Raw genomic sequence first — 60,948 nt, forward strand, 5'->3', positions numbered from 1 at the left:
CATGAAATCAATGGTGAAAGCAAAGCATATAAGACATATGCTTTGACACACACATGCACACAACTATGTCCTCAGCCTAACTTTAAAACATGTCTTCACCTTAGAATGTTGTAATTTACGTCATGGAGACTTGACTTTTGTCCCCATAAGGAAGACAAGTCCCCATGATGTGACTGTAAACAGATTTAGGTCCCCACAACATAAGGAATGCCAGGTACACACACACACACACACACACACTCAAACCACAGGTCAAAGCAATCTCAACCTTAATTTTCTCACTGGTGTAATATTTGGTCTTTTAATGGGAAATATGATAGAATGGTGGACGGGTGCACAGTGATGCAGTGTGAGTGAGAGAGAGAGAGAGACAGAGAGACAGAGAGACAGACAGAGAGAGGTGGAGTAAAAACACGCTCAGATACAGAAACTCGAGGCGTCTCTGTCTCACTCAAGCACCACAGCAGTCGAGGTAAAGAGCCAGGGGAAGTGCAGGAAGCGAGGAGATATGGTGATTGTGGTCCTTCTCACGTTTCCTCCTATCTAGTTCATTTTGTAAAGCCTTATTGAGGAGAGGACCCTACAACTTTCAGGTGTGTACTGTTTTTCCTTACATGAAATCATCTCTGTTGCATGTTATTATCAGATATTTCTATATTTTTTAAATTGATCGCTACGCTTTTGTTTCTGTGAGGAAAAAAAGACCTTGAATTTGCATGGCTACAGCCATTTGTTATCTCTGCTAAGGTGAACATTCATTCATTCATTCATTCTCTCAGCTGAGAGACAAGTTGCGGCTGCTTGGTAACAACAGATGTGTGAACAGGTAAGTTAAAAATAGGATTTGACTCGTTTCGCTGAGATTTTAGCACTCCTATCTACCAATTCCTATCCTTTCATAGCCCAGTAATACAGAAGGCATTCCACAGTTGCGCAGTCATAGATAGACATGGTAGATGTACTTTGATGATCCCATTAACTGGGTAATGTTTGTGCTACAGCTGCACTTTGTTACTCTTAAACTATAAGAAATATAAGATATGAGATAGAAAATAAATGTTGACAAAGTCACAAAACACATTTACGTGTATTGAGCTTGTGAATCGATTGCTGAAATGTTGCATCTGAAGTCACAAGAACAACCTTGATTACATCACAGCGACGCCATCAGAGTTATTTTTGTCAACCTTCAGGAAACTGCGCTTAAATGTCAACATTTAAAAACGCTTTTAAATGTTTTTAACTCGCTATATTTTTTTTCCCAATAGCTTTCAAGCGGCAGTAACCTTCTTTCCATTCAGCAACATGGCAGCGCTCAACTGTTCCCTCGCAACTCTCCTCACGTCTGCTGACGCGGTTTTCAGCGGCACAGGCTGTCCAGAGGCGGCTCTACTGTGTGGGATGAATATCTCCTGGGTTTTGTCCAACTCCACTCAACAAGATCTAGATGAGCTATGTTTGAGTGAGGACGAGTACCTGACCAGGCACCTGGGGCCTCTGCGCTCCCCTGTGTTCTTTCCCGTCTGTGTCACCTACCTCACCATCTTCCTGGTGGGCGTCCTGGGCAATGCCCTGACCTGTGCGGTCATTTTACGCTACCGGGTGATGCAGACCCCCACCAACTACTACCTGCTGAGCCTGGCGGTGTCTGACCTGCTGGTGCTGCTGCTGGGCATGCCGTTAGAGCTCTACGACATGTGGCAGAACTACCCCTTCCTGCTCGGCGAGGGAGGCTGCTACTTCAGGACCTTTCTGTTTGAGACGGTCTGTTTCGCCTCCATCCTTAACGTGACCGCGCTCAGCGTGGAGCGCTACGTGGCGGTGGTCCACCCCCTGAAAGTCAAATACATGACCACCCGTGCGCATGTCAAGAGGGTCATCCTCGTACTGTGGGCTCTGTCCATGATGTGCGCGGTGCCAAACACCAGTCTGCATGGAATAATGATGCTGCCTTCAAAGTTTGGACGACAGTTCCCTCGGTCTGCAATCTGTCGTAAGCAAAGAAAATGTATATCTGTAATGTCTAAATATGCTTTTAAAGGTCCTGGGCGTGACATTGATGGCGCTGTTGACTCGGTTGGTTTTTTTTGCTTTTCCATTAGTGATAGTACCTGGTACTTTTTTTAGGACCTGCTCTGGCGAGGTTCCAAGCGAGCTGAGCCGATACGAGACAGCCGTCCACTGATTGGTGAAACCAAAGAATGAAACCAAACAATGCAGAGCTGTGGATGAGTTAAACAGACTTCAAATCCTGAAAACTTGCGTTAATCTCCAACATTCAGCACGGACATGTCTAGAATCTCAATATTTCGGGTGTATTTAGCGACAGCACTGCTGAAAGCCGCCGATCAATCGCGATCACGGCAGTTTCACGCAGCCGTGCAGCGATGACTCCGCCCACGTTGCTATAGGAATGGAAAACAAATTCAATCGTGTAGCGCCGAGACGGGCGAGGCAAACCGGTACTGTGTAGAGAAAAAGCGGTTTATTGGCAGAAATTGTTATGTTTGTGCATGTGTATAATTACTTTAAATTAGAAGTGTTTGGTCGTCACTTTATAAACTACACAATAAAGACAATCCTTTGTAGTTCCCCCATGCACTTGGGAAAAGGAGGTGTGATTGGAGGCGTCTTCTGTCTGTTACAATTTGGCGGTTTCATCATTAGATGTCACTCTTTTTTTTTTTAAACTCACTGGAACTCTTGTGGCAAGGAGGGTCGACAGCCAGGCTCGCCAGGATTCTGACAGCATTATAAGCTGAAGCAGAATCCCAATGTTGCAATTACAGCTCCTTCAGTCGTTTGTTTGTGCCAACAAAACCGCACCTGACTGACTGACTGCTCGCACCAACCCAGAGAGGAGAGAGGTCGTGTTCTTCAGTGAGTGATTCCTGCACTCTGTGTTTGACAAGTCATTAAAAAACAACTTATCCCTCAGGGCAGACATGGTATGACCGATGAAAGTGAAACCCAGACTTTTGAATACCACGGTATACCTTGAAACCATTTATTGGCCCATGTTTGACTAAATGCCAAAAAGTGTCAAAGTACAGCTGAGGAAATTAGGAATTTAATGAAATAATCCTGTTCCGATGTCGTGGATCATCCAAGGGCGAACAAATATCCAAAATGTCATCCAGTAGTTAAATCCATCCATTAAATATATTTATACTGTATAACACTTACTCTTGAGGGTCACACGGGGAGCCAGAGTCAATCCCAGCTGACGTGTGTTAAGAGGCTGCTCAATTATGTTATAATTCAGTCTTTGGACTGTGGGAGAAAGACAGAGTGTGAGCAAACAAGTGAAGTTCACCACTTCTATCCAAGTTTATTCCACAAATGTGAACCGCATGCCGACACAGAAGAAAAGGTGAAATATGAATATTTCTCTCTTCATTATTCTGTTGCTAAATTTCATGTTACCGTTGCCATTTTATTTAAAAGTCTAATATTCAACCTATCGATGCAACAAACAGACAGAAGACTGGTCCACTTTTCCAAGTGCCTTCACAAACCAGAAAGGATGTTTTTTGTTTGTCTGCCTGATTTTCTTTCATAATAAGTGTCAGTTTGGGCTGTGTATATACATATATATATGTATGTGTATATATATATTAATATCAACTTTGTACTGACTAAAACCACAAAAGTGACAAGGGTTTTTGAATTGAAATGCTGAAATCCATGAATAAATCAATTGGAAAACATATTGTATTATGATAATCTTGTGCCGTCTCTATCCTCAGACGTGGTCAAACCCACCTGGATGTACAATCTGATCATCCTGATTTCCACGCTTGCCTTCTTCCTGCTCCCAATGCTGATCATTAGCATTTTCTACATGCTCATTGGCGTACAGCTCCACAGAGAGAGGACCATGACTGTGGTGGGCACCGGGTGTAGCTTTGGACCAGAAAGTCTGTCCAGGTCCCATAAGCAGAAGCTCAGCAAACGCAACGTGCAAGTCACCAAAATGCTGTGTATGTGTCATTTCAGTGTTGTAGTGTCGTTTGTGAGGCTGTGTTAGCGTTTCAGTGTGTCTAACCTGTGCATCTGGTCCAGGTGTGGTGGTGGTTGTGTTCGGCCTCTGCTGGGCTCCCTTCCACATGGACCGCTTAATGTGGAGCTACATGGACACCTCCTCTCAGCAGCACCTCAAGATCTTCGAGCATGTCCACATCATCTCTGGGGTTTTCTTCTACTTGAGCTCCGCCATCAACCCCATCCTCTACAACCTCATGTCCACCAGGTTCAGAGAAATGTTCAGTCATGTGACGTGTTACTCCAGCAGCTGGCCCGCACGCTCCAGTTCGCAGATGATACAGCGCAGCACCTTGAGCAAGAACGTGCCCAACCCTACTAAATGGACTTCTGAACCAGGGGAAGTAAAAGAACATTAGACACTGATGGGCAACAGATTGTGGAGGAACGCAACAAATAGAGGGCGCAAAGGGTCACTGATGGTTTGTATTATAGGCAGACACAGTTCAATCCTGCCCACTGCCTATTCCATGACAGATTACAAGAAGAGCAAACTGTCCGATTCCAATCACAGAGTAATGACTCGTGTCCTCGCAGACGTAGTGAAGTCTACAGAGCTTTAACATCGCCCTCTGACACGGTATTGCATTCAAAATAAAGGAAATAGCTGGGCCACATGGTCGGAACAAGGGCGGAGTTTGCATGTTCTCCCCGTGTGCGAGGGTTTTCTCCGGCTTTCTCCGGCACAGTCCAAAAACATTCAATATGGGGATTAGGCATATTGGACATTCTAAATTGACCTGAAGTGTGAGAGTGGATGGCTGTTTGTCACCTATGTCACCTGGGATTGACACCTGCGCCGGCCACAGCCTTCATGTGGAGGATAAAGAGGGAGAAGATGGATGGATTATTGTTATTGTGATGCTTGCTCCTGTTTATATGTTTTCTCTTCAGTCACCTGATGAATAGAGCTGTGTGAGATTTAGGATGAACCCTTATCATCATCATCATCATCATCACCAGCACAGGTGATTAGGGAGCATTATTATTAATGCAGATTTCTGGAGGCTTGTGGTGGTCAATTACATCTACATAGGACGCCTCCGTTTACATTACATGTCATTTAGCAGACGCTTTTATCCAAAGCGACTTACAATAAGTGCATTTAAACATTTGGGTACTAACAAGAGCTAGAAGTAAGTAAGAGCGTCAAGTAAGCCAAACTAGTGCTAAGTGTTATTTTTTACTTGATGAGCCATTAAGAGAAGCACTGATAGGAAGTCAAATCCCATTAAGAGCCAACAAAACAATGACGTGAAACCATAATTCAGCCAACAATGAAATGATGATAGAATTGACACCACTCATTTTACTGCATTGGCAATGTCTTCAAAGTGAATACTTTTGTATTTTAGTGCTGTATTTATTGTATTTACAACATAATGTGAAGCATATAATTTCCCTGCTTGCATGCTGTACATGCGACTGAGTGAACGCACAGTGGGAATGAAAGTTTATGATGGGAAACCTGAACAATCACAAGCTGATTTAAATGTGGTATTTACTTACTTTAACACAGGTACATGTTATTGCACTGAAAATGTCCTGCATAATGATGTTCTCACACATTCCCTTTGATAACTGCATTGTGTATTTATTAATATCTGTATTCTATGTTCTGTTTTAAAGCTTAATTGAATTGAATGACTTTATTCCTCCCCCAGGGGGGAAACACACATTCACAACAGCTCAGCTAAGAGAATAAAATAAAATAAAATAAAATAAAATAAAATAAAATAAAATTACATTAAATTAAATTGTAAGAAAATTACAAAAAATAAAAGTAAAAAAGATAAAATTTGACTAAACCCTAAAAATGGACTAAATGAGATGTCACTTGCACATAAAAAGGATTGTATTTGTTTATTGTTTTTTAATAAAAGTTACTGGTGTTAAATGTATCAATGAAGTGGTTTAAATTGTTACCAAAATACAGCCCATTTATGAATGCATGAGTTCTGGTGCAGTGATTACACGATGTGTGAGTCTCTCTGTGTATATTCTTTGGAACTCTAAATATAGCCGTGATTTACTTTTGAAAATCACTCCTAGTGGTAGAGATGTGCCAGTCGGGTTGTTGTTGTTGTTGTTGTTCTTACGGCTAGTTTGACTCAGAAACAAATGAGAAGCATTCTTATGCATATGTTTTATGTTCAGGCTCCTACAGTGAGAGCAGCAGCAGGACAGAAATATCTTCTCTGTAAACACTGCGGTTACAGTATTGCCTGAACAATATAAGCCATTAATGAGTAATGACCTGAGCCGAGAGTCACAGGAACTTTTCCACTGACTTTTATTACGATAACAAGTAGCGTGGGTGGGGGTTGGGCTATGTCACTGGGTCATAAGATATGAAATAATGAATCGGTGAGACACACCAGTGGTAACTCGCCAAAACAAAAACATCGCCATGGGTCTGTGGATTCTGAAGTTTGAGTCTAGAATTTTTATTTTTTTTTAAATCTGAATCAGACGTAACCATATCTGGAAGAGCAGTGGTGAGTGACAGCTCATCAAATGTTGCCATAATTTAAATGAACATCATTGTGTAACTTAAAGGAGGGTTGAATATAAGACCCTGAATCAGACGTAACCATATCTGGAAGAGCAGTGGTGAGTGACAGCTCATCAAATGTTGCCATAATTTAAATTAACATCATTGTGTAACTTAAAGGAGGGTTGAATATAAAACCCTAAAAGTATGCTTGTAAAAGTGCTTTAAAAAACCTTAGAATAAGCCTTTAAAGATATTTAGACAAAGGCTTTACGGATCCATCATCTTGTGCCAATCTGTGTGAGCAGCAACGTATTTGAGTCGAGCAAAAGTAGATTTGAGCACGAGCAGAGGGTTTTGAGGGGAAAGCGTCACAAAATCTGAAAGTGGAATCAATAATAATCCTACACTGAATGTTGATAGCAACAGACCGTAAACACCTCCGTCTTCTCAGGTAATAAATTAAGTGAAATGCGGTGAAGCTTCCAAACTGCCTCTGCAAATAGACTCTCCTCACAGCGTCAACAGTATTTCAAGTGAGTGGTTATTATCACCACTTGTGGCTTCTTTTTGATATAACAATATGAGGCAGGCAGCTTCTTTAAATCGAAGAAATTATGCAAACAGAATGTCGGGGGAGCTGGGAAATTAAGTACAAATCAAAGAAAACGACTTTCACTGAGCAGAGCACTGCAAATTTCACCGCGGTGAAAATGATGAAAACGCAAAACAAATTAAGGTCAACGCGCTGCTCAGTAGGGGTTGTGGGAAGAACAGAAGAGTGTTTATCTTCATCCACCAAATCCACCCATGGAACAAACAATATGTGACAATATTCAAATTGGTGACTGCATATTGGGGCAAAAACATTCAGGTCACCTCTCAGCTGACTGTCACATACAGAGAGTTGCTCGTGAGCAGATGTGATGGTCGGTGCTGCAGTGTCTGCCGTTGTTGGGTCAACTTTGTCGAACAATAATCATCAGCATCGTTAAACGAACAGTTATATTATGGACATTGTGAAGCAAAATACATATTTTCAGTATTAATTCTTCACCTTAAGTTAACTCACGTCTCGGTTTCTCAGACATGTATGAACTCTTTATCTTGACATCGTTAAATCAAGCGATGTTTTCCAAACAGCCGTCATGTTTATTGCTGTATTTATTTCCTGTTTACGTGACAGCCCATAACAAGTTGAAGAGCTCCTCTCGACTCATTTTACTGAGCAAAGCATAGGCGACTTTACAGCTGCCTGTTTACACCGGCAGGGTTAAAGCTATTCAGCTTCCTATTAACTGAACATACACTCTTGATTTCTATAGCTTTCGGGGAAAATGAGTGTTTATTACTCTGCGTCTCAGTGAATCAAGAGTGTAGCATCGCGACACGCCGGGCCTCTCCTCCCGTGACCCTGAACACGACAAACTCCTGTAAAGGATGGATGAACGCATGGCAAACAACTGTGGCATTAATATGAACGATTGAGCACAGATTTGGGGGCAAATGTGTGACTGTGAGTAATGAGGCCATATCACTCACAGTCAGACATTTAGCATACTTAGTTTTACAGTTCAAATGGTGTCGTGTTTCCTCCTGAAAGTTGTCTACACCAATCACTGTTGGCGTGTCAAGGTTGCAGCATTAGTCAGCTGGAAACCTGGTGGCATAAGCTCGCATGTAGAAAACTGCTGGTGTCAGTGATGGCAAAGAAAGATGATTTAGGGACTGTAAATATTGGAAGATTAAAAGAAAAAAGAAAAAAAAAAAGGCCCATTAATTAAACCTTGGCCCTGCTTCACTGTTTTCATTTTCACCTTGTTATACCAGTCTTAGTGGGCGAGATTAGCTCTCCACAGAGGACATGTAAATCTCAGGAAAACAGAGGTTCTGCTGCGACGGCATTCTCGTTACAAGGCCGCCGCTCTCGTCAACATCTCACATTCTAGAGTTATTGCACTCTGGTGACCGAGCTGCACGGGAGTCAGCGTCGAGGCCTGAACGTAGTCCCGCACGTGGTCAGAGAAGGACGTCATTATCTTCTTGCAGCTTGTTCTCGACACATCACCTAGGAAGAACCTAGGTGATGTGGAGAAAAGACGTAAGCATGCATGAGTATGTACAGGCCTTTAGTCTGATGGCTGCTTGAGTAGGACGCGGCCCAGACTGATATAAATGTCCACAATGACAGGATGAATTTCCATCCATTGGCAGCTTTTTTCTTTCCGTGCAAGACATGTAACCTGCACACCTGAGCTAGTTCCTCAGAGGATTCAGCTTCAGATCAGGAACGCGATTCATGCAAGACCCCGAGTGCTAAAGACAGACCGTGAGCATCGTCAGCGCTTGTGTGCTGAAGTGAAAAATCTCCAGAGGACAGATTGTTTCAGCACTTGTTGACAGTTGCAAAAACACACATCTAAATATGGACGGCCATGGCAGCTGGAAAATCCACACTGTTCTGCGTCAAACACACACATGACTCTGTTGTGTGTGTGTGTGTGTGTGTGTGTGTGTCACTATCAAAACAAGTCGATGTTGTATTCTTAGGGTATGGAGGCGGGGCTTATGCTTACGATGCTTCCACATGGTCAGAGGTATGAGGTTTCCACAACGTTTGTCCCATTCTTGTGAATGTGACATCTCTGGAAAAGCCTTTCAAATTAGAAAGAATATAAAGTTGGATTTAAGAGATTAACTGACAGGAGTTGCAACTTCCTGTTTGTGCAGTACATCAGATGCACTGCATGTCCATGGTGTCTCACTGCAATGTCCCTGATAAATTAAGACTCATTGACTGATAAGGTTTTAGTGGTCAAAGCATAAGCTCGCTGCGACCTCGCCAATAATTCACAACTGAACGGTTAAAACTTGTGTTGCCAATGGTCACGGTGGCCTCACAAAACATGGTTTTGGCCTCAACTCATTTACAGTGTATATATATATATATATATATATATATATATATAAATACACACATACACACACATACACATATATATATATATATACACACACACACATACATGTATGTATGTATATATATATATATATATATACACATATATACACACATATACATACATATATATATATATACACACACATATACACATTCATACATCACATAATGGGTTCACACCTCAGTCCTTTTATATACAGTACTGCATGACGTGTACTACCTAAATTGTTTTGGGAGAATAACTGTTCAGACCATCTGAATATGAATGGTTTGTCCAAGAGGATTTGAAATGACACATCACACACGTTCTCTGAATATTATCCGTTACCTAAGGTAAGGGCAGACATTGTAGAGCGAGCAATGACAAAACTAACTGAGTTATGTATCATAATTTGACTATGTGACTCACATTCTATGATCTATGTCTTTGTAGGGCCGTCCATCAGCCGTGTCATGTCGTGCTGAGTGGATTGTTCTGCTGCTATTTGAGCTGCTTCACCTACACAAGTATGCACATACTAATAAGACGTATAATAGAGGAACAGTTAGTTACAGTGAAATATATGATTGGCTGGAATTTCAAGTCTTTAATCATGCACCGGGCGAAGTTCAGCTCATTAGCACATGTGTTATTCTCTGCCTCCTGACACAATAAAATTCATATTGTACTTTGTGTGCACAAATCTGAAATGTAGTTAATTAAAGCAGAGCAGTGGATATTGTTTCTGTGTAAAACTGCATTTGCAATCGTTGCGTAACCAAGTCCCTGCAAATACAAGCATCCATTATTAACAGATTTACCCCCATCAATCAGCTGTCAACTATCTCAGTCTGTAGGAAGCCACTCAATATAATCAATGTGTCATCGTGGGTCAAGTCTTTTAAAAGCAAGATAACATTGAAGTTCAGGTTTTACAAACAAAAAAGAGAGAGCGAGAGAGAGATTGCAGTAAATTAGCAGTAAACTTTATGACTTGACTTTTGTTTTCAGTTGTAAAAAAAAAGCAAAAACAGCAAGTGGAAGCTGCTGATGAAACACAGTCATCCCACACAACGCATCCTCCTTATAAAATAACACAATAAAAAAAAAGGTAATAAAGATTGTAATATAAAAGCGTCATAAAAAAACAAAGTAACAGCCTTTTCTGCTGAGAGGGTAACACAGAGTCCAGAGATATCATCCCTCAATAATGACTCAAAACAACTATATACTGAATGTTTGGTAACAAAAACATTCCCCCCATCACTCATTAAATCCTGAAATGATTTCAGTGTCACAGGTTTTTGGGACAGTACTTTTGCTCAAACCGAGCGACGTCAAACTTGCGAGTGCAGCCTTTGTAGTTCATGTAGCGGATCTTCCCAAAAACATCCCTTTCCGCCCAGCCTTGGTCATGGATGCCACAGATGGACCACATGCAGCCTTCGGGGGAGACAAAAAGAAAAACAGTGTTGTGAATCAGGGTCAGACTTGCTCACAGAAAACAAATGTAATCTATGTGCTCACCAACAAAGCCATTAGGGTCCTGGCCGTCCAGCTCATAGCGATCGTTAAGGTACAGGGCAGTGGAGAGCGCCTCCTCTGGTGAAGATGTCCACTCCAAAATCTTTTTGGCCCAGTACATCCTCAGGAAACCATGCATCTTCCCTTCACTGACCATCTGGTACTACAGAGATATGCATGACAACACCAGTGAGGAAACCAGCGCAAAACAAATGGATTTATTCGAACACTGGTGTAATGCTGTACCTGAGCTGCGTTCCACAGTTTGTCATGTGTCTTCGCTTTCTCCAGCTGCTCACGCGTGTACAGATAGGGCCTTTTATCTTTGGCATGGTCTTTCAAGGTCTTCTGAGCCCACTCATATGCACCTGAGTAGCACACGCACGTAATACGGCATTCAAAGAAATGATTATTCAGCTGTTCACTAAAAGCCAATTATTTCAATGTCATCTGTCATCTGCACTCACCCTCCACAGAGTCGTATTTCTTGTTGTAGAAGCAGAAGTTGTCGGTCAGCTCGCGGCGCACCACCAGCTCCTCGATGAAGGAGGTGATGGAATGGCCGGTGCTTTTCCCGCTGTGTTTAACTTGCAGAGCCACTCGCTGCGCCGACAGGTGGCCTGATGGAGGGCGAGGGGAAAAAGGGGTTGATGAAAGTAAGACAATGCCAGAACAAGAAGGAGACACAAATCTCCTTACTCTAGGAAAGAAAATGTTATTTTGACTGTGACCAGTCAAAGTTGCCCCATTGACATCCTGAGTAATTATTTGAATGGTGTAGGGACATAATGACACTAATCACATTAACAGCGGCTCCGTTTTAGGGCTGCAACTAACAATTGTTTTTAGAATTCTGTCCATAAAATGTAGTAAATGATGAAAAATGTCAATCAGTGTTTAACAAACCTGGAAATCATGATGTTCTCAAATGTCTTTTGAGTTTTTTTTACTTCAATTTGTTTATTGTCAAATGGAGCAAAGAAACCAGAAAATTTTCACTTTAAGAAGCTGAAAAATCAGAAAGCTTGTATTAATTATTAAAAAAAAAACAACTCTAAAACTGATCAATTATCAAAACAGTTGATGATTAACTTAGGTCATCGCTTAACAATAGATTAATAGAATAATCATTGCTACTCCATTTAATTCATGCAAGTTAGGACAGTCAGTGCATTTACATGATGTTAATGTGACTGAAGTTACATCCAGATCATGTGGTTGGGAGTCAAATTACTTTTGGCTGCATATGTTCCATGTAACTGGACTGTGGCCCAGCTTTGACCCAACGTAAAACAGCAGAAGCAGGTACTCAGGTTGAAGCAGGTTGAAATATATTATATAATATATTTTGGGACTAAGAAGGAGACTGGGTTTATGCTCCGTCACCTTAAAGAATGACATATCTCCAAGTTAAGAGACGGCAGAAAGACACAGAGAGGCTAACTACCAGCTTAAGCTGTTTTGGACTACGACCTAATACGTCAACTGGAAATCACCTCATCCTAAAAAAAACTGAAAGGTGGGAAATCGCCACCCAGCATAGCCGAGTCTAACGCACTTGATTCAGTGAGTTGATTCCCTGGTAGATCTTATGTACTGGGACAAGGACAGTGGTCGAAACCAAGGCAGCTTAATGGAATTTAATGATTACATGAATTATTTACCTGTACTTTAACTACTGTGATCGGTCACGTCTGCCATGAAAATGACCTATTATAAGTGGCAGAAAACCCAATGCCCAAGACATTCCCGCACTATTATATGGCATCACTCACCAAAGCGGATCCAGGGGGAGAGCTGACTGAGGGCGTTGGCGTTCGGATCATTGCGCAGGTTGTCAAACAGCTTAAGGCGTACGTCAATGAAGGACTCCAGCATGGCCATTCCGGCCTTGGTGCCAGGTTTGGCCCACTCGGGCTCTCCGACTGTTCTGTCGACCTGCAGCGAGGCCAGAAGTTTGTCCCAGTCGACTGGCTGTGAGGTGAACAAGGGAGATACAAGACAGAGAAAGTGAGCCAGGTGATGATGATCAAATCAGGTCGTTTTGAGCCTTTCCAGTCACAACATCAGAGGGTTCAACAAGTGAATGGGAAACCATGTTTTTCAGCAGAGCAGAAAAAACTTTTTGTCAAAAAAAAAAAAAAAAAAAGAGCTGAAGTTTACGCTCACTCAATCAATGTGCAGAGGAGAGGAGCATTAAGCATTGTTTTATTTCCACCAGTCTGACTCCCCATCATTGGGCTCTCTGACAACATACTTTCCTATTGCATTGATTGCAGAAAACACTTGAAAGGCAATGAATATTTTTCAGGAACAAGACAAATTATGTTTGCTTGAGCTAAACCGAGCCACAAGTCCTTGAATGCGACGTAAGAACAAACACTTGTCGAGCCGTTTCCACTTCACATATGCAAATTCACTCTGAAACACAGCAATGCTCTCAGTGCTCTTTGCACGCTCACTGAAGCACTCACTTTGGCTGTTCTTGTCGCAGTGTGCGGATGTTTCTCCACCAGAGGAAACTCGGTAAGGAACTCGGGCAGAAGATTGGTGATTTTTCCTCTGATGGTCCTGGCAGCGTATTCAAGTTTCGGCGACGCTACCCAGCAGGGAACAATATTATGGGAGTCGACCTGTAATAAAGGAAAATAGCAGTGTCCAAGCTCAGTTTTTGTGATTATTAGGGAAACAGTGACCATTCACTCTACATAAAATGATAATGTTGTATTTAATGTTGACTCATTTGGGGAAAAATATAACGAATAAAATGAATCAAACGGCCCATTCATTGAAGTTGTCACCTGTATGAGGGGAATGTCCTTTGGAAGCGTCTTTTTCATGTCCTCCAACCACTGCAGTGGCTCTCTGAGCGGAGAGAAGTCTGTCACCACTGCCCCGAGGCTGCGGTCAGAAACAAAGCCAGGCACAACTTCCTCTGCTGAGCCATGGAGTAAGTGAAACTGGACGTCTAAGGTTTTACATTCCTGTGCAACAACGTGAGAGCAACAAAGTTCAGCCTTGAAGAGTTGGACGTGTGAAATCTGTGCAGGATCACCTTCTTCCCTTGTATCACATTACAACACCGGTGCCTAATTTAACTACAGAAGACTGTTTCCATAACGCACTGTTTTGTGGACTCATATTAGCCTAACTTAACCCAATGAGGACAGGGGACTACCTCTTAACATAGTTCTGGCTCCTGATTGGATTAAGTATTGTGCGATACATGAGATGTTTCTCCTCAATCTAGGTCAGATTATTTCTCTCACCAATGTCCAGACATCCCACGTTTCAACAGTTTTTTATGACCAGTGAGAATAGAGTAATTGAGAAAAGAGTGTCACACACTCTTCAACAAAGTGCTACTTGGTCATTTGACAAACAACGCCGTAATGTGTGACTTTCCCCATCAAGGAATATCGTCAAACGGACTGACCTTTGCTATTTCTTCCAGTCCTTTCAGCATGAAGTTGTAATGTCTCAGAGTGGACAGCTCTGACTTTGGGACATCTAAGCAGTAACAGATGTGCAGAGGAAGGTTTTCTTTCACAGCAAGCCGCTGTGCGTAGGTCAGCGCCCAGTTATCTGAAACACAGAGGACAAACACACGCATATTAAGTGGGTTGCCAAAAGAATCTCTATGAGTTACTGAAGGCTGTGTTAAGTGTTTGTTTACCTTGTACTCTTTGATCCCTTAACATCCAGTACAGGACGCCCTCTGAGCCCTGCTTTATCTTCTCAGTGTCAGAAATGAAGCGACAGCGCTTTTTGTTGAACTTCATCTCCTGGTTCTCTGACCTCTGCTGCGTGACAAGGTCGTGCAGCCAGCCTCCAGCTTTCTGCTTCTCCTCCTTTGTAGGAACCAGCTTCTGCTGCTTGGCACTTGCCACTTTAGCAGCAGAGGTTGCCTTACGCTTTTTGCCTGACATGGTAGGTTCACAGGTGTACGCCTCGATCAGTGGGACGAGACTTTGGCGTGGCCTCCGATTGCCGTCGACGATGAGCTTTAAGAGTCGCCTTGGTGAAAAAGAAGACAATGAGCTGCAGTGAAGATGGTAAAAAAAAATATTGACTTTATTATTTATCTTTTTTATGTATTTCATACACCGCTCTGGGGGTGACATCTGTGGGAAAAAATATATCTTATATAACTTACAATGATAGCAGCAGATGTTTGTATTTAAATAGTAGTCAAGTGCATCATTAATAAGTGAGGGTGGGGTAGTTTCCCCCTTGATACCCTACTGAAAGGTATAGAGTGTAAGAACTAGTGACACCAAATGGTGAGACTGTAGAGTGCAACAAATTAACCCAAGCATTAGGCAACTACGGTGGCCTTCACATAGCAGAAATGATTCAATCATCTTTCTTTGCATAATGCTTCTGCTTCAAAACAAACACTCAGATGTTTGACTGTTATACACTGGACACTCAAGCCTAGACTAGGTTTATTTGGAAGCCTAGTCTGCTTTAGACCTGACTGGGCTTCCTTTATCAAATACGAAAAAAGAGCTAAGAAGTCCTGATTTATCTCGAGCTCTCTGTAACCCTAAATGTCTTCTGCTTTAGAGAAATGTGCACGTGCATGGCATAAACTAGCAAGGTAGCTGACTGTGTGTATATAAGTACACGAAGAAACATCCGCTGGTTACACAGAATGAATGGAGAAAGAGCCAACGAGCACAACGACGTTACAGAAAAGCTAAAACCGCCGCTTTAAAAGGAAACTCACCTCCTCCAGATGCAGATCATACAACGGATAACGAGCTACGCTACTTCTGAGAGCATAAACTCAGAGCAAGAGGCGACGTACCCCGTGTTTAAAGCTGCCTTACCCTTGTTACAAAAGGAGGCTTCTGCCTTGTTTTGTAACACCGTGGAGTTAACTCGATTGAACCACATTCCCCACAATGCAACAAGGCGTACTTACTGCGCTTGCGCGGTGCTGTTTACGTTCTGAGGAGGCGGGGTTTCGTGGTTTCGTGTGTTGCGTCTGGTCTCAAAAAAGGACAGAGACAGCGCTGTTTAACTGTATTTCCCTTTCCACTCGTGGTTATTTGGTGTCGTTTTAAAAAAATATGAGCCAAAGTAGCACTGCAGCGGGACGACCAGCGGTTCAGGATAAGGTCGACATGTCGTTGGGTAAGGTTCGTTGTTACCAAAATAGAGCACTGTCAAACGTTAGCTAGCGCTACTCCCTGGTGGGAGTGTGTCAGCGGCAGCTAGGTGGCTAGCTCAATGGATCTGATTTGAGGTGTTCACGCTGCTCGTGTGGTTGATTTGACAGATGACATCATTCGGCTGAACAGAAGGGAGCAGCAGCTGAGAAGGAAACAGACCACCATGAGCCGCAGACCAGTTAAGAAGAAAAAACAGCTGCTGCAGAGAAAAGGAGTTTCAGCTCGGGCTGCTGGACCAGTCCAGAGAGGTGTGTGGTTGCGTGTGTGTGTGGGGGGGGACCTAAATCTGTTTACACAGTCACATTAGGGGTACTTGTCTTCCTTGTGGGGACAAAATCGAGTCCCCATAACGTAGATTACTACATTTTAAAGTGAAGACATGTTTTAAAGTTAGGCTGAGATTGGTGTTAGGATTAGGACAGTAGTAATGTCGTAATTATGGTTAATGTTAGAGTTAGTCTCTATGAAATTAATGAAAGTCAATGCAATGTCCCCTGAAGTCATGATAACCAGTGAGAGTGTGTGTGCCAGTGCCAGCAGCTCCTCCGCTCCATCCCATCACAGCTTTTGTTGCCATGCTATTTGACCAAACATGGTATCAAAAGACTAGGGCCTCTGTATACCTTTATTATCTTGATATTTCTTTCTGTACAAGTAGATGATTTATAAATACGTCCCTTGATTCTCACCTTCTGTACATGAAATTATTATTATTATCATTATTATTATTGTTAATTTGCACATAATGGATTAACATTTGATATTATTATTCAATACGATAAATTATGCAACGTTTTAAAAAAGTATGCAGCTTATGAAGATGTCTTCTCTAAATAAATTAACAATAGTCACCACAAATACAACAGTACTGCAAAATAACTTAAAACAGCAAAAGCTAAAAAGACTTAAACACAACTGATAATAATCACAAATAACTCACTGTTGATCAGAGACGTTTTTTCTTGTAAACATGTACAACAAACACAGTACATCTAATGATTTTTTTCTTTTCTTTTATTGCAAATGCTGAGTCATTTTCCTGTTCTACCAGATGTGTGATCTAGGTGTTATTATCTTTACTAGGAGGTGGCATTCACTGGGGAGGAGCACCTAAATTAAGAAACCGAAGGATCCCGCCCCTGCTGGGTCTGCGGCGGGGTCAGGGGGTTATCACAGGGCTGGCAGCCAGGAGGCCAGCTGCCCTGCTCAAACGTGTCAGCACACTCAACAGAGCAGCAATAAACCAGGTAATGAACCACATGCTCAGGACATAAGATCAACAATGCTGTTTTGAGGTATCTGTAATAGATGACAAGCTGTATAATCTATAAAATCTTGGATAAATACAAAGCACAGTTAAATAAAAAGAAAGCAGAATGAAATATGAACCTTGAAAACTCTTCATCAGGCAAATTCTGACTGTGTGAGGCTAATATTAGACGAAAACTGTATTCTGCACATGAAGCTGAAAAAAAGACAGAATACGTGAATACTTTCCAACAATTTGTGCATCATTATTTGTTACCTTGGTAACCCAGCGTCCCTCTTTCTTGTGGTGTCTAAAAGCAAATACAGAAAATGCACTGCACTCCCGATTTAATGATCTGGCTCTGCCTGACTCTTAACACCCTGGCATCAGACATCCGCAACCTCTATGTGATATATCCAGGAAAAACAAATGTACTGGGTTTCATGCTTCAGTCTTTTGAGGCTTAGCAGTTTTGTTCTGAATTACTTGCTAATGTTTTGCAGTTTTAATGCAGAAGCTTGCGTAAACAATGGAGAATGACGACCTTTCTGGTTTGCAAAAGCCACCGTTGTTCCCCGATATAAACGGAAAGAAAGGTGTTAGTGGAGAAGTCTCAGCAGTCGACTCACTAATTCTTGCTCACTCGACCTTTTGAATTCTTAGTTTTTTTTGTCAGTTATGGTTCGGTTGGATAAGTTTGACTCCTGATCGAACTTGTGCTCTAAGGTGCTCACTTTTTTTGTGTGTAAAAATAGGCTTGACTGAAATGGGACAAGTGACTTTTTCCATTGTAAATATGTTTTACCATGGTTGCATCTACAATATACTGAAGCCTCTCCACCACACCTCCCTTTTTCAGAAAACAAGACAAAAACCAAGGCCTTTCATTCAAAGCGCTGAAGGCCCATACAGGAAGCCGGAGTTTCAGAGGCGGCAGTACGGGCAGCCTGATCCACAGAGAGTCCAGAATCAAACACCAGTCAGGAGGCCTTTTCAGCTGCGACGGGGGTAAGAGGCCTTCATAACTGCACACGTAATATTTATAATATGGAAGCTTCTATTAATCACAGGTCATTTTTAAGGTGGAATCGAGAAAATAAGATATAGAGGAGTTGGAATATGAAATATGAAACGAAGCAATGAAATATAGAGTGATGTTAATGTTCTGAAGGTGGTAATTCTTGAACCTTTTACTCAAATTGTAATTGGAATATTTGTCCAAAATAATCACAGGTAAATATTGTCTCTAAATTGGTTTGGGAAGACATGTACTACCTTATGTGTAATGGAACAGATTATGGTTTAATAAGCCTGCAGCAACTATCTGCTCAACTGTATTTTTTATTTTATTTGACTTTTTATACATGCAGACCACTGCCTCCCATCCAGCAGACTCGACGGGACACGCGTCAGGCCACATTTCTTTTCCGCAGGGGACTTAAGGTACATGATGTTTATGTGTGTTGTAAACTGTAAACTGTTTGTACGTTAGCTTGTTTTTATCTCAGTACTTGAAATGATAATGTGACTTAAACCAACTGCCTGTTCCATTCAAACCGCTGTCAGATGAGTTCACGCAATGCTGATCAAGCCTATTGACTCCACACGACTCTCTGTGATTCTCTCATGTCACCCGGTGACATTCCCGCTTTGCACATAGGTTGTTTATGTAAAGACAGATGGAGGCAACAGCAACATTGTCCCAGTTCAGATGAAGGACGCGGCGTACAAATAATGTTGTGCTGTTTTCTATGGATTAAATTCAGATTTTGTTTCTTCTTTCTTTGTGTCTCCTGCAGGTACAAGCACAGGTGCAAAAGCCAGTTGCTCTCTCTCCTCCAGTCAGAACTCGCCAGTGAGTAATTCTGGAACTCTAGTCTATTTTCACTGTAGTTGTTTAAATGCATGTGTTGGTCTGTATGTGCAGAGGGAGAGGAAATCATGCTAAGGAAATGAATCATTTGGGAGGTGGGGTGCCATTGTTTGCCATTTTAAGATTGGGTCTCCTTGCGTTCTTGAGATTTAACGTGTCTCTGTTTGTCCACCAGATGGCGCACATCGACAGCCAGCAGTGGAATCTTGACTGTTTCAATTGACAACCCCACAGCCAGGACTCAGCCTGAGTGAGTGTCGTTTAGCCCCTGCAGAGTTACACGTGTTCTAGGGAAATCTGTCGTATAAATCTTTCTATGTATACATAGTATAACACACAACTTTAGGCAGTATTCAGGTTAGAAGAAGAAACATTTTACCGTTTCTGTGACTTGCTCATAGGCCACCGTCTGCCTGGACACTTCACCCCCCTGCTGTCAGCTCTGCTCCTGTCAAGGTGGAAACAGTGGAGAAGAAAATCCCAAAAGGAGTTCCTCTGCAGTTTGACATTAACAGTGTAGGAAAACCTGTAAGTGTCCCACTCATGTTTTCTATATCAGAAGTCACTAAATGGTCCGAAATTTATTTTCATTTAGCAGAAACAAGATAAAATAATGAAGTGTCCCTAGGTGAATGTGCAAACATTATGTTTTTACAATAGACAAACTAAAACATCTTTTGAGTTTGTGTTCTAACTGAAGGCTACCTATTGTATGTCCTTCAGAGAAGGGTGAGGTGAGCTGAGGGATATTTAGCTGCGACATGCAACTTACAATAAATGTTGCTCCACTGTAAATGGTGCTGTTTTCTGTGGTTAAATACACCAACATAGAACCATTAGTTAGTTAGTGTTTCTATTTTTGCATTACAAAGCAAAGCATTCAACAAAGTGTGTTAACCCCGTCCCCTCTGGACTCTTCACAGCAAACATCGATGACTTTGAACGAGCGGTTCCGCATCCTCAAAGATCGCCGCACCACCATGGCACAAAACGGTAAAGGCAGCCGCTTTGTTACCGTGGGTTAGCGGGCGAAAAGACTTGACTGGTGTGTACTGGGAGGTCCTTTGTCCTGTTCAGACACACACACACACACACACACAGCAGCACCTTTCTGACGGATTGGGCGCGGTGCAGATGTTCATGTTTTTAACTGAACAGAGCACAAGCCTGGGGTCAAACGAGCCGATGAACTCAAATGTGCAAGTGTCAAAAGAGCAGTTGGTTTAAATTTAGTTCCCATCATCATTGTATGCAGTTTGTTTTGTGGATGTCCTACACTGGGACAGAAAGAGATTTTGTCTCCCTTTGGACTTGAAACTGTTGACACCACACGGAGAAGACTGTTTTGTTTTGTTTTTCCTTTTCAGAGTACTGCTGTGTATTTGCTTGAGTGGCACGTATGTTCTCAGAATCTTTTTTGAGAATTGTTTTGTAATGTTTCTTTAAATAAAAGCGTTTCACTGTAAAAAGACGAGCTGTATTTGGGGAGCTGATCAGTCCACAGCACATATCAAATAGAACCACCTGTCTGTGAAATAGAAACTAGCCCCCCTCCCCATTGATTTACAGCAGCCTGGCGGTATCATGTTTATGTGAAGTGCACCATGTATTCAGAGAGTTCATGGACACAGACATTCCATTTGTAGCACATACATATGGGGTTATGTATGTATGAATTATTTTTATTCTGTCCTGTATAGAAACGGACATGTTTCGGAATCTGAATATTGCTTTTATTTAAATACATTAAAATTTGCAATGTAACAAAACTATTGGCATATGAAATTCAAACACCATTTAAATGAACAAAACATGGCTCACTTCATTTTTCTGTGGCTAGTGTCACTAACACTAGGTTGTTTTTTTTTTCTTTCTGTGCCACATAGCTTCCCCCCCTCCCCATTTACACTGTTCACAGACTATCTTACAATAAGAGTGCTGAATAAAAATGAGGTAAGAAAGTGGTTTGAAGATTACAGATCATGCAGAACATGCTGAACAGCAACAAAAGATTGTTTGTGAAAGAGGAAGTAACAAAAAGAAAAGAAAAAAATACATGTGCATTTAAAAATAATCCATTTACACAGCTTTGCATCTTTGGTTATAAAGTAGGATGAATGATTTCACAGCTTTTCCCCCTGGCCCCCTCAGGAAAACACAATGGAGAAAATAAACAAGTTTAAGGAGCAGGGTATAACAAAGGTAATTCACTTGGAGACAAACTACAGACAGTCATGAATCTTCAACTATCTTGTGCAGGCTCACTTAAAAGATCTGATGTCAACAGGTGAAGGAAGAGTTGCAATACTTTATACGATACAAAAAAAAAATGATTTTAAGATTTGAATTGGCAAGTGCAGAATAAAAATCTGAGTTAGTGTTTAACATTATGTCAGAATTTGTTTTGCCTACATCTTTTGACCAATATAAAGCATTGTCCCTGGGACATATGGCTAATCTGCTAAACACAAAAAAAAAAGAACAGAGGAAACGAGTCAAAGGGCTACTGTTGAGCAGGTTAAATTGATCATTTATGACAATAGCAGCCCTGTAATAAATAAAACACTTGACAGTAGGACTAAAAAAGACCAATGCAAGAGTTAGACCAGATGTGAAAGTAACTGCAGCGGTGTGGCGCTCCAAAATAAAAGAAAAGAAGGAAACAAAAAAAAGACTCCCTCCCACTTATTACTTTACAACAGCAAGGCTAAAAATAACTTTACCCACTCCATTGTCTCATTTAAAAAAATAATCGCTCTTTTTTTTTTTTTTTTGACAATCACTCCCATTTGTCCCTTTATGTGGGGGGTGTACCCTCCCTTTCCACACCCACAGACTGAGCAGCTGTCAGGTTTGGTTGAAGGTTGATCTTGACCAAGACCGAGACAGGACAACCTCTCTACAAGTTTGCATCCAGGAGTGGAACAAAGGATACAACCTCTCCAACCTTCCCTGACACTACAGTCTCTACACACACACACACTTTCTCTCCGTCCAAATCCCTCTGTCTCTCTCTCTCTCTGTCTCTCTGTCTCCCTCTCTGATGATTGCATTAACACTGGAAAGGCCCACAGTACAGATGCATACACATTCCAAACACCAAATTCATACCTGCTTGCTAACGCACCCTCACACACACACGCATACATATAGCACTGTACTTTGTGGTCAAGCTGGTGGCTAAGAAGACAAAGTTTTTTTTTCTTCTTTTTATTTTCACATACACTAACTGTAATAAACTGTAGAGAAGATGCTCTTTTTTTCTGCTCCATGCCAAGCAGGGCAGATGCACTTCAAGCAGAGGTGACGTTGGGTTGCTGTTGCGGTTGCTGTTGGCCAGGGTCAAGCTGGGGCTGAGTCTGGAGCTGCTGGGGTTTGGGGTGGTGCTGGAACTGGGGGTGTGACGGCGGCGGCGGCTGGGACAGAGGCTGAACTAGAAGCGGAGGCTGGGCCTGTTGCTGAGGATGGCTGAGTCCTTGCTGGGGAGGCGTGGCGCTGGTGCCGGGGGTTGACTGGGTGGACAGCTGAGACAGCTGCTCACTGTTGGCTAGAGATTTCAACACGGCGTTCTCCCTCTCCAGCACCGAGTTCCTCTCAAACAGCTCCTTGATTTGCTCCTTTAGGACCTCCACCTCTTCACGCACTGCATACATTAGATGGCTTTTCACCAGATCCTGAACAAGAGAGAGGGTCATGGCATTAAATGTGTTACTGGCCGAGTCAAAACCATGTAGTAGCAAACATTAACATTGGGTTTTTATATTCAGAGTGTAAAGGCAAAGACAGAAGAGCACTGTAAGATGCAAACCCTCTGAAAAACATACTGCAAATAAAAGCTATACATTTACCAACATCATGTGTCCACAAATTAAGTCTTCATACATTGTACAAGTGACTTGTAAGAAATGCAAGATTAGAGGCGAACTGATTACTTACCATAGCCTGTTCAATTTTATTATCAATGGCAACAACATTAGTCCCAGAGGCACTGTGGGTAAAAGAAAAGACAGAAAAAAGTCAGAAATAATAACATACAAGAGTTAACAAAGACATTTTTTCAGCTTTCTTGTTCTCTCACGAATAGATGCTTAAGGCAGAAAATACGCGTAGAATGTAAAAGCAATCTAAATGATTAAAACACGCACAAAAAAGGTCCCAAGGAAATGGCATGTTGGTTGTGAATAAATCAAAGCAGCTGTCCTCTGCTCAGCATAGGAATCTAGGGCAGATATTATAAAATGACCTGACACCACTTTAGTCACAACATGTACATTAGAACTAATGTAGGTCAGGTCTCTGAGTTCACAGCAGGAAGGACAGAGGCTGAGCTGAGGACAACAGGTTAGTGCAAATAATAATAATAATAATTCATAATAATAACTATCATTATTGTTAATAATAATTATGATAATAATAATAGAGGGGTGCTGAGCTTTTCTACAGGAGGTAATGCATCAAAGAAGCAGTACTGGGTGAGTGGGTCAACACACACATTCTCACGCAGCATTCTTACTGAAAACACTTGCAGACTAAATGCATTCCCTAGCGTCTAACGATCACAACTGTATGTCTAACCCTTGACCCTAAAACCAGATCTTAACCCCCAAAAAGCCAGTATCAGTTGTGAGGACCAGACAAAACGTTCCCACACAATGTGCTACACTCGGTCCTCTTAAAGATACACATACAAGAACACAAACACGCACTAGTTTGCACAGCTATTCTTTTAGAGAGTCTGAATTCACTTCTGTTCCTCAGAGATGAGGTTCTGACAAGGTCAGTGTTAATGCCAGAAAACAAACACAAAAGGTAACACACACTTCTCATCACATAAATCTAATTCTAACCCTTGACCCCAAAACCAGTTGTGAGGACCGGACAAAACATCCCCAGCCCTATGGTTTACACTTGGTCCTCTTAAAGATAGACATACCAGAACAAACACACACACACACAGGTTTGCACTAATTGACTGTAATTGACGGTTCATTTGGACTAAACCAAGTCTAATCCCTAACATTAACCTAACCACAATTCAAATCTTAGCCCTAAACCAGTTCCTCAGAAATTCAGTTATGCCACATTAGGACCAGGTTTCGGTCCCAATGCAAACTACAGGTCCTGACAAGGTCTGTGTTAATGCCAGAAAACATACTCTCTCTCTCGCTCTCTCTCTCTCTCACACACACTCTTCTAATTTTAACCCTTAACACTAAAACCAGATTTCAACCCATAAACAGGTGTGACAGAAAGTGAGGACACCGAAGAAAATGTGCTAGTATCCTCTTGCTTTTGCGTGTTATGTCCTCACAAAGATACAAGTACACACACACACACACACACTCGCTGTGCGGGACCTGTGGACGCACACCCAGAGCGGAGCAGCGACCGCCCGCCGTTACCTGCGCCGTGTGCGGTGGGAGAGCAGCAGGGACGCGTGCCGGCTCGGCTCCGCGGCGCAACACCGAGGTTTGAAGGAAAACGTGCACGGCATGACGTGGACTGAAGCGGCTACTACTACTACTGCTACTGCTGGTGGTGAAGCCACCCCGGTGTCGGCGGAGAAAAAGCCGCCGGAACCACCGGAGGAGGTTTAGTAAGATTATGCACACCGCATTTAGAAAAGTGAAATATGAAACCAGAAGGTTAAGAAGTGACTGACTGACGGGTGGGTGGGGGGGGTACATCTGAAGTGACTTCTGGCCCCGCCCACCGCGTGCTGAACGTTCCACTATAGCTACAGAAGAGTTGAGCAAAACAACTGGTTTAAAGACAGTAAATTATGATAAAATATATGTAAATGACACATTAAAGATGGACCTTTACTTTGTTAGCAACCATTACTTTTACTCTATATTTACACTATATTTCCTTAATAAAGGTTGTACTTTTACTCCACTACATTTCCTCTAACTATCTGTTACTTGTTACTACCAAATACAATCAGAAGAAGAGTTGGTAATGGTCTGTATTTATATAGAGCTTTTCTTGTCTTGATGAGCTGCTTTAAACTATAGTTTTACCATTCACCCATCATTCATACACATTCACACACTTCAACATGGGTTGCTCAAGGACACATACAGACTAGCAGAGCAAGGAACTGAACCCAGAACCACCCTACCGCTGAGTCATGGTCCTCACCTTTTTAATACTTTTACTTCTAAAACGTAAGTACATTCATGTCAAAAAATCACTTTTGACCTCTGGTTGCAAGCTCAATTCCTTTCCAAACACCTCTGCATCTTTGGCTGACAGTTTACCAGAAATAAGTGAGCATACAGTCATGGGGGCAGCCCATGGCCAATTGGAAAGGGAACTTGGCTAGGAACCCAGAGGGTTGCCAGTTTGAGTCCCCACCAGGTCAAAGGGCCCGGCAGGTACCCTGAGCAAGGTACCCAACCCCCATTGCGCTGCTCAGTGGCTGCTACTAATTTGAGGAAGGTTTCTAGGAAAGTATGGGTTAAATTCAGAGAAGAATGTCCCTAAGGGGATTAATAAAAAGTACAAAAATATATATATATAAAAAAGTGGAATGGTATTCGTTTTTGCAAATTGCAATAAATTACATTAGTTTTGAATATTTGAATTTTGACAAAAAAAATCATGTTTACTGGAGGAAACTGGATACAAAACATTTAAGAAAAAAAAAAATATATACCAATATGTACAAATGTTTCCCTGGATAATTGAAAACTCCGAGATGACATTTCCAAGATCAGTAGAATCAGTTCACTGGTGACCTCATATGTTCACCAAAGGCAGCTTATCCAATAACAGCCAAGACATGAACACAATAAGTCATTAGGACAGAAAAGCATCACCAAACCAGGAGGGTGCTTGTAGTACACAACAGGTTGATGATAGACTCTTCCTAAGGACAGAATGTTCTGTTCCTCCACACCATCCAATTTATGTGTGCAAGACCAGCGGAAGCTAACAGCTGATTTTTATCAGGCTGTACAGGGGGGAGGAATGTTCACTATACGTCTACTGCTATGCAACATACACTGACATCCACAACTTAGGTGCGTGATTGATCTCTGCCAAACTTGAGCTGTAGATCACTCCGCGAAAACAAAGGCGGACGTGTTGAGTAAGATGCAAACAGTCAATCAGGCTACACACCTCTCTCCTCCAGAGTGAAATTTCAAGAATGTACTACATTCTTTCTCCGCCACCCCCCCACACACACAAGTGGTTGCATAATATATATCCCTGCATCAATTTCCACTTCATCCAGTACCAAATGTGTGTTTAATTTAGATGAGGCGTCACATACTGGCCCTCCCATAGTTCTCCTCTCTAACTTGACTTTTCAACAACAGGCCTGTGCCCAGAGGAATCTCTCACTCTGTAAAATGCAGACACTCAATGGTCTGTGGGCTACACCCTTGTTGCTTTTCCATTCTCTCCAGACAACAACATGCACCAACCAATAAACTCTCAACACACTGTGCATAATATTTAATGCTCCTACTGTTTGTTTGGAACACTCATCCGATTATAATCAAATGTTATTCCGTCCACTGGCAATTCTGAGGATTTTTCCAACTTTTTTATCGAACTTTGATAAAAGATCCTTTGTGCCTTTCAGCCAGCTTCACAACGACACTTTTTCTGAAAAATACAAATGAATGTGAATAAAGGCAAACTAGTTCTGTCACTAACAGTATAATCCGTAATGGAAATAATAGTTAGTTGGCACTGCAGAAGGAGTGTCTCGCAGCAAATGTTTGGGCGTCACACGATTACATAATGTTTTGTTTCGCTGCTTTTATCCACTACACAAATCGTATTACTTGAGCCACTCAACTTCATTTCAATTTAAAATGCAATAGAATGCAATGCAGCATAATTGTTTACAATGGTGAAACAAAGGACATCAGCAAAGCTTCACATTTTAAAGGCTGGAACCAGCAATCCCATCACCGTTGCAAATAACATTTCCTTTCAGCTCCACTGTCAGCTCTAAACCTGAATACGATATTGTGTTGAAGTCACTTAATGACATCCTACCGACTGAATTGCTTCATTGTTGTAATGCATATTCTCTTGGGGCTTTCCTCTGGCAGGTTTAAGTGGAGACAATAATAAGACGGGATGAAAGAAGAATAAAATATGTGTACTGTTCAGTGTCAGGACATGTGACAGGCCAGGGATAGGTTTGTGACCATGGAGACAGAATAACAGCAGTAACAAAGTAAAAGTTCTCAGGGTGCCTGCGATGCCTGGAGTCACGACTTGGAGGATCAAATGTGGTTGTGCATCGTGGAGTCAAAAAGTGGGAAAGATGATGTTAAATCATGATGTTCTGGGCAGCTACTCTTCACCTCGGCTGCAAATGTACTAGATACCCTGGAGCAACAATCACGTTAAAACCATATTAGGACACCATCTGGTATTACAAGTAGAACTTCCAATAACATCTGGCACTGGGGAGAGATTTTGGAAACCACAGCATGAGTGAGTGGTGTTTTGGAGTTTAATAATGCGAGTGTGTCTGGCTCCTTACACACACATGATCTTTATTTAAGCCTCTAGATCTCAAGTGCAAGTCAAGAAATTGTTTGTCTGCTGCCGACTTCACAACGGCACATCTTAAATGCGTAGACAGGTGTTTGAATGGCAAGGTAGTAAGGTTGCGGTTTTAACCCTTAGTGCTCACACGGGACAGATCAGTGCCGCATTTTCCCGTCTTCTCATGTGATGTTGGGTCACGATGAGTTACGAGTAATTTTATGTCACACTTTTTGGTAGTTCCTATCCTAAAGTAGTAAAAATTGTGCAGACGTTTCTTTTATTTTTGTTCATAAACACAAGCTAAATGAACTTTGATCTGTGACGTATTTCCAAATTTCACAAATTCAATCCCATTTAAAACATTGTGAGTACTTGTTTTCAGTACGTCTGTTTATATGGTTGGTAAAAATGAAAAATAAAAATCATTAGATTGCCTATATTGTGCTGAAAAAAAGGATATAAGGCACATTCTTAAAGCATCTGTATATACTGTACGTTTTAACATGGTAATGAAACAAAGCAGCTTAAATGCTCCGTGTCGTAAGGGTTAAACAGAGGATAAAAGGAGCAGACATGAGCTGAGCTAACATCTTAGTCTTATACCATCAGCATCCACACACATTTACATTCACATCCACATCCACATCCACGTACATTTAGAATGTACAATAAAAAGAATGTACAAAAAAACCAAAAGGTTCACACAGCTGAGCTCCACAGCGTTTGGTTTCCAGTGCAATGACAACATGAGCTGAATCATGACTTTCACTGGCGTGTGAGAGATGTCGGCCGCCATCCAAACTGATGTGGTATTGTTTTCACATTTTAACAGCACAATTAATGTCTTAATATAGCAAAAGAATGTGCTGATGGACTGTATTTTCTTTTTAGTTCACCTTCATTAATAACTTTGTTGAAAGAAAAAAAAAAAAGAACACCTACTCGGACACCCACCTTCTGAACAAACACTCAAATATTACGGTCCAGCCCTAAAATCTCACTGACGCAATTACGATCGGGAGCTGCAGGCTGAAAGGCAGGGCTGAGCTACAACAGAATGGTAATGAGGGCTTAAACTTGCTCTTCCACTGATTATGCAACCAACGCCAATGTAAACATCACCTTGTACATTACATGACTGACATTTATAGGTTCCATGTGGAGTTGGCTTCTCCCCATAATGTGTTAGCTGTATAAAACGGAATGTCAATAAAAAAGTCCATTAGAGGTAAAGGAGTTTACACACACACACACACACAGAGAGCTTGGGCAACAGTAAATAAGTAATGCAAGATTGAATAGTTGTCATTCCTTCCCTATGGAGGAAATGCATATGCAAGAGCAGCACGTTTCCTTCACAGACACAGGAAGTAAGATTTTATTTAATTCCACAGACATGATAAAACAAGTTGGGGGGGGGACAACAGGTGCACAAGCCAGAGTAACCAGAACACCTATGCCACACAAATACATCTCAGTTCTTTAAAGTCTTAGCACTTAATTAACCTCGACTGATTTTCTATCCGAGTGTGTGGCTTTGAAAATATCAACACTGTTGCACATTAGCAGAGCATGTCTAAGAAACACATTTATCTTCTTTCATTTCATTTAATCCATCATCACTGCAGGTAGGCAAGGACCGTTAGCAGAGACTAAAATAAGGAAGAGATGACATTATAGCAGCACGTACAGGGAATTGTGCCGTAAATGGCATGACTGATTATGATGTAGTTGGATGTGCTCTTAATTGAGATCTAGACAAACCTACGCCACAGACACTCAGTTTCCCTCAGTCAATACACTCAAGTGGTGATCCATATCATCACCAGAATCAAATCATTTCTATCTCCTTGGGCCACAACAACAATACAACAGGAGATAATTGAATCCAACTCTGTCCCTTACTTTACAGCAACGGTGCTCACACAGACAAACGCAGCCACTTTGACAGAGGAACTGAACATGAAAGTCTGAGTCAATAATATTAAGGGAAATAGTCGACATCCTCAACTAACACTTTCATAAACGCATCATGAAAGTCAATGTGTTGCAGCCTGTGGGGCTTTCCCTCAGCGTGACCCAGGGCTTGGGGTTTCATTAGCCTGAGATGCCCGATTTGTGTGTTGTACATTTTTAAAGTCAATGACATTTTCGACAACAGGGTTCATTCGCTTTACTGTGAAGAGTAAGACGAGAACACTGAAGCGTGTATGAATATATAAATAAAGGTTTTGTTCAGACCTGGTATTAGGGCTACACATCACAAACATCAATATTGATAATTATCATTCCGTGTGAAGCAAAAAATAGACCAACATGGCTGATCACAAGTCAACAGCGCTAACACAGCTGACACACACACACTCACTATATGCAAAAACTAGTCTGTCATTTCATGAATATCAGGGCCAAACTGATGTTTTTAACCAGATCAGATCTACACTGAAAACCTTGAGCAAACATAATATATGGAGACAGAAGAGCACAGTATATGACAAAGGCTCCTCTGCCAAAAAAGTGACAATGAGGATGTCCAAAAGAAAGATGGTAAAAGGAAGCACAACTGCATTGTGGTGAAAAAGTGAAGCTGCAGGAAGTTGAAAACTAGCGTCTTCTTTCGCCAAGATGTCACATGTTCATTTTAACAACCTCTCCTATTACTTAATCTGTTGGCCTCACATATGATCCCAGATAAACCTGACGTAAATAGATTAATAAATCTACTCAATAACTAAGGCACCACCAATTCCTGCCACAAAGCAATGGTTATCTTTGATGCTATTAAAACACAGAACAATAATTAATTCACAACAGCAACACTCATGTTTGTGCCCTCTTATCATTTCAAACTACTTTCGGGGCGAACGGAGCTGACAACATTCTGAACGTGAATAAAAGTAAGACATCAATTATGTCTTTGAGCAGATTTCAGTTTAGTTAATGACATCATAATGTTGATTGTGAACAATTAGCTGCTGTATGTATGTGTGTGTGTGTGTGTCTATTTCTTGGTAACTGGTGATGGTGTGTCAGCTGTATATTTCTCTAAAAAAACAGTTTCATTTCCTGTCACTCAGATGGTTTCTTGTGCTTCCCTTTTCATTTTTGTAAAGGGCATTATAAATATGTCTAGCACATTTACGGGCTCTCATTATTATACAGCAGCACCGCTCAATTAAAATACACAGAAAAATGTCCTCAAGTCGAGATCGGTAACATTACAATGTCTAATTAGTGTAGTTGGTCAAGTCCAATATACTGTATACTTAAACATGGGCATCCGTGTATGTGTGTAGTCAACAAGTGAAAAGTGAAAATTAATTAGACTGAAAACTCTTTACTTTCACTTTGATTAAAACTGTGTGTGTTTCTTTTCTCTGGTCAGATCACACCAGTCTATTCTCCCTCCCTCCTCATGTCTCCCTGGAGTGAGAGTGAGAGAGTGTGTGTGTGTGTGTGTCTCTCCTCACACAGGGAGTGTGTGTCTGCTGTGCAGCTGCTGCTATGTTTGATAATGACATTTTTACTTTTAAATAACGCTCTGTATATCAACAAAATGCCAGGACCCTTGGTATGAAGCTGTGCATCTGTCAGCCCTCCAAATATTTCACAATAAGTGCTTTTACTTTGAAATGGTAAAAAGGAAGTGTTGATTGTATTTGGGGCATATGTGACAGATTACATGGTGGCGACAGATGACTTTGTCGGTTTATAATATTGTGGAACGATAAAAACAGCCCCCGACGTCCAGTAAGGATGACGCTCCGCTCGTGAATTCAGTGTGGCCCCAAATCACTAATATGATTGGGTGAGTCATCACATGATAATTTAAAGCAAAGGTAATTGGTCTGCATTTCCTGGACCTTTAAAAGCTGAGCCACTTAAAATACGAATACTCCACTAAATGTGAGCAATTATTAGTGATTTACGGTAATGGTCCAGGTCGAGGTAGGACAGCGTCTGCCTATTAGTGTCACAGGTTAAGCAGTGACACTCAGAGTGTCAGTGTCCAGATTATATCTTGTGAAATAATCTAACAAATCAAATCTAACTGAATATAAGAGACGGGAACCGAGTGGTCAGAGCAATGCAGATTAGTTATGCTTGCACACAGTTGTAACTACTACCAGTTACTTCTTCATCTAAACCCTTAGCTGTGCCATGTTTTATTTTCATTTAGTTAAAGAATAGAAGAGTTGATTGATCCATTTGCTTGAGTAATTTTTGCAAAATAGGTTGAATCTCAAAATTAAAATGAACTGATTAGTAATTAATTACCATATATATGACTTCCCAACTAAAACATGGGGGGGGCTTACATGTAGTTGTGGTTCATCCTTTATTAAACCTATACGCAAACATTATATTGAACCTGCATATTGCAAAGCAAATCAGTCGCAATATGTCAGAAAACTCACACTTAAGATGTTTTACCTAATATGTTCAACCCAAACACAAACGGAGCAAGCAATCTATAGATACACGGCATATAAGGTGTTACATGTGTCAGAGAAAGCAGCAGCAGCAGAGAGAGAGACAGAGAGAGACAGAGAGATATTTTGTTGAGGAGTCATTTGGCCAGTCCTGTGCTTGCTGCCAGGGTTTGTTTCCAAACTCAATCCATGCACGTGTAGGAAGCAAAGCTCACAGCTACTGAACACAGCACACGTTATTACACTCTTGCAGGGCTGTGCAGTCCATTCCAGTATAGTACGGTACCTATCACTGTGGGCCTTTGAGTCCCTTAATCTGCTGCCAGACTGGAAGGCCTGGTAGAAAGCCTTGGATGGGTTCCTGTGTCACATTCAGGAAGACAGAGAAACAACAAAGATAGGAAAGAATTGAAATAGTGAAAGCAAAGACTTGAGCTGTGATTCCTAAAAAATGTTTGGTTACACGACATCACTCCAACTCAGAGAACACGCTGGCTCATATTTTGTGGCGAACTCGGCTGAAGACAAGGTTCTTAGTTCTTAACATATGTTCAAACAGAGCAAAGCAAAGAGTCTCCACCTAAATGCAGGAATGTGTGTTCAAAGGTGGGGAGAGACTCATTAAGCTTTGAAAGCCTCCCTCAGGACATTCACCTACAGTAAACTGCCATTCACCCCCGTTGTTGTTTTCACAACACAGTCTAAACGCAGAGAAAAGGTGTTGACACAAAGTGTACATGAAATTTAACATTCCCTCTGACACTCCTAGTGATTAGCTACAACGGTACATTATGTTCCATGCCAAAGGATGTATGTCGAGAGCGGGAGCGGAAACACACTTTCACCTCTACACGCTCACACGTTTGGCTCTTTCTCTTCTGGTCCTGCGTGTGCCTTACATTAAAATAAAAAGAGCTTTTCCCCCATAAGCACACGAACGTAAATGTACACCAACATGCGCACACAGTGGAGCGGGCCAATACACACAGAGGGGGAGAGAGGGGGAGAGAGAGAGAGAGAGAGAATCAGGAGTTGATTTACAGCATGTGTGTGAATGCTGGAGCAGCCAAACCTCTTTTCCTAGAAATATGTGGCACAAACTCTCTTTGTCACATTACCTCATGACTAAACACTCTCACATCCTCCTCCCATGCCTCCTGCTTAATTTTACTTAGCGGGCAACAGCACAAGAAAAACCTCCGCACATGTGTGGCAACTAAGTACACACCTCCAAAGAAAAGCTCTCTTTCTCACTAACTCAGAACTGTACAAGCGAGCCATTGGCTGAAATCACCAGGGTCAGATGACTTGGACTCCAGCAAGCTCCTCATGGATGAGGTACTAACTGGTGGAGTCATCATGCCCTGTTTTCAAGTAGCAAACACTCCGCTCTCAATGGCTCTCTTTGTAACTCCAAAATGTAACATGTCAATATGCATTTATGAAAGCGCCTCTTTGTAAACCAACTAGTCCGTGCATTTAGCAGTGGGTCCACATCACCCCATAAACCCCAAAGTATGGAGTGTGAGGCCGACATGAAGAGGGAACACAATTTAACATACACAAGAAAAGCTCCCCTTTAACTCTTCCAAACCACTCTTTCTAATCACAAAATTTTGCCAAAAACTGCCACAAATCTCAATGATAACTTGGCAGCAGACGGAAATAAACTGTTGGTGCATTCTTTGCGGCTTTTATCTCGCATATAAAGCTGCAGCATGACACACGGCTTATCCTTCAGTGTTCCCGTGCTGCAGAAACCTGTGCTGAAAAACTAGCAGCCACATCAAAAGTTCAGTTTCATGGTTATTTCCTGATAATAACCGTGTGACCTCACGGAGAACACAAAACGACAGGAGCCTTAAGTGATGCCCTGGGAGAGAAGTGCATGCGGACAAATGAAAAGTGAGAGGATGGCAGATAGAAAACAGAGATTTGAGCTCTGAGGCGACATCACAGAGGTCCGACTTCAGCTGACTCTTTAAAATTCATCTAGATTAGCAAGTATATGAGAGTTTCTTTAACATGAGTACACCCACTAATAAAAGGCAATCAACTCCTTTTCCCATTGTCAGTAGTTAGACTTTTCTGCTTTTGTGAGTCATTTTACCCAACGTGACTTGACATAATGTGTTAACTAGAGACACTGTGATCAATGAAACTCTGTTTTCAATCAAATACAAACTTATGTACAGAACCTAAGTAAATCAGGGAATTGCCTTAAATGTGGAACTAAGGATTCATTGATTTGTGCATTTTGAGAGTGCAGTAAAATACACAGAGTTTGGTCTGATGTAAAAAAAACTGGTTATCTCAAGTATTAAATGTCGATATACCATTGTGATCCATTCATTTGTTTTGTTTTTCTATGTTTTACAGGGTACAGTGAGATCTCTAAATCTGTGTCTCCACCCACACTATTACAATTTGAACACAGAAAGAACAAATTAAATCGACATGAAACCATATGGGGTGAAATATTACACGTCTTGACTGCATACAATTGACTTTTAAACATGAGATGTGCGTTGTTAATGTTTTTTTCTTACATTTGTTCCTTAATCCAGTGCGTTTTTTTGTCAACATGTGGTTGACTGGAAGGCGAAGATGTGATTTATGTAAATTTTACTGCATCAATTTTTTTTTTAAACAGGGTTGACTTTGTTTGTCTGTCTGGTTTGGTTTGGTAGATGTGTTTTGTAGTTAGAATTGAGGGTATAGGGCAATATGGAGGCAGATGATCCGCTGTGGCGACCCTTAAAAGGGAGAAGCCAAAGAAGAAGTAGCAGTTACAATTGATGGTCATTGTTTTTAACAATAATACAATGGGCAAAGGAAAACAATGTGCAGCATTTAATACAAGACACAAAAAACATGGAGACAATGCAACCTAGTTCCACCATTCTATCTTTCACTTCAGCCCCTCTTTCAAAAGCAGCAGTGACGGAAGAGATTTAGATAACTTTAGATCACTTGTGCTTAAATGACATGCTGTAAAAAGGTACATCAGCAGTACTAGAAATCTGCATGTTCACCAGTGTGTCATGTTCACATCACTGCCAATCAGAGCTGATGGAAAAAAAGTCTATCTAGAGTTATTTGACCCAGGTCAGGCGCAAATGCTGATTCTATCCATTCCTGTTGCAAACACAAACCAGATGTTAGCACGCTTTTTTTTGACCAGTAAGACTTTGGTGTAATGGGTAGTGGCACAGAAAAGAAGGTCGGGGGGTAAATAAAAAACGTGCAGTGGATAGACAGGCAGAGAAGGGGATTAATTAAAACAGAGACAAATCAGTCACCGTTGCTGCTCAATTTGTCAGCACCATCCTTGCATCTGCCACACAGGCAAAGTAGGTCAAAACTACTTAGATTCCCAGCTGCCCTATGGGAGTTTCTTTCAGCAGGTTATGGGTTGTAAGACAGGGGAGATGGAGTAGACGGAGCACCGGGAGCTACTGCATGATTACAGCATAGCCACTGGAGGAGATTAGCATAGATTAGTGGCAAGGAAACCAGGATCTTATGCCATGATGGCCACAAGAACCAAGTTCAACTTTATGATCCAGCACCATAGTTCTCCTTAATGTTCCTCCTCTAAAAAGGCATTTGGAGCCAACTATCAAAAGGCTAACAGCTACGATCAAGCACTGTTAGATATATCAATAGTTGTGCTCACCCAAACTAACAACTACACAGAGAGAGACTCGGGAAAACAAGACAGCAAAAAAAACAACTTAAAACTTAAACCTAATACACCAGTTCTGTCACTGCCATTACATAGAGACGACTTATTTTACACACTGAGTGGAGTTATGGAATACTGCTGCTAACCTACTGAATGTTATAGACTTGTTATATAACTTGACTATTTTAACAATCTGAGGTATGTTTTCCCAAATTCTATTTATATACTATTTTTGATAAACTTTCGTAATAAATGTAAATTATTTACTTATTTATTTTTACTTTTATACCATTAACATTTTATTTCTAACACTCTTTTTTTAAAAATTGCCATGATATGCGATTTTAAACATTGCATTGATTTCAGGAAGTTCTACGTTTTTTGGTGTTGTTTTTAAATGTTCCAGTACAACACCTTGAACCTCCCTCCGTATGAAAAGTGTGTTATAAATGAAATTGCTTTGCCTACCTTGCTTTATAGTATATATAAAAGAGGTTTTATTTATATAGTGTGTGATAGATGCGTCAACTGTCAGTTGATAGGAATACATCAAGTATTAACTGGTATAAAGGGATATGGCATTACAAAGAAGTGAGCTAACCAGATCTTCGGTCTGACGGCTCCCCTCCTCTGCTTCAGGCTAGCAGCTACTTTTGACTCTACTGACACAATAGACTCAAATCTCAAACCAAACTGTTGAATGCACAGTTTGGCAAAGGAAGACCAACAAGTGGAACAAACAAAAAAAGAAAATGCTACGCCTGGTTCTCGCCCAATAACATTCATCATCTGCAGGATTTACTGTCAATACAGTTAGGGTTGGGCGATAATACGATAACAACATATATCACGATAAACAGTTAGACAGCGTGATAAACAGTGTGATATCAAGAGAAAAAATGTTTGATATGACATTCGATCGCTCAACTTCGTTAGGAAAAAACAAGCAAAAAAAGCACTCGGAAAATTAACGAAGCAGGAGGCAGTCAAACAGCCAATCAGTGAACGGTCATATTTTGTTGTGGCATCCTCTTCCCTGTCTCACTCACAACCACAGCATGTGGACATCGAGTGAGAAGAGGTGAGAATGAGCGCTGAAAGCAAGGAGATTGTTAGTTTAAAAAAAAAAAAAAAAAAGGGGACACACTACCTCACCAGAATGGCTGTTTGTCGGCTACAAATTATGCAAGACCATCATACCCACCAAAAGCTTTTTTACTTATTATCAACAAACTTATTGTACCATCTTCGTCGCTCACACTCTGGATTACACGCATTGCACGGCAGAGCAATCAACATCATCTGCCACTACATGTGGAGATACGCAGACCGCCCTGTTGAGGTACTCTGCAACAAAGACATAACTTAGGCAGTGGCATATCACAGAGCCAAGGACATGATTCCAGTCAGCATAGTTGAGAAGTTTGGTTTTAAAAAAAAATCTCACTAACGTGCTTGACATTTTCCTCTGTGTGGTCTGATTGATAACTGATTAAAATAAGAGGAAGGTTTAGAATAAAAGTGTTGAAAAGTCATGAAAAATGATCCATAATTATCGTAAATACGAAGTAGTTATATCGTGATATGCTTTTCAGCCATATCACCCAGCCCTAATTACAGTGGTGAAATGCAAGCAATCAGCACAGGTAGGCTTTTATTTATTTATTTTACTATCATCCACATATGCTGTTCTCAACGGCCTGTTTCTGAGCCTTCAAAATTATGGTTGAATTAGAGTTGGAAGTTATCAAAACAGCCACTTTTACAAGACAGCCACAAGACTTTAACCCCTCTCTGGCTCATCCCTAAGCAAGCAGTTGCTCTTTAAGTAGATAAAAACGGGAAAATAATAAGATTCTTAGCCTATGTTTTGATCAGTGAACAAACTTGAAGACATGCATTTATGTTTATATTTATACTTCAACAACCTGTGTAAAATGCAGTTAAACAATTACTAGTTTATATACCCTGCTGGTTAAAAGCCAAAAGTACCAATATTGTCAGTTCAGCTCATCTACAGCACAGCACCAGTTAAACAAGCCATTGAAAACTAAAACTACATTTGTGGTGTTTGTCCACTAATCAGAGCTGACTTTTGTACACAGAAACACATTGTAGAGTTACTAAGTGGAGTTCGCCTGGTCTTACTATTTAATATATTGTTACTTCTGGCTTGGCTTCAGGGGGGAAACCATATGGTCTATGGATGAATAAGACAGACTTCACTTTATATTTAAATGTCAATTTAACAACAAAGTTTTTGTCTAACTGTGCCAATGTTAACACAATGACAGGTAGGAAGTTTCATGATCCATGTTCTGTGAACCCGTGGTGAGTTATTTTTAAAATTAAAAGAAAAATAGTAAATATCTATTTAAGCAGTGATAGTTTTGGCGTATTCTACTTTAAATGTAATGTCTACATTAAACAAATAGTTCTATAATAATAAAAGAAAGTATCTCCCCTGAGTCATATCATAGCCCATGCATCTAGATACAAATGGAATCATCCTCTACACCCCTACGTTTTACAGGACTACCTTTTTCAGTGCTTCTGCACAGATCCTACAGAGGGTTAAGTTAAGTATCACAGCATAAATGGTTGCAGGTTCAGAACTATAAAGACCAAGGATGTCCAACGTGTGTATGTGTGCACCCGGGAAAAAATATGCCCACAAAATGTTATATGATATGACCACAGAGCCCTACTGCGGAAGTGAGCTAAGGAATATTCAACGAATAGAGGGTAGCAGTGTGAGGCACCGACTGAAAACAGGATATAGCAGTAAAGCAAAGGTCGCAGAGGGGAGGGAAAGAGCCTACAGTATGTGTTTGTCCGTCTGCGTCACTTTCACACATAAACCCACACTATTTCATCATGACTCAAGATGAACAAACTATTCATTTCGCTAGTGGTTTTGTCCAAAAGTATCACCAGAACCATGCATCTTCCCTGTGTGAGTGCCCCATCCCCACCCCCAACACGGATAGTTTTGCACACGTACAGTACATTAGCACATGCTGAGTCAAGCCACCCCCTTTTTAAAACACACCCCTCATCCGCCCACACAGAGACAGTCTCTTGATTCACAGTGGCAGTAACTGCTCCACTTCCATCACAGCCCTGGACTCCCCTCCCCTTCTAACTACCTCCTAAGAACTACAATTTTACACAAGCTCCCGATATGTGGAGACAATGAAGGTACACCACCTTCAGCATGACTTTAATTGTATGCATGTTACAGTAGTGACATGTGAATGTAAATTATTCCACAAAAATGGAAGCAAATCCTCAGCAAGTACAAAGAGATTATCTAGCAATGTCATTACACTCCCTCAGATCTTGAGGCAATCTGGGAAACATTAAGGCTAGCAAAACATATTTTAAGTGAGAGAACAATGATGAGAACAACAACTTAATTTTCAAGTCTATATCTGTTTTTCTTTAGTTACTTGCAAGGAAAATTACACAGTGGTGGAACACGGGGAGAAATTTACGGCCAACCACATGGATGAGAGCTTTTTTCCAGGTTGTGTAACCTGTGTGAAGTCCACAATCTTATAGAGCTTAACAGTCAAGGCATGAGTAAGAATGGCACATGTTGTACAAGTTACAGATATTAGTATAATATTACTTTTTTGTAAAAAGGTGTTTTGTTTTGTGGTGTGTGGATCGGCAAGAGAAAAAATAAACATTTCAGTGGAAATGTAGAAATTAAGCAAGAGATTTTTTTTTTTTTTACAATGGCTGGTGGTACGGAGAAGAGGGGGTGTATTGAGCATAGCTAAAATGCCTGCAAGTCACAAGTCACTCTGCAGCTTCCTCCACCTCCACAGTTGCTTCTGCAATGAAATGTCATTTAGCACTTCATCTGTACATGAACAACTGCCAAGCCTCAGTCAGTCAGTGGTGTAGCAGGTACAAAGCACCAACTGCATGGATGCTGCACCACTGATGACAAAAAAAAAAACACCACCATCAATCAGTGGCATACGACAACAGCCAGCTTACAAAGTGTGTGTCCCTGCAACACTATACATACTACATACTGGAATGTTCAACCACATCCAAAGGCCTTTAACAGGATATACAGTAACTTAGCCTAAGCACGTGTTGCAAAAGAAAGGGCTACAATGTGACAACACATACAGTTGGCTGACACACCCCACTGTCACGGCTCTTATCAGCACAATATGGGCACAGTGGAAAGACTACTGCTCAATGTCTGATAGTGCTTGTCTGTCGCAAGAGACCCCCCCCAATGCTTTTATCAGCGCAAGAGCTGGGTCTTCTCACAAGCAATACATAGGTACTGTGATGAAAATAATCCCATCAGGAGCATTGTTACAAACCTACTATTATTTTGAGTATGATTTTTAAAAATTGTACTGTACTGTATGTTTTCTTAAGGAATAAGTTTAATGTAAAGTATCCAAATTTACATTTCTGTTTTTAGTCTATTGAATTGACCCACTTGTCAACGGTGACTCACAACTTAAAATTACCTCTAGTGCCTGAATAGAGCAATTCTTTCCAAAAACTGCACTGCAAAGAAACGACAATCAAAACCAAACAGACATGACATAGAAAGTCCATACATCTGAGAAAAAAAAAACCTGAAATGTTCATTGGGTAAAAATTTATCTGTACATCCATGTGTACACTGCAAACAGGCCAGGGGTGTCAAACTCATTTTTGTTCAGGGGCCACATACAGCACAATTTTATCTCAAGTGGGCCGGACCAGTAAAAATAGTAAAATAATAGCATAATAACCTATGAACAACAAGAACTTGCTTTTTTTCTCCTTTGTTTTACATTTAATGAAGGATATTTTTACAAAACATGACATTTCTTGAGAAATATAAGTGCAATTTCAACAATATCGTGCCTGAATGTACTATTTACACATCACACTGAATCTAAAATGGCACAAACATTTAGTCACAGGTATCTGGAAGAGAAAAATATTGTATTTGACATTACGTTTAGATTGTAATCGTAGTGTGAAATTTTAACAAATTCATCCTGTGGGCCGGATTGGACTCTCTGGCGGGCCGGATCTGGCCCCCGGGCCGTATGTTTGACACCCCTGATCTAGGTCAACCATACATAACAGGAATAATCTTTGGTAATATCCCCAAAGCACTAGTGAACAGAAGATTTAAAATGGAGCATTATCATCTCCCAAATAGAAATAAAACAAAGACAAACAATATAACTCTTGCTGTTTATGTTGGACTATCAGTAAGGAGGGAAATCGTATATCTTGTCTTTTGTATTGCCAGTGACAGGCTAAACTAGGTTTATATTTTAGACATACAGAGTGAAAGCTCTAAGGTTCCACACAACAAACTGAAACATCTTAAATCGTGTTTAATTGATTGCCCAACGCTGTGAGGAAGTATAGTAGCAGTGTTCTGCATATCTAGTCTGGTCTACATCCTGGTTCATCTACACGACTGTACATGGAAACCACAGATTTCAGGCACTGTATCATTTCCTCTCATGAGTGTCATCTATGACAAGTGAAACAAAGCGCTTGAACTCAGGAAGTGAGAGGAAGATAACTTTGGAGAGGAAGCCAATGCCATAGCACCAAAGTGACAGCAACAGAAAGATAACGACACATTTCACGATGTGTCACGTGGACTGGACGCTTCTATTTAATCACATTAAGTCATGTACAAAGAAAATAGTATCACACGTCAGATATGATATGTATGTGTGTGTATAGATATATCAATACTGATATCGAGATATTCATTATTATTGCCAGCCCTAATTTGACATAATAACATTGTGTAATTCACAAACCATGTCTGCTCTGTTTTTTTTTTTATTTAAACATGGACTGATAAAAGCAAATGATTATAAAAGGAACATAATATCTACAATCAATGCTAAGTTAATCAGCAGTTATATCAGCCATTGCTCCAACATACTCTGTGAAGACTTTCCTGAGGGGAGCCTACAGGTGGAAACCATGATATCATACAAACAGCAACACAAAATTAAACACTATTCCCTATGTCTCTATTGCAAGGTATTTTCCAGAGAAGGAACTAACTAACTAAAAGGTCAGGCATGCCACACATTTGCAAAGTGGCCAGGCAGGAGCAGCCTGAGGCTAACCGAATGAACTTTATGCACAGAAGCAACTAGCAACACAGCTTTGATGTTTGCGGCCAAGGCCATCACATTAGACGCTGTCCTGGAGGGGACAGATAAGTGGGAGGACAAGGCTGAAGACACAAGACCTGTAACAAAATTTCACCACACACACACACACACAACACAAATACACACCCTTAAAACACAAGGAATCACAGTACTGAGTAGGCCATGTGTTTAACATGACTTTGCCTGTGCTGAGGAAGCCATATGTGTTTACCTCAAGTTTGGAAAACATATTTCCTTCTTATGTGCCACATTTGTCTTCCTCCTACTCAGCCCCTCCATACTCCCCTGAAAGTAAGGGGAAATCCTATCCAATTGAACCACTACGTGACCAAAACTTGACAGGCATTAAATGTGTAAAGCATAAGCTTTAAACATTTTCATGATCACAGCAAACTGCTTAAACATGTCTGTGCTGTAACATGTTTCTGTACAACGAAACAAGCCCTGGCCTTACACCGTCTGTAATTGTTCAAATTGTGCATATTATGGATTAAAACATACACACAGTGGGATAATACTCAAGTCAAAAGAGGTGATACATTTCTGGCACTTATATATTCAGATCCAGAGAATTGTTACCTGTCCTCCTCCCCGTCCACAGGTATGTGGATTCCAAACAGGCTGTTGACAGCTGGAGTGGTGAGCTGCAGGCTGTCAGGCATGAATGGCTTCGCTGGTTCCTTCCCAGAGACGACAGGAGACTGGGCGTTGATGAGACCCTCAGGCTTCCTTCCACCACCCTCCACTTGTCCAAGTCCAGATCCTGGGAGGCCCTGCGCCCCCAAAATTAGTGGAGACTTGCTGTGGGTTATCTGACCGAGAGGCAAAGTGGAAGCTGTCACATTTGGCATGGCTGCAATGGAGGCACTGGGCACAGCAGTGGGAACAGTGGTGGGTACACTGGAACTCGCTGCAATGGCAGGCACATTCTGAACACTAGAGGATGTAGGGTGGAAGCTGTGAGGTTGAGGGTGTCCAGCGGTTGCATACTGACTCAAAGTCTGTTGCTGTAGAGTGGATCCACCGACCAGCATGGAGCCTCCAATACCTCCGATTCCTACAGTCTGCTGCTGCAAGAGGCCATGCTGTCCAGCCAACACAGTTCCTGCTCCAGCAATATCTCCAGACTGACTTTGTAGAGAGGTCCCTCCAGAGTTTGGAGGAACAACAGACGTAGAACCACCTGGCTGCAAACCTGCAGAGAGGCGTGACACTGGGATGGACTGGCTGGTGGGAAGGCCTGGCTGCTGTTGCTGATAGTACTCTGCCTGGTTCTGCAACAATCCAGATGAGTGGCTGGTTAAGGGGTGACCCACTGGATGCTGATGCTGCTGCTGCTGCTGCTGCTGCTGCTGCTGCTGCTGCTGCTGCTGGGGAGGGTAAGTGATGGGCTGGGCTGAGGGGGGCATGACAGGGGACATTTGTTGGTGGATACCAGATTGAGGCAACCCATTTAGTCCAACGGGCAGCACGCTCTGGGGAGCTGACAGCTGGACACCTCCAACTGTTTGCTTGCTGCCAGAGAAAGCACCCTGCACGGCTGCACCACTACCACCCTGTTGACGGGCACTGAAACTTTGATGGTGAATTTGTTGTTGCTGCTGCTGTGGTGTCGTCTCCACTGAATGCATGCGGGGTGAAGAGAGAGAAGCATCTGCCATGGAGCCCAAGCCATGACCTGAGTATGTTGCTGAGGAAACAACCGAGGCGCCTGTAAGCCCAAGCCCACTGTCTCTGTCTGCAGCAGGGTCAAACATAGCACTGGTATGCCGAAGGCTATCTACAGTCCTACTAACAACAGAAGAATCAGAGTCTTTCTCATAAAACTCTGTGCACATCCACCTGCCCCTCCGAAATGGTTCTCCAGTACCATGATCGAGTTTGATGACCCTGAAGCGTGAAGTGCAACTCCCCGTGGAGGCGGGAGATGGAGTAGCAGAAATGTTCACTGCAGCAGGTTGGGGTGCATTTCCTGACACATTGGTGGGCCCAGTACTAGTTGCTGGGGTAGGTTGTTGTTGTTGTTGTTGTTGTTGCTGTTGTTGTTGCTGTTGTTGTTGTTGTTGTTGTTGCTGTTGTTGCTGCTCTCCCCCCTGACTGATGAGGGGTAAACCAGTCGTAATACCAATCCCCTGCGGCTGCTGACCACCTTGAACAGACCCGGACACTCCCACTTTTCGAAACTCCCCAATGGGACTGTTTAACAGCGCAGACAAGTGACTGGATTGAGGTATGAGTGATGGTGCCGTAACACTGATTGCCTCTGGCTCTCCAACATTATTCAACGCTTCTTCAGATGAACTTCTGTCACACGCAGGCTCGTACTCGGCCCGAGACACGTCATATATCTCCGACGACGCGTCCTCAGTCCGTGACTCGTCTGGGTCTTCCAGACTCTCCGTGTCGTCTGTGGCACCGATAGCTGCCGCCTGGGCCTGAGTCACACTGGTGATCTGAAAACAGCTCTTCTTCTTGGCCGGCATTTTTGACATGTTGAGAGCCTGATTCAGAGTCCCGTATGCCTGTATTTATCCTCTGTGGAAAAGGGGACGGGCCGGTTTACAGCGCCTAAATGTTTAGATCATGTTAAAGATCACACTTGCGTTTATTTTTAATTAGCCTGGCTAACTGTGCTCAAGATGAATCTGCGCGATCCCTCTTCCTCTCTCAGTCTCCTGTTTGGTTTCATGAGCTTACATTCAAACGCCGCTCGTCGTCGTGTCGTCTTGACCAGCGATGCGCCCTCTGTGTCGGGGATAGATCCACAGGTCTTAGTTAGTCCGGACTGGTCTGATAATATCCCGGTTGTGCAGCTCTCAAAGGGCCTTTGACGCACTATGCGTTGCCCAGCTCCAGGAGCTAGTTGAAGCTGAGGAGGGCCCGCAGCCCTCAACTCACCGAGCTAGCTAGCAAGTAAAGCCAACTGGCTGCTGCTGCTGCTGCTGCTGCTGCTTCTGCTGCTGCTGCTGCTGTACACTCCCCCTACGTCGGAACAAGTATGTGAGACATCTTCCTGAAAGCAGTATCCTTCGTAGCCGCTCGCGACAGTGGCCCAAAGTCTTTCAGTAACGACACGTAATTTAAGGCTCACCGCGGTCGACAGAAGAAAATGCAGCGAAACCTCACGCCTTAAAACAAACGGGGATATAAACAGCGCCAACACTTCCCTCCCTCACTCAGTCACTCTCTACAAGATGGCTATGTTGTATGCAATCGCACTGCATCGTGGGTAAGAAGGCTGCGCAGGGCCGGTCACGTACAAAGCTGTCGAGAATCGCCCTTAGTGCTGCCTTCACGGTACCGTTGGAAAAATGTAAACTCCAGACAACAGTGATTGAATTGACAACGTAAACGCAGGGCATGAGGTTTATTCTAGCTAGTTATTTTTATTGTTATGATATAGACATATAACATATGTACACACACATATAGTCCAGCTCTACCATTAAGGTATTGTACATAACTGCAATATATTGCCCAACATCTGTAGCTGTTAAAAGGATGTCTTTCCTTTCAACTAGAAAAAGTTGAGCAGTGTTTTCTACACTTTTTATATGTTGGATCCACTTCTTTAAGAATTAAAGGTTGCCACGACCTGCTTCACATCTAAATCGTGATAAGAATAAACCAGCCATTTCCAAGACAGACATGGTTGATTAATGAAACACTACTTCAAGTGTGGATGCATTATTTATTAAACCCTAAGTAAAAGGTTGGACTTTCACTCAGCCAATCCCAAAAATATCCCTTAGCTTGGCAGTGTTTAAAACAGACCTTGGTTAAAATCTTCCCAAAATGTACCCACCAGTGACCCTGTATTTCACAAACTTTGATGTATAGTAGTATTAATAATTAGTAATTCTCTTTCATGGCCTTTATGAATTGTGCATATTATGACATTGTTGAAATTGTCCGAGTATAGTTTTTAGAAACAATAAATGCAAATAAGTTACAAGTTATCTGTTGAATTGTTCTATGATTACACATTGTCCCTGTGAAAACAATAAATGAAATAAAATAAATACATTGCATCTCTAGCTATTGGAGCCCATTAAAGTGTTTCTGTGCTATATATATCGGAGTGCGGGTTCGCTTTAATTGTACACAAATGTGAAATGACAAATTGGAAATCTAGATATTTTTTTCATAAGTTATAGACTCACTTCACAGCATGACAACAGATAACATTCTGGAACCCATGTTAAGTACCTCAGTATGTCAAATAGACACAGCCTGTGTAAATGTCACTACCAACATTCCCTTGTCACACAACAGTGAGAACTACCAAGCATTTAACATAAACATCAGTGGCTACGACACAGCAACCGCCAAAACACTCCCCAATAGGATCTAATTAATTTGGCAGTTCTTTCTTTTGTTGTCTTCAATGACCAGCTGTATATCAATGCTGCCTTTTTCAAAGCAGAGGTCAAACTTTATCGGAGAGCCCTTGAATGCATCACTCTCTGTCCCTTCCTGCTGCAGTGTACATTGAAGTCTGCTGTGTAAGTTTGTCCAGTACAACCCCCTCACATGTATGACTTTTAAGTTTCTGGAATAAATTAAACAAATACATTTTTTTTACACTACAATTGTGTTTAACAGAATATGCCTGAAGTGACTCCTGTGATCATTAAACACCTCATAGTCTTTGTAAAGCTGAATATAGAAACGTTATGTAAGTCATAAAAAAGCATTAAATTGTGAGGGAATGTTGGGAGGCTAATGTACTCTGTTGAGGTTGGTTTAATATTACTGCATCTAGAGCAGATGAGGCAAAAAAACAGTTAATGTGGTATGGACGTTTTTATCATTTAAGTCAAAAGAAATGAAAGATAACTGTCACCTTCACTAATGTGACACCTTTTTATTTTTTAGCAAATATTCAAATGTAACGTTTTAAATATATGTAAATGTGGTCATTAACAATCAGCCAGACTGACATTCCCTGTCTTAAAACTAAATAATTTCCCTCAGACTAAATAAAGGTCTGAAGACATATGACTGCACCAGAAATAAACTGCTGACCGGATTATTCACAAACCATAGAGAACACTGCCCCTGGTGGCCAATGGGTGTATTCACCCCCCCATCGACTTCTTTTCCTTTTTTGGGTATTTTGAATGAACCTCGTGTTGGCTTACGCCACTTTAATGTATTGTTTTAAAATTATGAAACAGCAAATTGTCCACCAATGGAAATTCAAACAGCCTGACATGTTCAGTGATATGGGAAGAAATAAACATGTGCACCTGGGCTGACTTTGACCAGTCCTGAGTGACACACTTTGTTCGCTGATCAAGTTCAAATCTGTTTTAGAAGTGCAGGACTAAAATTGCTGCACATCATAGCAGAAATAATGAAGTAAAAGTTACTTTTTCAATTAAGTTGGGGTTCTTTCTTGTGTTGTGCAAAAAGGACAAGGGACACATTCATTCATTCATTAAAGGCAAATCTTTGCAAATTAAATTGCTGACAAAATAAAATATGTAAACACATAATGTATCAGTCAAAATGGGTCAAAGTCACAAATGCTTTCACTTTCTCACTCACTCAGGGACCTTAATTCGGCAATTCACCTGTCCTCACCATTCACTGCCAAAGCTTCCAGTGCGTGAATTTGTTTTAAATGTATTTATTATTTTTATAACATTTTTTTAGGTAAGGGATGTGATTTAAAACGTAGCAAAGTAGACAAGTTGCCATTATACTTTTAAAAATCACTTATTGATTCAAAGACATAATACATAATTCAGCTACTTTTTGGGTAATAGGAGGAGGGATTCAAGGCTGGGGTAAATGAAGATCATGATACAGGGGCTTACAGATGTTCCTGGTTTTAAAGTTTTATCACTAAAAGCCTTCAATGCTTCAATGACACAGATATTATTTTTGTCTGGTCTGGTTAAAGTTCAGTATCGGTATTTAAGATGTCACAGACTGAGAATAAAAAATGACATTGGTTTTATATATGTATGTATATTATACATACATATATACATTTGTTCATATATAATAAACAAATGTCTGTTACCTACCAACTATTATCAAATGAGTACACACAATGCTGATTAAGCCTTTCAGTGTTTCAGTGCCAGTTTTGCAAACCAGTGTCACAAAGTTGTCTTTGTGTCCTTGACCAAGACAGTTTGTGACTGAATGACAAAAAGCAGCTCATCAAGTTTATATAAATACATACCATTACCAACCCTTCTTCTTCTGATTTGATTTGGCTGTAACGAGTAACAAAGATAGTAAGAGGAGATGAAGTGAAGTAATAGTAAAAGTTGCTTGAAAAATAAATAAAGTTCAGATATGTGAATTTTGTAGTTAAGTACAGTAACAAAATTACTTCGTAATATTTCAACACTGTGTTTATCCTAGATTTAACATATTACTTTGTGTTTCCTATTGAAAAAATAAAACTACAATTAAAAGAGGTTTTTTTTTTCCAGTGTTGTTTTCATAAAACTGATATATAATGTCATAAAGCCCCATGAGTCACGTGGACATTGGACATGTCCACTGCTCTCTCATGTGATGTGATTAAGTGAATGAAAGAATCAATGACTTCATGATTAAATCAGTCATCTGTGTGTGTTTGTGTCGCCCTCAGACAGTTAACTCTTCGCTGAGCTGATAAGTCCCTCTTTATTCCGCCGCGATAAAAGCGCCGGCAGCTCATTGTGCGGAGTGATCTGATACGGACTACACCCAGCCGCCTCACTGCCCTGCCTGGCTTCCTTTGATGCCCCAGCCTTGGCGTTGGACAACGTCGGAGTGCGGGTTAGGTTGGATATTCCAAATTCGCTTGCGGGTTGTCCTGTCGTCTGGAAACCTTTCTTAATAAGCTGTAGGGTTTCTTTTTTATTTGAAGCACACATTTCTTGAATATGTCTTGGCAAAGCTACGTGGAAAACCTGATGGCCGATGGCAGCTGTCAGGATGGCGCCATTGTTGGGTATACGGACGCCAAATATGTTTGGGCAGCACATGCCGGCGGTACTTTCAACAATATAACGGTAAGAGCGATTGAAATGGTGTAATGAGGCAGAAGGTGTGTCTCTGGGTTGGTGGTACTGTGTGTTAACGGTCGCAAGAATAAATTGCGTGTAGAAAAACCGTTACCTCCCAGGATATAAATGACTAGCAAGCTAACGGTACGCGTGCTAGCTAGCTTCATCGGTGGCCTGTCGCGGTTATTTCCTGCTAAGGAAATGCTGCGGGATTAGACCTCGTGTGTCTCGTATAGGATTTAACACACCGGGGCTTGCTTGATGGCAGAAGACATGAATCCGTCATATTGCCACCGACATGAATTGATGAAAATTACAACAGACTGCGAATTTAGCCCGGTGCTAATTTAAAACCAGCGAAGAGACGTTGTGTGTGTGTGTGTGTGTGTGTGAGTTTAGGGAGCGTGCATGCTTTTGTGCGAACGGCCGCTTGGAGAAGAAAACGTTAAGCTGCCGGTTTACCGGTTCACTGGCGTTCGGTCAGCCTACAATACATCTGCGTGACATTTTCCTTTTATGCACGAAATACGGATAATATTATTGTAGCTAATGTAATCGTTGCCTTAAATTCTAACAGCTCTTTTTGAGATTGAAAATCCCTTATGTAATGGGGTCCAGATCAAGACCGGCAGCAGCACATTTCACATGATTACAGACAAAACAACAAAGTAAAATTGACAGGGTCATCATCACGTCCTTGTAATATTCATCTTAAATAAGATTCAAATACAGTCATTAGATTACATTAGACTTTATGGATCCCACACTGGGGAAATTCACACGTTGCAGCAGTTAATAGAACATGACACAATAGAATAGAAATGGAACAAAATAGAATAAATTGTAGTGCAAAGTATACAGTTACATGTAGAAAGAGTATCAAATGACTTCTTTATGGTTTGGGACTTTTTTCCACCTGACTGGCCCTCTACTGGCCAGACTAGATGCTCTGTGGTCCCCAGGTCATTTGAGTTTGAGACCCCTGGTCTACAGCCACATTTGCCTGGCTCCAAGTGAGACATTATCCACAGAGTCTCCAAGTGGTGGAGTTATGTTCTCTCGGAATGGTAATTGTTTGTGTATTAAATGTCAAAAGGTGTGATGTGTTCCAAATGCTGGTTTACTTGGCCAAGTGGTCTGGTATTTAAGGGGTGGAGCTAGACATGCTGCAATCTGTTGATTGGTTTGACAGAAAGAATCAATATCTGGTGAAAAAGGAATTGAATGGTTTAATGTGTTGCATTCTTTATTATATTGATTGGCGGTCCACATCGTCTTGCTAATATAATGTCATGCTATGTACTTAGTTGACACTAAGACAACATCAAGCTGAATTGCAGTGTATCACTTGGTTTAAATGCAGTGAAGTGAAATATAATTTTCCCCAATTCAGTACAGATGTTCACAACATGTAAGCGAAATAAATCCTGAAAGCAAAGGCCCTCATTATATAACAATTTATGAAAAATGTAGGTTCCTCGGTAATGAGGTGAGAAACCCAATATGGCCAAAGCAGTACATTTGCTGTTGACTGTCAGTTGATGATTGGAATTGTTGGGAGTCAACCAGTTTGCTGATAATTTAATTTATGACTTGTTTGGTCTACCTGGTTAATAAATGCCAAACATTTTTTCAAAAAGTAATTTCTGTTTTGTTAATTTAACAGTTCAGAACTTTTTATGTTGCATAAAAGCAGCAAACTGTATATATTATTTAATCCTGGAGAATATATTGAGCATTTTGCTTTGAAATCGAGTTGAAACAACAGTTTCAATGGTTGTCTCAGTGAAAAAATATGCTTATATAGACATTGCTATCGAATTCTAAGAATATTGAACCTTTCTATCTTAAAGTACCTAAACAACCTGTTTCATCCCTTTTTTAAAGGGGGCACATATTTCCATGTGAACATTTATATAATAATAATATATATATAAATATTATATAATAATTATTAATATTGTATCCTAAGGTTAGAATAAATACATGCTACTCATGTTTCTCAAAACATACTTGAAATCTGACTCACTTTTACCCAATTCTGTGTTTTTTCATGTTTTCCAGTCTCAAGAAATTGATGTCCTTGTCGGTAAGGATAGGGAGAGCTTTTTCACCAATGGTCTCACTCTGGGCTCAAAGAAATGTTCAGTCCTCAGAGACAGCCTCCAGGATGAGGGGGACTGGACAATGGACATCAGGACAAAGAGCCAAGGAGGAGAGCCTACATACAATATTTCTTTGGGAAAAGCAGGAAAAGGTAAAAGTCATTTCTAACAATTTTTTCTTGTAATTACAATGCAAGAAATGCCACCTTCATGGGTTTAAACCATAGTGTTAAATATTATGAAAGCATTACAGTTTGAGACTTACCCTCATACAGTTTTGTAGTGCTGACTGAAAATCATACTTCTCACATTGTCATCATGAGATAATTTACCCATGAGCTTCCAAAGTGAGAAACACTGATTGTTAGGAATAATTTCCCTCCTTCATTTTCCCAACATAGCTCACTTTTTTTTCTTCTGTTTTTCCTTCGGGTTGTCTGTTGACCTCTTTAAACATTTCAACACTGAATCGACAGTCCAGGATGCAGCAGCATATCAGTCCAATTGATAACTAGGCTAAACTGATCTTGCAGACAGTGTTAGTGCTGCATGTCCCTGTGCTAAACACTTGGGGTGACAATCCTTCTTTCTTGCAAAGCCTTTACCCTTTCACTTTTCTTAACTGTCCCTTTTCTATCTCTTCTTTTTCAGTTTTGGTTCTTGTAATGGGCAAAGAAGGGGTCCATGGAGGTGGATTGAATAAGAAGGCTTACTCAATGGCAAAATACTTGAGGGATTCAGGATTTTAATGTTTTCAAGCTTGTTCAGATAAAATTGAGGGACAAAAAAAGAAGAGAACAGAAATATTGCTGTTAACGTTTCTCCTGCAAGCAGTCAAATGTCTTGGAAACTTTTTAATAGCAATGAAGAGTGGTAAGATCCTGTGTCACCTTTGTCCCCCCCCCCTTATCCTGTAGGGGGGAGACTCTTCAATTTTGTTCATTTCTCTTTTTTTTCCTTGTGCTCCAGTATTGGTTTTAGTCATGGCAAAGGATGGGGTCCATGGTGGAACTCTTAACAAGAAAGCATATGAAATGGCTGACTACCTGAGGAAGTCTGGATACTGAGCAACCTCTCCACCCATCCATCAACTTAGCAGCTTGCTCGCACTCAACCGCATTGTCGACACTACTTCCAGCATTAGAAGGCATACAAAATTACTTTATCCACATTCTTTTATATACTCCACCCCCGTTTTTTTGTATGAAAAACCCCCTCCCCACTTGAGCATTATACTTCTCATATTTTGGGCATGACAGCAATGGCATGTTCTTGCTAAAATATTGCAAAGTGTAATACAAATGTTAAGTCTAAACTCGCGTGGTGCAAAATTCACTAAGCAGCTGGCTCATTTCAAGGGGAAGTCCACATGTAATGTTGCATAATTGGTGAAGAATAAAGCTTTTTTTTTTTTCATTTTAAGCATCATTAGAATATGCCATTTTTCCCATCAGCATGTGGGCATTTAAAAGTTGCATGCACACCTCTTTAGCATACAGATCCCACTCCTCATCTCTCTGTCCCAGCATTATATTCCAGCCAAAACCATCTTCTCACCTGCCTCCATCTCCCAAGTCGTCATAGCCTTCATTTAAGAAATGACAAAATTCCTCTGACAAAGTCCTGTATGTGTGTTCCTGCTCACCACCGCCAGGCACAACCTCTGTTACCCACCATCACATGCTTTTGCTGTTGTACCTGAATGTGGTCTTAGAAGTTAATGATGTGGTGTTGGGCTGTTTTCTGAGTGAAGTGTGTAAGGTCAGCGACACTGAGGCCTCTAGATGTTAAGATGCTTCCACACGTCCTGGAGTCTCAGACATTCCACCTCTGCAACAGCTCGGACATTTGTCAGTCAGCTCCTGCTACATGTTTCTTCCATCCCCTTTGGACCAATTGTCAGTGTAAGAGGATTATCAGAATGACTTGATCTTTTTCAGATGGATGATTGTTGGAATTCACTGTTAACTGTAAACGATTGACAACTTCCGATGACTGTACAACATTTAACTGCTTCTTTAGACTTCAGCACTACTTAAACTTTTTGCCACTAATTTGAACTGTTGCTAACTTCATGTCCATTAATTGATGAAATGGCAATTTCATTTTACTACATTATAAATGCATTTTGAGTGTAAACCCAGGCTGTTGGGCTCCAGCACCTTGGGATTATTTGCCTTGTGCTTTAGACATCAAAGGTGTATTCTCACAATGTCATAGTATGGTACTTTGAAGTATATTTAAAAGAAAATTAACTGTGTACACTAAACATTGAAAATGGTGTTGGTTGGAATAAGAACATTTGTAAGTTGTCTTGTGAAACTTTTCTGAAAATAACTGTGTATTCTGTGCCATAAAAATCAATCCGATCTGTTGCTACTATGAGATGGATTTTTAATTGCTTCCCCAGCAAGAAGTAACTTTTAATGGCACTTTCCCAAGGGATGTTTTGGCATCGGTGATCTCAAGAATTGTGGATTATGTACAGAATTAAAAAAAATGGAAAAAAAAATTGAAATGGTCTTTTTTTTGTCTTTGTTCGAGATGGAATCTACTTCTGACGCAATCTGTTTTGAATGCCATGAATTGATGAGACCTTGTTTACAGATGGATCAAATAAATGTAATTCCAACCAGAGGCAAAGCCAGTATGTCCTGCCTAATGCTTTTTAGTATGAATTTTGATGTAGACCGATGCTAAAGTTCCAAAGACTAACTGATATTAAGTTAAAACTAATTATATTAATAATACAATAACCTGATGGGACCCTAATGTGGGATCAACCAGAAATGTATTCCACTGCTGGGTTAGAAAAACCTCAAGGTGATACTGAGGTTTATACATTTGTTAGGTGTCACTGCACATTACATTTAAGCGGTTTGTATCAGGATCATGTTATCACAGACAATCAACAATGATAGAAGGGAAACTTCCTTCCTTCTGGCCAGTTATTTTTTTTAGGAATCAAAAGGGAAAAAGTAAGGTTATTTGGAGCAGAAAAGTACACTTCTGTGGAGTCACTCTTAGCATAATGACATTTCTCACACAGTCAGGCCCAGACAACACATTGTTCAATTTGGAAGTGAACTACTAGCCTTCAAGAAAAAAAAGCCAATAAGCCAATATTCTGCATAATCAGGAAACCTTTTACTCGCACTGAACGGCAGGTGGTACGGTGAAGAGTACGGGAAGCAGAAGTCTAGATATCTTTAGATACATTCAGGTATCCAAATAGTGTTTATCGTAGGTTATTTGGTTTCATTTTGTAGTTAAAGAGTGTACATTTAGTGCAAATTTTGAAAACCACTTGTTTGCAGCAAATACAATGTCTGCTGTTATTTTTCAATTCATATTCAGTATCACCACACATACTGCTTCACCTTTCACAGATTTTACTACCCAATAACACAATATAATATAATTTATATTATTACATTTCTATCAATAATGCTCAAGCACAGCTGTCTCCTAGGTGGTGGGAGGGGGGCCCAATTCAAATTGAGTTTCGGGCCCTGGAGGCAGATGATCCCTGTGGCGACCTCTAAAGGGAGAACCCGAAAGAAGAACATATTTGTCACAGCAGCCCAAAACATAGGACAATTAAACACCCCAACACTGGTTTATCACCTCATGACCTCACATGTCACTCTGCCTGTCGTTACCATAGCATTACATGAAATGTGCACCACATAATGTGGTTCCTATGACTCTAGAAGACCAACGATGACACTAAATGAAATCTCATGTCACATTATAGCGTTAGTTTCATTTGGTTCAGACGTTGAGCCTGTTGATTGGCAACACCTGCTGAGGTCAGGTGTTTAATCGCTCGTCATTAGGAACAAACCCCATGCGCACTGAAGTTAATAGCGGGTGCAAAGGTGAGTCAGTAAGAGGAGTTTAGGGTTTGCCTGTCACCTGTGTGTGTGTGTGTGCCGTGCTTTCCTCTATCACAATGGCGTACTGTGAGAGCGGGGGAGCTAGGATTTTACTATGTTTAGGGCTTTTGGTGGTCGCTAGTTCATTTTGCAGATGTAGAGTCCTGTCGAGGCTTAAGTCACTGGGTAAATTAAAAGAAGACTCGGCGCTGAGCCAAGGGCAAGTTGAAGGAAGCGGTCTACGCAGCGGGAGACTCGTAATTGGGCCAAACTCTGTGCAGGATGTTAAACGAAAAGGAACCAGGACCACTAAGAAACGTCTGAGATTTGATACTGATTACCAGGCAGATATGGGTATGACATTTTGCTTTCATTATGACTTTAATACTGTTCAATTCAATTAAATATCTGACTTGCATAAAAAGTAGTTGGTGTGGTGCTACTTAAGTAAAAATATATGTGTATATATATTTTTAAAAAGTTTGGGCAGAAGCAAGACAAGCTCAAGGACAAGGACAAGGTGAAGGCTTTTCAATGCCAAAACAGGACAATTCAGCAGTGGAGCGACTCCTTGGACTGGAACCTAAGGTGGAATGCACAGGAGACTCCATGAAGCTTAAAGTCCATGATTCTGCTTCTACACCTGGGTCTCTGTTCTATGTGGACAGGGGTAAGTTAATTTGGTGTTGTGGTTATACATACTCACTGGCCACTATATGAGGTACAACTAATATAGGTATTTTGCCTACAGAACAACAGCCTCAAATCTTAATTGTTAATTGTGCTAAAAATATTCCTCTGTAAATTTGGCTCCACCACACCTGATGACTTTGGAAGTACAGTGATCTCATTGCCATGTTAAGATGATTAGAGCTGTGTGACACGTGTTATCCTGCTGGAATTAGCTTACAAAAAATTACACCGCTGCCAGCAAGCAGCCTGAACTGTTGACACAGGGCAGGATGGATCCATGCTTGCATGTTTTTACACCAGCAGTCTGACCGGATCATGCAAATGTTGCAACAGAAATCAAGATTTATCACGAGACCTATTATCCAGTTCTGAAGTACCTGTGCAAATTATAGTCTCTATGTAATGTTCTGGGCTGACGGGAGTGGCATCCACACCCATGTCGTAGTCTTCTCAATTCAGATGCTCTGTTAAAACCTCACCAGGTTGGCTTGACCTACATGCCCAAATGCTTTGAGTTGCTGCTATGTGATATATTATCCATGCTGATTAAGTATTTGAAAAACCAGTGTAATGTTTACATTTATCATAATTACAACCCAATACTGAAACATGTTTTTCATTTTTCAACATCTAACAGTTCATTTACAAATTGTAAATACACTGTACATATTAAAAGACCAAGCTATCTACTGCAGTCATTTGAGTACAATAAGGTTGATTCTGATTTTATTTTATTAATATTTTGTCATTTGTAATCATTTAGGAAGTCAATATTCTCCTCTACCTCTGTCCAAGTTGCCACCAAGCTGTGGATACACAATGACATCAACAAGGAGAGATTTTGTCTTGGTTGCACCCTATGACGGCTGCTTTGTGTCTCTTCAGGTGGGACACTTTCTAAAAGCAGAAGACACTCGCGATTTACATACTTGGAATATTAAAAACCTATTGTTTGTTTCAGGAGGACAATTATGTTCTTCCTCTGCGTTGGCATGGGTTACCAGTGAGAATGTCATGCCCTCTTATGAGACCGTCTTCACCTAGCCCGCCGATGGTCACCTGCCACTGTGAGGGCATGGTTATAAGAACAGAATGGATACTCGCTGTGGATAAAATCAAAGTAAACTGTAAGTTTGTTTTGCTTTTGACACTGTAGATCTTTGTTAAGAAGATGTAGATGTTTGTTAATCAAGAGAGTAACGATGTTACATGCATTTGGTTGTGCTGGGTGTTTTTTTTTTTTGCTTCATAACTGTGTTGTCTGCATTTATTTCTGCTTTTACACAACACATTGATACAACATAGTTTTTGCTAGATGACATCAAGTTAGTCTGAAATAAATTTCTAGTAGTCTTCTATATACTTACTTTTGGTTGCTTACACTAAAATACCTCTCCTATGCACTTAATTGTTAGTACCTCATGCCACTAAGCCATCTAAACCAGACTGAAGTTATGCATTGAAATCTTTACCGTTGCCTTTTTTGTGCTTGATTGTGATATTGCCTTACAGTGAATGGTAACTGGGAACCACTGATGGATGCCTCATCTAAATGTGGGTTCAGTGTAGTTGTACATCCTGAGGGTGTAGTCATCTCTGTTCACTATGCACCCTGCCTGGAGAAAAAGGTACAGAACATATTTCTTTGTTTACAAAAAAAGTCCACCAAAATGTGTAACAAGCATTTCGTGTTGCAGGATGGCATGTACACACTAGAGCTGACTGGAGATGGACAAACTAAGATTTCCTGCCCTGTCCTGTTTGAAACGCAACCTAAACCCACAGGAAAGGATCCAGAAAAGCAACCTGAAATGCCAGGCAAAGGGGTGCATCATACCATCCCACCCCGAACTCCATGTCCTCAGTCTGCAGTTCCTGAAGTCCCAAGTATTCCTCAGAACCCAGATGTACCATACCAGAAACCAAAGTGGCCAAAGGAAACTGGGCAATCTCAGTTGCCCTTCTATCCTCAGTCTCCCTATTTCTTCTACCCTTATCCAGACACTAAACCTTTACCTACTGCACAGCCATCCACCTCTCCTATACCCAAGAAAACTGATGGACTGCAAATTAAACAAACTCTTCCTCCCTTCATCCCACCCCAAGCTCCAAATCCTCAGTCTGTAGTTCCTGAGGTCCCAAGTATCCCTCAGAACCCAGAGGTACCATACCAGAAACCAAATTGGCCAAAGGAAACTGGGCAATCTCAGTTGCCCTTCTATCCTCAGTCTCCCTATTTCTTCTACCCTTATCCAGACACTAAACCTTTACCTACTGCACAGCCATCCACCTCTCCTATACCCAAGAAAACTGATGGACTGCAAATTAAACAAACTCTTCCTCCCTTCATCCCACCCCAAGCTCCAAATCCTCAGTCTGTAGTTCCTGAGGTCCCAAGTATCCCTCAGAACCCAGAGGTACCATACCAGAAACCAAATTGGCCAAAGGAAACTGGGCAATCTCAGTTGCCCTTCTATCCTCAGTCTCCCTATTTCTTCTACCCTTATCCAGACACTAAACTTTTACCTACTGCACAGCCATCCACCTCTCCTATACCCAAGAAAACTGATGGACTGCAAATTAAACAAACTGTCCCCCCATTTAATCTGCCAGTTGCTCCTCAGGGACAAGTTCCTTTGCCATTTTTTCCTTATACCTGGCCACCCCAACCTGAAAAAGTGCCTGAACACCCAGCACAGACTCCAGCCACACAACCACCACCAGTTGAAAACCCTTTTAACCCTTATCCATACTATGTTAAGCCACCTAATCCTAATCACTTTCCTGCACAGAAGCCTGAACTGATCCCAGTGTCTCCTCCAGCTATCCAAATTTCTAATGGCCAAAGACCCCCAAACCATGAAACTCCACCACCACAAGGTAAATATGTCCCAAATCCATTTAACCCCCCACCTGAAGGACCTCCTTCAAGTGGGCCTGTGCCACAGAAACCACCAGTTTCTCAGGAACCAAAGGGACAAGTTTATCAGCCATTCAACCAATTACCCTTTTGGCCACCTGTCTGGCCTCAGGGCCCTTTCCAGACTCGCATGCCTCCTATACAGGAAAATCAACCAGCTCAGAAGCCAATGGATAAACCTTCATATCCTCAAGCACCAAAAACTCCCACTGAAAAGCCAGCTCCAAGTGAGCAACCTCCTCATGTCAAACCTCAAAATGGCCAGTTTTATCTTCCTAACATTTACTACCCACTGCAGCCCCAACTACCTCAGCCTGTAACACCTGCTCCATCCACTCAGCCACCAAAACAGATCACCACTGCTCAACCAAAAAATGATGACACAGCCTCACAAAGCCCACAATCAGGCTATCCATATATGCCCCCAATGCTCTGCCCTCAAGTTTGTCCATCAGGGTTTTCTAACTGTTGTCCACAAATTGCTTTCCATCAACACCTGCATCATTTTGTTCCGCCTGGATTTGGCAATTATTTGACTGCTCCTCCCCCTCAAGAGCCAAGTGAGGCAGCAACAACCACACAATCTTCCACTTCACCTCACCCCCTTACTAAGAATGAAAAGCACCCATATCTCTTGCCACTAGATGGCATTCATGCTGCACCAGGAGGTGTTCCCAGGGACACTTCAAATACTAAACCAATTTACCCCTATTTTATACCAAATAAACACTATTCATATGAACCACAAAAGGAGATGCTTGAAAACTCTCCACAAACCCAAACAGCAGATCAGTACAATACTCCTGATGGTCCAGGAAATCCAGTGGTGCCATATTACATCCAGCCAACAGGACAGCAAATGAGCCAACTGTTACCTGTGGACATGAATCCTCCGTCTTGGCATGATTTCATGTCTGTTATTGCCCAGTATCAACAGCAGCATTTCGCAAATGAGCAAAGTGAACCATCCGCTAAGAAACTGCACCAATCTGATGAGGGATCAATTGAGCAGACTCGTACTAAAGTTCTCAGTGTACTTGATCGCCCTCTTGTCCCTTACTCCATGCTGCAAGATGATCAAGCACCCACTAATTCCTCTCACTCTTATGAAAGTGGCTCAAAGAAACCCAGTCATAAAAGGACCATCCAACCCAAACTTGAGTCACAGGGTTATATACTTTTACAGCGTGGCCCGCCAGGTAGGGAGCCCGACCGTCTGGATAGTGACTTTCATCATCCCAATTTAAACCCCCCTCAGGAAAATCTGCAACGCCCAGGATGGCTTGAAAAAATGTCCAATCCTCTACCTGTGGAATACAGGCCACGACCTGTTGATGAATCAGCTATAGATCGTTCCCATTTGGTGCCTCTGTCCTCAGACGGGTCTTTGAGTGCAGCACATTTCAAGTCTGAATTCATTAAATCCTTGAAAGACATGTGGAAGCCCACTACTCATAACTCCAACCAAAAGAAGCCTATGGTCCAACAAAGGCATTTCAGTGATGGAGCCCAGCAGGTGACCACCTTAAGTACTGTTTCTTGCTTTTTTGTCTTTAAGAGAACCCATTTTTTGACTATTGTGCTTGTTGTCTTGCAGGACTAAAGTAATCTGCCCAAAGTGGAGTTTGAAATTGGAAGCTGTAGAGGTAGATAAGCGAATAAAAAAAAATGTAAATGTTACCTGAGCTTGTTTCTTTTTCCATAAGCAATTTTTTTTTAGCTGGTTTGCTTTTTTGTAATAGTTGGGAAAACAAAATCTTTCTTATACATTGTCAGATAATTCAATATCTTTTGGCACAGATGTTAAAGGATTTTCTCTTGATGGCTTACTTGTTATAATGCATATATCCGGTTTTGGTACATTGACCCATTCATTCATGTAAATACACATGTACTAATTAATCGGCTGTGACCTTAAGTGCAGTCAGTTCTGTCCTTTTTTGCAAAAATGGACAGAACTTAACACTTTAAAACTAATCTGAGCTGAAACCCTGCAAAATTTTGTTATAAAATAGTAAAAAAGTTTTCTCTTTTCATAAACCCTGCCACATATGTCTGGTGTGATGTGGTGGAAGACCAAGAGATGTGAAGTAATGAGTTTAGAGCAAAAAAACCCTGATAAGATCACAAACAAATGGTATATTAATGACAGAAGGTTCCCGGTAGCTGGGTCAAACTTGTGCAAACAAGGAATTGCTAGATCA

The 60,948-nt window shown here is 41.2% G+C and overlaps 6 protein-coding genes across 9 annotated transcripts; 4 read left to right on the forward strand and 2 right to left on the reverse strand.

Moving 5' to 3' along the window:
* The first annotated feature begins 472 nt into the window (after positions 1–472).
* LOC122777789 (neuromedin-U receptor 1-like) lies at positions 473–4,670 on the forward strand. The gene is made up of 4 exons (XM_044039257.1): positions 473–593; positions 1,269–1,993; positions 3,750–3,983; positions 4,066–4,670. The coding sequence occupies exons 2-4, from the start codon at positions 1,306–1,308 to the stop codon at positions 4,401–4,403; spliced, it is 1,260 nt and encodes a 419-aa protein (XP_043895192.1). The 5' UTR covers positions 473–593; positions 1,269–1,305; the 3' UTR covers positions 4,404–4,670.
* A 5,397-nt stretch (positions 4,671–10,067) lies between these two features.
* On the reverse strand, positions 10,068–15,902 carry LOC122767122 (CPD photolyase). Of its 2 annotated transcripts, none has more exons than XM_044022499.1 (10): positions 15,737–15,902; positions 14,681–15,021; positions 14,441–14,589; positions 13,806–13,988; positions 13,479–13,637; positions 12,780–12,978; positions 11,472–11,624; positions 11,251–11,372; positions 11,008–11,167; positions 10,068–10,923 (listed from the first exon to the last, which is right to left on the reverse strand). In XM_044022499.1, the coding sequence occupies exons 1-10, from the start codon at positions 15,754–15,756 to the stop codon at positions 10,775–10,777; spliced, it is 1,635 nt and encodes a 544-aa protein (XP_043878434.1). In that variant the 5' UTR covers positions 15,757–15,902; the 3' UTR covers positions 10,068–10,774. The 2 variants fall into 2 exon arrangements, with proteins under 2 accessions (XP_043878434.1, XP_043878427.1); XM_044022492.1 differs by having other exon boundaries at positions 14,681–15,045.
* Positions 15,903–15,954: 52 nt separating this feature from the next.
* Positions 15,955–20,777, forward strand: LOC122767135 (UAP56-interacting factor-like). The gene is made up of 9 exons (XM_044022510.1): positions 15,955–16,146; positions 16,292–16,432; positions 17,268–17,431; positions 18,293–18,441; positions 18,804–18,876; positions 19,233–19,288; positions 19,482–19,556; positions 19,708–19,834; positions 20,230–20,777. The coding sequence occupies exons 1-9, from the start codon at positions 16,083–16,085 to the stop codon at positions 20,329–20,331; spliced, it is 951 nt and encodes a 316-aa protein (XP_043878445.1). The 5' UTR covers positions 15,955–16,082; the 3' UTR covers positions 20,332–20,777.
* A 240-nt stretch (positions 20,778–21,017) lies between these two features.
* Positions 21,018–45,344, reverse strand: LOC122767110 (TSC22 domain family protein 2-like). Of its 2 annotated transcripts, XM_044022470.1 has the most exons (4): positions 42,712–45,344; positions 32,549–32,623; positions 23,243–23,294; positions 21,018–22,980 (listed from the first exon to the last, which is right to left on the reverse strand). In XM_044022470.1, exons 1-4 carry the CDS (start codon positions 44,622–44,624, stop codon positions 22,600–22,602), a joined length of 2,421 nt encoding a protein of 806 aa, XP_043878405.1. In that variant the 5' UTR covers positions 44,625–45,344; the 3' UTR covers positions 21,018–22,599. The 2 variants fall into 2 exon arrangements, with proteins under 2 accessions (XP_043878405.1, XP_043878414.1); XM_044022479.1 differs by lacking the exon at positions 32,549–32,623.
* Positions 45,345–48,842: 3,498 nt separating this feature from the next.
* LOC122779599 (profilin-2-like) lies at positions 48,843–53,896 on the forward strand. 2 transcript variants are annotated; one of them, XM_044042109.1, is made up of 3 exons: positions 48,843–49,154; positions 51,213–51,405; positions 51,905–53,896. In XM_044042109.1, exons 1-3 carry the CDS (start codon positions 49,026–49,028, stop codon positions 52,000–52,002), a joined length of 420 nt encoding a protein of 139 aa, XP_043898044.1. In that variant the 5' UTR covers positions 48,843–49,025; the 3' UTR covers positions 52,003–53,896. The 2 variants fall into 2 exon arrangements, with proteins under 2 accessions (XP_043898044.1, XP_043898034.1); XM_044042099.1 differs by having other exon boundaries at positions 48,847–49,154; positions 52,223–53,896.
* Positions 53,897–55,102: 1,206 nt separating this feature from the next.
* LOC122766848 (nascent polypeptide-associated complex subunit alpha, muscle-specific form-like) lies at positions 55,103–60,424 on the forward strand. Its single transcript, XM_044022051.1, has 7 exons — positions 55,103–55,485; positions 55,613–55,801; positions 56,588–56,709; positions 56,786–56,951; positions 57,337–57,452; positions 57,522–60,260; positions 60,342–60,424. Exons 1-7 carry the CDS (start codon positions 55,209–55,211, stop codon positions 60,345–60,347), a joined length of 3,615 nt encoding a protein of 1,204 aa, XP_043877986.1. The 5' UTR covers positions 55,103–55,208; the 3' UTR covers positions 60,348–60,424.
* The last annotated feature ends 524 nt before the right edge of the window (positions 60,425–60,948 follow it).

This window comes from Solea senegalensis, linkage group LG1, assembly GCF_019176455.1.
Source record: "Solea senegalensis isolate Sse05_10M linkage group LG1, IFAPA_SoseM_1, whole genome shotgun sequence".
In the NCBI taxonomy this organism is placed as follows: domain Eukaryota; kingdom Metazoa; phylum Chordata; class Actinopteri; order Pleuronectiformes; family Soleidae; genus Solea; species Solea senegalensis.

Coding starts and splice junctions, on each gene's coding strand:
- LOC122777789 (XM_044039257.1), top strand. CDS start 1,306: ATGGCAGCGCTCAACTGTTCCCTCGCAACTCTCCTCACGTCTGCTGAC. Junction 1,994..3,749: donor CCCTCGGTCTGCAATCTGTC/GTAAGCAAAGAA, acceptor CTCTATCCTCAG/ACGTGGTCAAACCCACCTGG. Junction 3,984..4,065: donor GCAAGTCACCAAAATGCTGT/GTATGTGTCATT, acceptor CATCTGGTCCAG/GTGTGGTGGTGGTTGTGTTC.
- LOC122767122 (XM_044022492.1), bottom strand. CDS start 15,756: ATGATCTGCATCTGGAGGAG. Junction 11,373..11,471: donor GAAATACGACTCTGTGGAGG/GTGAGTGCAGAT, acceptor TGTGCTACTCAG/GTGCATATGAGTGGGCTCAG. Junction 11,168..11,250: donor AACTGTGGAACGCAGCTCAG/GTACAGCATTAC, acceptor ATATCTCTGTAG/TACCAGATGGTCAGTGAAGG.
- LOC122767135 (XM_044022510.1), top strand. CDS start 16,083: ATGAGCCAAAGTAGCACTGCAGCGGGACGACCAGCGGTTCAGGATAAG. Junction 19,557..19,707: donor ACAGCCAGGACTCAGCCTGA/GTGAGTGTCGTT, acceptor ACTTGCTCATAG/GCCACCGTCTGCCTGGACAC. Junction 19,835..20,229: donor TTAACAGTGTAGGAAAACCT/GTAAGTGTCCCA, acceptor GACTCTTCACAG/CAAACATCGATGACTTTGAA.
- LOC122767110 (XM_044022470.1), bottom strand. CDS start 44,624: ATGTCAAAAATGCCGGCCAAGAAGAAGAGCTGTTTTCAGATCACCAGT. Junction 32,624..42,711: donor GTGGACGGGGAGGAGGACAG/GTAACAATTCTC, acceptor AATGTGACACAG/GAACCCATCCAAGGCTTTCT. Junction 22,981..23,242: donor ATAAAATTGAACAGGCTATG/GTAAGTAATCAG, acceptor TCTCTTGTTCAG/GATCTGGTGAAAAGCCATCT.
- LOC122779599 (XM_044042109.1), top strand. CDS start 49,026: ATGTCTTGGCAAAGCTACGTGGAAAACCTGATGGCCGATGGCAGCTGT. Junction 49,155..51,212: donor GTACTTTCAACAATATAACG/GTAAGAGCGATT, acceptor CATGTTTTCCAG/TCTCAAGAAATTGATGTCCT. Junction 51,406..51,904: donor TTTGGGAAAAGCAGGAAAAG/GTAAAAGTCATT, acceptor CTTCTTTTTCAG/TTTTGGTTCTTGTAATGGGC.
- LOC122766848 (XM_044022051.1), top strand. CDS start 55,209: ATGGCGTACTGTGAGAGCGGGGGAGCTAGGATTTTACTATGTTTAGGG. Junction 55,486..55,612: donor TGATTACCAGGCAGATATGG/GTATGACATTTT, acceptor ATTTTTAAAAAG/TTTGGGCAGAAGCAAGACAA. Junction 57,453..57,521: donor CACCCTGCCTGGAGAAAAAG/GTACAGAACATA, acceptor TTCGTGTTGCAG/GATGGCATGTACACACTAGA.